General features: G+C 43.0%; 1 protein-coding gene across 1 annotated transcript; it reads left to right on the top strand.

The window, feature by feature from the left end:
- The first annotated feature begins 36,386 nt into the window (after positions 1-36,386).
- Positions 36,387-37,340, top strand: LOC147736676 (olfactory receptor 5V1-like). The gene has a single exon (XM_086952656.1). It carries the CDS (start codon positions 36,387-36,389, stop codon positions 37,338-37,340), a length of 954 nt encoding a protein of 317 aa, XP_086808782.1.
- Positions 37,341-72,089: the final 34,749 nt, after the last annotated feature.

Below are 72,089 nucleotides of genomic sequence, written 5' to 3'. Positions count from 1 at the left end.
GTTACCACCGTGCAACAGAAAGATGTTACTTTTATCGGTATGTTTTGATTTGATGAACAATATGATCTTGTATGTGAAATACGGTACATTTAAGAGTATAATCATGTCATACAGATATATGTATCATGCTGAAGATCGTAAACATATGTCATTTATCTTCTTCCTCAGTATTGATCCCTGATGAAGGGCACTATGCCCGAAATGCATAGGAGAAATTAACGCCAGAGACTTAAGAATGAACAAAATTATGTGGATATAACATAAAAACCTATAAATTGATCTAATAGTAACGGAATCAAATAAAATTGTATGACCATTTATTGATGAGTTCTTGGGAGTCACATCCAGGTACAAGAAGGTGTGCGCTAAGGGATGGGACCAACTGCTAGCTGGCACCACTTGTTGAAGAGATAATTATGCCAGCATTCTCAAATCACATTCAAATTCATAAAAAATAAAACTATGCCAGAAAATGGGCAGTAGCCCAGGCTCCAGCATTATATAAAAATCACATAGGATGGGAAGAGGATTCTCCTCACCATAAAATCCAGTTAAAAACACAACCAACAATGCAAAGGCAATATCCTGTTAAACAGTAAGCTAAAAAAACAGGTCAGGGAGATTTTAAATCAACATGAATACCAAGGGGTGATTGAAACATGCACCTCATCTATGAACAATCCTTTGTTTCCTGTCTCCAAACCAGACAATACATATCGTCTAGTTTTGGACTACAGACATTTAAACTCTTGTTGCAAAACTTTTGCAGAACAAAATGCACACAGTGCAGCACTGATGAATAACATTGTGCGGAAAAAATATAAAACCTCATTAGATATTTCAAATGGTGTCTTCTGTCAAAACATTGCAGCAGAAAGCAGGCATTTGACAGTTTTCTCAATTATGGGGACACAGCAACAATGTTGCTGTCTCCCCCAGGGTTTTAAGAATAGTCCAGGGTTATTTTCAGCCAGGGTAACTACAAACGTATGATGATGAGGCATTATCTCATGTTGATGACATCTATCTTACAGACGATGATTTGGACGTACACTTGAAAAGAGTGAACACCATAATACTTCTGAAGGGTACTTTTGCTTCTGAAGGGTACAAATTCAATTTTAAGAAATCACGAATTGCCCACCACAACGTCCTATTCTTAGGATACGAACTTTCAAGTGAAGGCAAAAGCCTGGCAGCAAACTTTCTAGAGAAATGTGCGCTGCTCCAACCTCCAAAAACGCTGAAAAACTTACAGTCAATACTAGGTTTCCTAAATTTTGGAAGAACTTTCGTTCTAAATTACACAGAAAGGGTTAAACCTCTCTACGAACTAATCAAACCTGATTTCAAACCAACTAATTGGACTCAAAAACACACAGAAATTTTGCATCAGTACAAACAGACATGTTAGCAAAAACACAGTTACAGACACAAGATCAACGTGCGCAAACTTGTGATTCAAATCATCCCGGGGAGATGAGGATTCACATACCTAACCTTTAATGAAGGTGAAAAGGTACCAATGGCTTACAAATCACACTTGTACACACAAGCTGAAATGAAATTCAATTCAACAGAAACGATTCTGACAGCGGTTCAAACTGCAGTAGCAAAAGAGAGAGCTCTTGCGCAAGGTAAGCGCATAATGATCATTACACCTGTCCCTGCCTTAGAGGTAGTAACAAAAGCGAGCATTCCAAATGCTAATGCTTTACATCCGAGATGGATACAATGGGTTAATTCTACTGCTGCAACAGACGTTGAATACGTTTTTGACCCCTACTTGAAGACACAAGAATTTCTACAATACGAACAAGAATGTCCTCTGCCCATTGAGATTCTGCTTCCAGAACATTACAGATGTATAATTTATACAGACAGATCAGCACAGCCTGCAATTGGGGGTAAACAAGCATATAGTGCTGCGACCGCGCGATTGTTGAAGGTCACTGGCCCGGAGGTAAATTTAGACCTATGGTCACTAAAACTCAATCACTCAGAGACTGTACAGTTCAGCGAGCTGAACTAAAGGGTTTAAAGATGGCGTTTGAAAATACCGATCACGAATTCCCCACACTCATAATGTGCGATTCGTATCACTGCGCCCAGTCTTACAATGAATATTTGCAGAACTGGGTTCAAAACGGTTTCAAAGACCCAAAAGGTGGCACAATTAAGCATAAAATGCTTTGGAAACAAGTAGTTCTATTACAGAAAGAACTACAAAAGACTCATGTGATCCATACACTGAGTCATAGGCGTGATGGCATTCACATTGCAGGGAATTCATTGGCTGATGAAGCCGCAAAGGCAGCTGTGCAAACGGCTTTCTTAGCTGCAATCACTCATTCAAAAACAAAAATAGACAGCGAAATAATGCAAGCTGTCACCGCTTCAGTAAAAGACAGTGGTAAAACACTCCCGAAAGGCTTTCCAGGAATGGACTCATACATAACTGATGCAAATAATGTTCCTTTTGCTCAAATCCCTGGAGTCGGGGATAGGGCAATTCCAAACATGGAATATAGGCTAGGATTAATCCTAGCAGCACATGATGGACTAGCATCTGCACACGCAGGAGTTTCCGCTACAGTATCATTATTAAAACCGAGATATTGGTGGCCGTACATGAGGAAACAAACTAGAAACTATGTTCAAGAATGTGAAATCTGCCAGGAGATGAAACTCTCTACATTGAAACATCCTGCGCAGACGCTCCTTCTAATCTCAGATAAACCACTAGCCTGCGTTTACCTGGACCACTGTGGTCCCTTGCAGAGGGATGGCAACTATAAATATATCATGGTCGCAGTGGATTCCTGCTCAAGATTCATTTGGATGTAGCCTCAGCGCTCGGCTGACGCCCGAACTGTTATAAAAGATTTGCGAGTCTTTATCGGCACATACGCAATCGGCAAACTACATTCTGACCAGGGTCCTGTGTTTAGCTCTTGAGCTTACAAGGAGGCCATGGCTAGTTTGGGCGTTGCATTGCAGTACTCAAGTCCATTCCATCCTGAGGAAAATGCAGTAGTGGAAACAAAAAAATGTGACATAAAGCAATCTATAACAGCTAGGGTATTAGGCTCGGATGACAGGTAGGTCAAACATCTAATAAGTGTCCAACGTAGTCTTAATAATCTGCCAAGAAATTCTCTTGGTGGAATTACTCCATATGAAATACTATTTGGTACTAGAATGCTCATCTAGTATATTGATCACCACACTTCAGTGGTGGAACAAAAACCTTTTGATATCAAAGACCGTTTTGCAGGACCTACATGATACAAGAAGAAGTCTGAGTAACACAATATAGAAGCCAACGACCACTGAAGAAAAACCACCTGTCCCAGCAAGACCTGTCTGGATTCCAAAGATTGGGGATCTAGTCAGGGAAAAGATTGCGGTGAAGAAGGAATTTGGGCCTTCTTACAGAAATCCAGTACCTATCTTAGCAATCCACGGAAAAAGATCAGTGTTACTGCCGCCCCTTGCTGGAAAAAGGGAGAACAGAGTCGTGTCCATCGACCTGGCCAAACCACATCATGTGGCCGATAATAAGTAGTAGGCCCAGTGGACTCCCAAGATGTGTAGATGACCACATCTTGCTACAATCCAAGAGGTTCAAACTGAAAGACTTATCACCTTTGATAAACCTGCAGTGAGAAAGGAAGGACTATGCAACAAAGCCATGGAAATTGTACCTCTTGAGACCCAAATAAGAGTTCGTCAAGAAACATTGGTCTACAATGATATAGCCTCTGACAATACTAATATGACAAAGGGAGAAACAGCTCTAGCGATTCCAAACAATCTTGATGCAATTCCAACAATTGACAAAACTGCCTCTGGCTATTTCATCAACTTTGATAAATTTTCTGAGGATCCAAGAGAAGTGTGGCTCACTGGTTAGAGCAGGCAGACCCTGAAGCAGAGGTCAGACCCGGGACCAGGGTTCAATTCCCGACGCGGCAGGGTCTTGAGCTCAAATGTCCATGGACTCGATAATTCTCGCTTCGGTGCCTGACCTAATCATGGGTTCACATTCTGCAACTCTGGGCATTAAGCTTGCTTAATCTCCACAACAGCCCTCCTGCGGCGGGATGCCTGGCTTTCACCTTGGGGATGCCCTGTAGGGGCTATCTCACAGGGAAAAGCCAGGACGGGATCCCAAGGCAAGCGCGGAGATACCCCTTCAGGGGTCGATTCATGTGCTATATAAGAAACATAATAATATTAATAATAACCTGAAACCACGCCAGCTAATAAAACTTTCAAAGAAAAAATAACGGAACTCTTTCATCAACTTGAAAATACATATCTGATTTCACCATGGGTTGAATTTTGGATTGTGTTAGGTGTACTTTTTCTCCTACTTTGGCTCGTTCTTGTTTTAAGTTTGGGAAAGATGATAGATGGAAAATACAGTACAATGGACACAGCAAATAAGAATATCAACTCGCTCCTGAAACATCACAAATCATCTCATTGTGAGTGAAGAGACCTGTTATCAGTGAACATCACAGCCGTTCCTATACCTGGTGGTATAGCATGGGACTCAACTGAGTATGACATTTATGGCCGGTGGAACTGTTGAAGATTCCACACCAGTTTAAGGTTTCTTTGAGGGACTTTGTTTCACCCAGCACATTTTCTGATGATTGGGATTTTGAGACTGTTAATAACATGATGACAGATTTAGAAATGTCAGCTAAATTCACAAAACATGAATACTTAGATGGTTCATCAGATTATGAACAAATGTATTGTTTTAATTATTATGGTCACCATTATTTGCACAAATCTGCAAACCCTAGAAATATTTTTTGCTTATACTCAATGGGAACATTGTCTGACGTCGCCAAAGGGCAGCTCAAAAACATTTTATGAAAAGTTTCCATACTTCTCAGGTTTTAATGTAAAAAATCCAGAAACGTTTTATTTAAAAAATATGAATAAGACAGGAATGAAAAACATGTTGACTAATACTAAACAAATTTATTCTACAACATTTTATGCTCAACTGTCTGCATTAGGATTTAACTTTTGGAAAGACAACATTGAGACAAAAACTGTCTAGGACACAAAAGACTGGCAGGTGCAAGGTTTAGAAGCCTTATTCAGAGCCTGCTTTATCCCAGAGCAAATAATGTTTTTAAATGACACTGTTCAACAAACATCTTGTCTTTGCTTAGCTAAGATAAAAGAATTAAATAAACCGTCAATACCTAAGCCCACACCTGACAGTAATGGCACTGCAGATGAGGAGGTAGACCTATCACATATTTTACCATTGAACAGAATTATTCCTGATTAGAAAACATGGTTAATCTAGCCCACAGACACAAATAACTGTCAAGATAGATTCCTGAACAAAACACAAGGGTTCACAGTAAATAGGTCAGATCCAAGATACTCCCAGAGACAACATCCAGGGATAATAACAACTTACAGTGAAGGAAAACTATGCCTTGCGTGGCTACGGAAATCCACACTTCCAGAAATTAAACAACACTTACTTTTACTTAAAGATGGTGTTGATTTGAGAGACGTCTTACTTGGGCCTCGTAAACCACGTCATAAACATTTCATATATGCCGGTATATATGCTGCTTACAATGAAGCATGGAAAATCACACAAATAGAAACTGCAGAAAGAATACGAGAAATTGATCGCATTCATTTAGAGAAAACTCTGTCTGTAGTGGACAATGGGTTAACCACTCTGTCCTCCAGAATTTAATCTTTGGACAGCATTGTATCCTCTGCCATTGACATAATAGAACAGGACTTGCTAATGTTACAACATGGCCAGTCTCAATTACGTTCTATAATGCTGCTAGGTTGGACGTTACAAAATCTCCATTCAGGCTACGTGCCATGGCGTCTAATCAACACCACTTCATTGTTTACTGTATTTAACCTTACAGATAAGCAAATATCTTTGGCACAAATAGGAGCAGACTATACGGTGCTGAGCAAAGAAAAACTGGAAATATTACCATGAACTGTTTCTGAGAAACCTGTTGCAGAATGTATAATACATGGCACCATCACGATACCAGTGACGATTTTCCAGTTTAAGTATTGCTTAAGACACATACCAGCAGGCATGTATGAAAGGTTGGTAAAGAATACATTAAGTCGACCTGGAATTTACCATACACACACAAATGTTGGAGTGGGGTAAAGGAGGTATTTCTTAGTGGACAAAATTGTAAAAACTCACTAAGCGGAACACTTTTGTGTCAAGGTATTAATTTACATGGAGCCTGCGAGGGTTCTTCAAATAACCTTTCTTGCCACCTGCATGGTTCTACAGCAGCATTGATAGATCCAGTTTTTAGGCAGCTATCCAATGGTAGCTACATAATGTTGAGTGATCACAGCTGTTGTGGAATGATGCCAGGTATAGCCTATCTAGTCAGTGTTTCAGCCAGGGTCACTTGTTGTATGCAAGTATTGTTTCCAAAAAGCAAGTCAGACGGGGAGTCACCATTATGGCCTTCACTGAACATCTCTTCTATACGAATTGATACTTTAAGAAGAATGAAAGCCATTCTTTTGCTAAAAACTGTGCCACTGACCTCGTCCAGAGAAACGTATGATCTGCAAGTCGCAAGGACTTCTGCGGAGATACATGCCTTATTATCAACGAAATGTCTAATACATTTCGCAGAAATGTTAGGTGGTATCTTAAACATGTCTGATATGAGTGGTATTGTACATGTATTTAGGACAGTTTTTTTGGGACTGTTAGCACCCTTTGAAGCAGTCCTAGGCATTTTTCCAAATTTCGTGCACTCTGAATTTAGCGGCCTGCCTCTCATTTTGGGACTCGTAGCAGGAATTCTATTTTTGCTTCTTCTGCTCCGATCTGGCAAGTCCAGTCACCAGCGATACCCAGACTACCATGGAGAACGCTCTCTTAGCCATGCAGTACTGTGACAGAATTACAAAGATTCTTGGCCAGGCTCGTTTAAGAGATCTGAATACCACTTGGTTTCTTTCGTTCAGACCAATCTGGCAAGATTGCATCTTACCTGTTCTACGATGCCTGCTTTGCGGAGAAGAATGAGTGTTGGACGTTTGTCTTACACTTCCATCAGAACTGCCAACGGATGTTGACGCTTTGCTAGGTCCGGTAACGGCTCATGCATCGTGTTGCCCCCAACGGCTGCCAATCCTGATGATGGCATTTGTAGAGATCTCACCAGCAACTACAGCTAATGGTGAGGTACTTGGAACAACAAGCACACAGGTACCATCTACTGCAAACATTGCTAATGCGAATGACACTGACGGGGATGCTTCTCATCAATGCACAATTGATCTACTTAATGAAGTAGTTTCACTTTCACCTACTGTGGTAGACGATTTCTTTGCCAGCCTAGATGATTTAATGTTTTCTCCTGACACAGAGAATAACTATTGAAATCTGCAAACAGCATTCAATGAACTCTGAATTTGGCCTTCACTTGTGCATAACAATCATTCTAAAACTTTGGAACTCTATTTTTTCTACGATTCATTTTGACTTTTTCCAAACTTGATTTTTTTTGGGGCATAAAGTAATCTGCTTAAACTAGAACTTTTCTTAGAGAACAAGAACTCATTGAATACTTCCTAGAGACAATATTTGACCTTGTCCTCAAAATCAAAACAGCATGTTATTTCTGCTATGGGATGGTCTCAACCTTTTTTCTGTAATTAAAAGCCATTTCATAAATGTACATTTTGTCATTCATTTAGTTAGTATAAATGCTTTCATGTTATATATTTAGTATGAACACACAATTTTTAAATGCGCACAGTTCAAATGCTAATTTTTCATGTACAATCATTTCAAATGCATTTTTTGTATTTTGGGTGGGATTGTAAACGCATGCTTTAGATATGTTTTATGCTTAAGGATTCTTGGAAATGTTAAATATAATAAAGTGGAGTGGAATTTGTAGAGCATTTTAGGACCCTAGCGTGAAATTCCAGATTCATGCCCATATATAGTTATAAATCACCCTATCATTATATAGGCATAGAAATCATAACCATATTTAGACTTAGCCTATGCAGTCCAAATATGGCATGGCTACTTCCACTAGTTCCGAAAATCCACAACGATTTCTTGGAAAAAACCACCTTCAGCAGTCAGGGACTTCCCCTTGCTTGAATATTGATTTCTCCAAGAAATCATGGAGTTTTCAAAGAACTGAGTCTTTGATGACGTTATTATGTCCAACCTTACGTCAAACTAGGCACCTTCAAGGTATAAATATGCCAACACTTGCCCAGGCAAACACACATTGGTTTGGAGCAGTTTGACTATCTCCCTACACAACACAGCTCGCTGCAGCAAGTGCCGAAGGAAGCCGACCCTCCAGCAGACGCACTGAGAGAGACGCTGTCTTTTCTCTTGCCGAGAAATCCAGCCTCAGTGTTTCCAAGCTACCCTTGTGGGTTGTTGGGAAATTGAGTGCTGAGAGAGAGATACCAGACCTCCTACATTCTGAACCAATGTACGGAGCTGATTAGACCCTAGAGAATTATTGGATTAGATTCTTGGCAAATAATACTGAAACTAAGCTACACCCCAATTACTTCTTGCCTCGTACTAGACCTAGGTTAGGAACACCGGGGTAGGCGTATTTTAGAAGCACCAGTTGAGTACTTTTTAGTCATTTGTTATTTATGGTTGTTATTTTATATGGCTTAGAAACCATGCCATGCTTTTACAGTATTATTTTATAATACTCTTCGTACTGTACGCATTGTACTTTGCAACTAGTATTATGATTGTAGTAGTTCATTTCTTCTGCATGAGAAAGAAGACTGTTAAATAAATACTTTTATTGAAAACGCCCATCTCTCTATTTCTCTGCACCTCTGGTGAAACGAAGCATGCACCATTGACTGAGTGGAATAACTATCTATTGTTTCCAAGACTCTAGAGATACATATCTTATTCTTGGGAAACAAAGTTGTCATGTTTATGCGGTTGTCAGAAACTAATCCCTTCTTGATTATTCGAGAAAGTTTCTAGGGACCTCTGAGCTAGCTGGCACTCACAATTACATCTAATATATTTGATAGAGACCTAGTCGACCTCAGTCTTATGTCTAATCTATGAATTCTATAGTATGTATTATTCCAATGCGCAGAGCCTATTGGGAATATAGAAACTACACTACACTTGGAGCTCTTTCTACCCCAAGCGCAAAGGAAAAAAAAACCTTGGTGTCATGTTCGACAGTAAACCATTGATCAACCTTATCACAACTTCTTACTTCTTCCTGTTGAAACTGCTAGGGAAGGTTCTTCCTTTTATACTTCAAGCTATGCAGAAGATGATGGTCAATGCCCTTGTCGCATCTAGGTTACTCTACTGCAATGCACTGTTCATCAGCACCCAGAAAAGTTTCCTGAACAAGACACAGAATGCGGCCACCCACCTACTTATAGGCATTCCTAAGCACATGTCAGTATCTAAGCCCTTTCCCTGTTGCACAGGCTCCCCATTGCTAAACGTATTGATTTTAATTCTCTATGCATTGTCTTTAAATCTGTACACAGCTTTGGCCCTCCATATCTGACACAAGGATTTAAGCGCTATGCTCCTGCCAGACCCCTTCCCTCATTTGCCAGAAAAGAACTTGATTGTCCCCAAGTTCAAACAACGAAATAGGGTGGCAGAAGTTTTGTGGCATACACCTCTAGGTTATGGAACTCTTTGCCTCTCGAGATGAAGGAAAAGTCTGACCTGATAGAGCTCATCAAAGCATTGAAAACCTGACTTTTCAAACTCAAGGACTACTCATGGCCTCTTCCTCCTCATCTGGTAGTTCTCCTTCAGTTGGCTAGTGCCTAGATACCCTTTGGTGGTTGAGCACTTTTGACATTTTCATTTCATTTCATTCACAGATTGGCAGTGACATGGGTCTGGTTTGTAGAATGTTCCTAAGGACCTGCCTCCCCAAGGTGACTTTCATATATGGCTGGAAGGCGATGTCGGCATCTGAGTTATGGAGGCCCAAACCCCCGGAATATGCCCGATCACATTCACTATGGAGCAAGGGTGCCTGCATTGGAGCTAGTCAGCACTCAGTTCGCCAGAACAAACAGAGAGCAGAAATGCTTCATGTCTTTCTAAGTATGGAACATTTCTTTTATATCCCTTTCATGCAGTGCAACAACTTTGCTTGCTGACCTGTGTTTTGTAAATAATTTGCAAAGTGTCAGCATTCTATGGCCCAGTTTTACTAAATTATCAAGCTGCACAGCGCAGCAGTCTCAAATGCTGCACTGTGTGAGAAGGAGAGAGCCGTAGAGCACCATATTTACAGAAATATGGCACACTCCTCCCCCTCCCTAGCGCAGGTGCAGAAATGTGCTGAAGTGCGCCACGCACACACCTTTGACCATAGTGCAAGGGTGTCTGCATGCGTCTTGCATGGAATTTGTACTGGAGCCCTTTCAGTACAGAATACTATGCTTAGACTAACTTTAAAACTTTTCCTAGCTTGTATGTGTGCTGTACAGTGCAGCACACAAACAAAGTTGGAAAAGAAAGGAGAAATAAAAGCATTTCACTGTGATAGCGCATGGTTGAAGTGGGAACTATGTTTTTATGCAAAACCCTGTATACTTTTTATAGTAAATAGGAATTTACTTCAGAAACCTTGGGTAGTTGCATGGGAAAGTCCATGCACCACCTATTGAGTATCCTTTTGGCGCTAAGTAATGCAAAACACCACTCTGCGCTGCTTTGTGTTAGTTCTATGTGATTTTCCAGTGCTAAGCAAGTTGTTCTTTTTTAATACGCAAATTGTATTGGTTCTGCACAAGACACAAGACAAGACATCATTGGTACAGTAAATGCAGATGCATACTTCTGATCACACATAAATAACCCCTGCCCACACCGAGTCCAAACGAATCTTGGGCCTATGAGCTATCCAGCACCAGGCATGAGATCCAAATAAACTAAACGAAGACCCTCACAGTCCGAGCCCCGATCAGTCCAGCAGACCAAGTCATTTGCCCCAAATTCATTTGTACTTCTTTAGGTATCCTGGGGCCAGATATACTTGTTGTTCCTGAGAGGTGCCCCAGTCTACACCCCTGCGCCACTGGGTCATCGTTGGGGGAGAGCAATATCACTTGTGGCCACCAACAGGGCCATGCCCTAGAATGTCATGTCTGCTCTAGATCCTCCCACGCCCTTCAGGACCCCCAAGAGCATACCCTAGGGCATAAAAGGCAGTTCTGTTTCCAACAGTTTGCTCAATTCTTCCAGCACCCTCGCCCAGTAATTTGCCACAGAGGCACACATCCGGGTCATATGGAAAAAGTCTGCAGGTTCTGTTGCACAATGGGGGCAGCACCGGGCAGGCAGACAGCTGGTGAGGTGTAATCAAACAGGGGTGAGGTGTGGAAAGTGGAAGGAGTAAAGCTAGATTAGCTAGCCAAGCTGAGATGGTGATCACGTGATGGGCCATAACAGTCTCTTCAGTCCAGTCACCATCCTCCAGCTGGCCCGACCAACCTTCCCCTTTGGTTTGTAAGTGGTCTAGCATGGTGGGGGAATTTATAACAAGGGATTTGTATATCCAGGAGGTCTCTCCTTGGCCTCATTCCCCCCATAAGTATCTTCGCCCCAGAGGGCTGAACTCGGGGAGCATGGTGTTCTTGGGTGTATGCGTCGCAAGCGAATGTCAGAGCTACAGGTATTTATGAAATTGTGTGGTGTAAAGTGTGTATGAGTGCTGGAGGTCCTGAAAAGTTTGGAAGGGCCCTTCCTTCCAGATGTCCCCAATTTGGCAAATACCAATCAAATCCCATTTTTGGAAGCCTCCTAGTCAGACACCTCCCCCAACCACGAGCCCTGCCATTGAGTTTTTGCAGTGTCGGCTTGTGGTCCCATCAGGTGTAGTGAAGCATGGATCTCCAGGCCCAGAGGACAGATCTGGTAATGGCCGGGATCCTCTGAGGGATTGGCGAACCATATAACATTGCTTGACTATGTGGGAGCCGCAGCCTATCAAGTTACAGCTGGTCGGCTGGATCTGCCCACCCTCCTGACATCCATTGATTGATCACCAGTAAGTGTGTGGCTATTTAATACAGACATAGGTTTACCATTCCCATACAACCATCGTAGGGGGCCAGTTGACAGAGGGTAATGCCATGGGGGCAGCAAGTTGCCCCACAAGAATGCAGTTGACATGCCTTCATAAGCCTGTAACCAGTGTCTAGGTAGGTGCAGCGGGGTATTTTGTAGGATGTAAAGAAAACTGGGAAGGATCGTCATTTTGTACAGTGGTATCCTTCCCATTGAATGAATGAATGAATGAATACTTTCTTGTAGAGCGCATGGCTACCCTCGAGCATCCGAGCGCTGTAAGACCAGAGGACGTAAGGAAGACATTATTGAAACAAGAATGTCTTTAGTAGCTTCCTGAAGGCCAGGTGGATGGTTTCGTGCCTGATGTTATCTGGGAGTTTGTTCTATCCTTTGGCTGCTTGGAAGGAAAGCTGGCGGCCGCCATTCCGAGCCAGCTTCAACCTGGGTACTACCAGCAAATTTTGCTGGTTAGATCTAAGAGATCTCACCGATTGATGGCGGCGAAACAGGGGATCGAGAATGGTAGGGCCAACATTATGGATGGATTTATGCGTAGGGCCAACATTATGGATGGACTTATGCGCCAAACACAAGGTTTTAAACATAATCCTTTCCTGAATTGGTAGCCAATGAAGCGACCGAAGTGAGGCCTTAGCCAAACATCGTTTAGGGACTTTCATGAGCAGACGAGCTGCACAATTCTGCACAGATTGCAGAGTTTTTATGGGACCTGCTTGGGCCCCCATATAGACAGCATTTGCATAGTCCAGCCGCGAAAGAATCAACGACTGGACCAGCACACGTCTGGCTTCAAATGGAAGAAGGTCTAGTACTTTCTTGAGGACTCTCAACAATCCGTAACAAGTCGCGGCCACCTTTGGATTTAGAGGGAGAGTCTGCGAGTTCCGCAGCTCACCTTTGGCCCTCTTAAGCAGCGGTGTGAAGTTCCGGGTGTAACACTACCCATATCCCCAGGTATCGGAAACTTAGACGACGGATGGGTATGGAAGTCTGCCAGCCAAAGCACTCTCAGGTCGAGTGAAGCGGGACCACTATGGACTTGGCGCAGTTAAGTTCCAGACCTGAGGCTTCTTCAAAGCGCTGGGGGATGGGCAAGCAATGGGGTACCGAGCGCGCCGGATTCGCCACGTATAAAAGCACATCATCCGCATATAAGCTGTGTGGTCTTTGAGAGATTAGCTCTACCTCCATCCCTGGAGTTCGTCGTCTGATCTAATGAGTCAGGCAAATAATAGGGGAGAGAGAGGGCACCCCTGCCGTGTGCCAGATCTGATGTTAAACTCCTCTGAATGGATACCATTGGTCATGACCCGGGCAGAGGGTTGGACTATAGCATTCTGAACAAACCTCTGAAGTAAGGGCCGAGGACCGGCCGGCCCAGCACAGCTTCTAGGTATCCCAAGTCACAAAAATCAAGCTCTTCTCAATGTCTATTAATAGGAGAGCCAGGTACGGTGGGAGCAGGTCTCTATGGACCAGCACGACTTGTACGCATCGCAGACAGTGTCTCGTTCTCCTGTGGGCCATAAACCCACATTGGTCAGGGTACACAAGGGTCGTAATTACCCCTTTGATTCACCTCGCTAGCATTGAGGCATATAACTTAACCTCTGTATTAATGAGTGAAATTGGGCGGTATACCAAGCACTCAGTGGAGGGATGGGAATTATCACAATCGAATTATCACAATCGTTGCAACATCTATGTCATGCATGTCAGTCTCCGGTCTGAGGTGCAGGCAATGGGAACACGGCAGTACTGCCTACAGGGTTCCCACCGGGGGGGGGGAGGTGCACCTCCCCCAATGCTCTCCAGCGAGGGGGAAAAGGTGGTCACAGCCCGGGAACCACTTTTCAGGACCCCATCAGCAGCACGGGTCCACCATCTTGGCTGTGGGGATCGGCCGTCCATTTTTGGCCATGACAGGGCTCATTGGCTCAGCATCAGAGGGTAATGCTTCCTCTATGGGGCAAGCAGGAGCCCCTGGGGGTACCTAGATGTGGTTCCAGATCCAGGGATTGGCGAAAGCAGTGAGCGGATGGCAGAGGGGTCCAGAGTGCACTCAAGGTGCGACCGCCATCTTGTCGCTGTTAGCAACGCCGCTAAATAAGTTTTACTTTGGAAAGTAAATTGGTAAGAAAAGATTTTGCGCCGATTTGTATCACTTTTCTGATGCTCGCATGGCACTAAATCGTAGTAATTTCAACACTATATTTTCTCATTCATATTCACACATGCAGAAAACATTGTGCAAAATATGCATGCTTCGATCTGCCTTGACCCTTGTCTACCAATTGAAAAAGGCTATTACGTTCCAATCACATTGTCATAACCTGAGAACATTGCAGGATTGGTTCCATGGTGGTGTGTCACAATAATTTAATGACCGTCCTTGTGCGGTGCTTTGCAGGAACTGCTGAAACTTGCAGAGCTGTTTGTGAATTCTTGTGGTGATTTCTAGTGGTGCTACAGCCAGAGCTGCTGACTTTGGAACTGGAGAACCAGGCTGAGTCTCAGCGCCGGCTCAACATCCTGTGATTCTGGGCACTCCATGAAGGGGCATATTTATTTGCAATTCATTCCATGCAGTGCAGCAAGACAATTTGCTGCCCTGAGTGAATGTGAGAGAGCTAAGAGATGACACTCCTCAGCTCACTCCATGCGCTGGCGAACTTGTGTGGCTGCCTAAAACCAAAGCATACCACTATATTGCAAGGGTGCCTGCATTTTGGGCAGGATATTATGCAAGAAGGGCGCAAATAAGACGCATACAATCTGGGAATGTGCGTGAATCCAATGGCGATTGCATGAGAACACCCATTCTCCACCCATGTAGTGCCTCTCCAATGGAAGCGAACACAAGGCAGCTCTTGCTTCACTTTGTATTTACTAATTCATGCTAAGATACACAAGGTGGCTTTGCATGATTTTGTAAATGCCAAAAAGAACTTTGCATCGAAGCTGCGCTGTAAAAGTTATGCAACCCGATGCGAAACCTTAGTTAATGTCCCCCAGAACCTCCCAATGCATAGAAAAAATAATATATAATCTTCACCTTGTGTAATGAATGTTATTTCATACAAAGCGCTACAAAACCCTTGGGTCGCTCTATGTAAAACTTAAACCAAAAAATGCACAGAATCACCAACCTCTAAATTGGTCCCTTGGAGACACTCTCTTGTGTGTGGTAATGATGGTGGATGTGCACATGGAGGGATATAAGGGGTGGAGGAACAAGCTGCAGGTAGAACTCCTGCTGTGAGCTGCAAGGTGGACACACTACACAGGTGCACTGCTCTGGGGCACCTCGCTTCCTTTCCACAGGGTGTGAGACTCTAGATCAGATCTCAGTGATGAGGTAAGACATCTCACATCATTATTAAAGGGCTCAGTCTGAACATCTGTTTGTGATGGTGACACTCCGGTGCCCTCAAATGGACTCAGGATACTGTCAGAATGAAAATGTCAAATGGCCCTGTAGGTAGTGGAAAGGGGGTGCACACATTGTGAGATGTTAATTCATCTGGCACTCCAAAGATTTCTTACTCCACACCTGGCAGGGACACCTTTCTGCACATAAATAATCATGCAAGGCGTTTTTCTGTTTCTATATGTGCAATGTGAAACAGCAAACACTAGGAGAAATTAAACATTTCTCCTCATTGCGTCATGTTCCGACCAGACTTTTTTTGGTCTTAATTGTGGTACAGCCTTCTATTTACGCCACCCTTGTAAATATGGAGCCGCGTCAAAATCAATGGGTTTTGTGGTGGAACGCCCACCGCATTACCCTTTGCCCACCCTTTTTTAGGCTAGGTATAATGTGAAAGGGTGTCTTATTTACAATGCAGTAGTGAGCCACATTAAGTAAATAAGGTGAAGGGCTCATCGCCTCCACAAAGCCATGAAAAGTGAGGTTCCTGTGGCGATAGCAGCTCGTAAATATGACCCTTAGTTCTTGAAATTTGGAAAGTGCTGACTTTACCTATACAACCTTCTTCTCACGCCTGCTCCTATTCATGGGAGGAGACAGTACAATCGAAACTGTCAAAAAGCAAAAACCTAGTCTCAAGATGTGAAATCATGGTGGTCTGTGCAGAGGGCCTTTGTTGGAGCAACACCAGTAAACTGTGGTTTATCAATGCAAAATATTTGAGTGAGGAGAAGGACGGTATGATTGGATGAAAACCACTGGCAGAGCAATTGTGTGCAGACACTGGCAAACAATATCCTATGTTGGGCCTGAAGTCACCCCCGTCCATAGCTTGGGAATCCCTGGCAGCATGACCATGAACTCACCCCAATGCCAGAGGCAGCAGAAGTGACATCACATGCCAATCATCCTTCGCTTTCACTCACCCACGCATGCATGCACATTCACACATACACCCTCTCACTTTCCCATTAGCATACTCTCACTGGCAAGTATACACACAACATATCTTTAAAAGCATATTTTACTAACCTCAGCTGTCAGGGAGGGCCATAGTCCAGGTAATTGTAATCCGTTCTTTATTATACTAATAGTTAATGATAAAGTCCTGTTACTAGTTAGTGCCATACCAAATTGACAGGAAATATGAAAGGTGGATCCCCAACCAGCATCCATAAATATGAGCTGCAAGTGCCTCGGCACTGATTTTTCCACCTTTGAGGCCAGGGGTCACATAGGTAGTGCCAGGGGTCGCATAGGTAGTGCCAGGGGTCGCATAGGCAGTGCCAGGGGTCGCATAGGTAGTGTCCAGGGGTCGCATAGGCAGTGCCAGGGGTCGCAGCTGTGACTCCGAAATGGCATCCATGTTGGTCAGAAAAAGAAATCGCTAATGTGATCAAGGTGTTTAAAACACTGCTGCCCCGGATAAAGTCACTGCAGATTTATGTCAAGTCAAGTCAAATAATTTATATAGCGCGCTACATACCCAGAGGGTCTCAAGGCGCTTGAAGAAGGGTGGGGAATTACTTGTTGAATATCCAAGTTTTAAGTTGCTTTCTGAATGCTAGGTGGTTCTGAGTGAGGCGAAGGTGAGTGGGGAGTGAGTTCCAGGTTTTAGCTGCCAGGTAGGAGAAGGATCTACCTCCCATGGTGGTTTTGTTGATGCGTGGTACAGTAGCAAGGGCTTGGTTGGAGGATCGTAGCTGGCGGGAAGGGGTGTAGAAGGAAAGTCGTGAGTTGAGGCATTCGGGTCCAAGTTCGTAAAGTGCTTTGTGTGCGTGGGTTAGGAGGCGGAATGTAATCCTCTTATTGACGGGGAGCCAGTGGAGGTTTTTCAGGTGACCAGAGATGTGGTCTTTACGCGGGATGTCTAGTATGAGTCTGGCTGAAGCGTTCTGGATGCGTTGTAGTTTTTTCTGGAGTTTTGCGTGGTACCGGCATATAGGGTGTTTCCGTAGTCCAGGCGGCTCGTGACCAGTGCGTGGGTGACCGTTTTTCTAGTTTTGGTGGGGATCCAGCGAAATGTTTTTTTGAGCATGCGAAGAATGTTGAAGCAAGATGATGAAACGGCGTTGACTTGTCTGTTCATTGAGAGTGAGGAGTCCAGGATGACGCCCAGGTTTTGTGCGTGGTCCGTCGGGATGGGTGCTTTTCCAAGGGCTTCAGGCCACCAAGAGTCATCCCAGGTGGAGGGGGAGGTACCTAAGATAAGGACTTCTGTTTTGTCTGAGTTCAGTTTCAGACGGCTGTGCTTCATCCACTCGGCTACTTTTTTCATTCCTTCATGTAGGTTGGTTTTGGCGGTGTTCGGGTCATTGGTGAGTGAGAGGATCAGTTGAGTGTCATCAGCGTAGGAGATGATGTTGAGGTTGTGTTGGCATGCGATGGCCGTGAGGGGGCTCATGTATACGTTGAAGAGGGTGGGGCTTAGTGAGGATCCTTGTGGTACGCCGCGACTGACTCCAGAGGTCTCTGATTTGAATGGTGGGAGGCGGACTCTTTCAGTTCTTCCGGTGAGGAACGAGGTGATCCAGTCCAATGCTTTTCCTTGGACTCCAATGTTTCTGAGGCGTTGTAGTAGGGTGCTATGACAAACTGTGTCGAAGGCTGCGGAGAGGTCGAGGAGGATGAGGGCGACTGTGTCTCCATTGTCCAGTAGAGTTCGAATGTCGTCTGTTGCTGCGATGAGGGCGGTTTCAGTGCTGTGTTTGGCTCGGAAGCCGGACTGTGAGGAGTCGAGGGATTTGTTGGTTTCGAGGAAGGCGGCGAGCTGATTGTTGACAGCTTTCTCGATGACTTTGGCCGGGAATGGAAGTAGCGAGATGGGGCGGTAGTTTTTTAGTTTGGTGGGGTCAGCTGTGGGTTTGTTCAGAAGGGCGCTGAGTTCTGCGTGTTTCCAGCTTTCTGGGAAGGTGGCAGAGTTGAGGGAGCAGTTGATGACGTCTCGGAGGTGTGGTGCTATGATGGAGTCTGCTTTGTTGAAGATGTGGTGAGGGCATGGGTCTGTGGGGGATCCTGAGTGGATGGAGTTCATCAGGCGGATGGTGTCCTCAGTGGAGATTGGGTTCCAGTCATTAAGGATGTTCAAGGGGGGTGAAGGTACTGCCGAAGGTTGGATGGGTTGGTCTCCGGGTTGGTTGTCGAAGCTGTTGTGGATGTCTGCGATTTTGTTGTGGAAGAATGAGGCTAGGGAGTCGCAGAGGGCTTGAGAGGGGGTGATGTCGTTGGAGTTGGGTGAGGGGTTGGTAAATTCTTTGACGATGTTGAATAATTCCTTGCTGTTGTGTGCGTTGTTATCTAGTCGGTCTTTGAATGCGGCTTTCTTGGCAGATCGGATTAGTTGGTGGTGTATGCGGGTGGCGTTTTTGAAGGCGTCCCTGGTGCTGGTGTTTGGGTCTTTTTTCCATGCCTTCTCGAGGGAGCGACAGAGTTTCTTGGATTTCTTAAGATCATCGTTGAACCAGGAGGCGTTTTTGCTGCCTAGTCTGATTTGACGTTTTTTCAACGGTGCAAGGTTGTCGGCGCTGTTGGTTAGCCATTGGGTGAGGTTAATGGCTGCTTGGTTGGGGTTTGAGGAGTGGGCAGGGGAGTTTTGAAGAAGCGATGAGGAGATCTGGTCGATGGTGATTTTGTTCCAGTTTCTTCGCAGAGTAGGTTGAGGATGGTTGTGGGTTGTGGTCTTTTTGTAGATAAAGTGAACGCAGCTGTGGTCCGTCCAATGGAGAGCTGTGGTGTGACTGAAGGAGACATGTTTGCTGGAGGTGAAGATAGGGTCAAGTGTGTGACCTGCATTGTGGGTGGGGGTATTGACAAGTTGTTTGAGTCCGAGGTTGGCGAGATTGTCCAGAAGGGTGGTGGCGTTGCTGTCATTGCTCTTTTCCAGGTGAAAATTGAGGTGTCCCAATAGAATGAATTCCTTGGATGGGAGGGCGTGTGGGGTGATAAAGTCAGTGATGTCGTCACTGAATTGTGCACGGGGTCCTGGAGGTCGGTAGAGGAGGGTGCCTCTGAGTGTGGTCTTGGGGTCGGTGTGGATCTGGAAGTGAAGGTGTTCGGCGCTGGTAAGGTTGGCGTCTGAGCTGGTTGAGATGCGGATGGAATTCTTATGGACGATAGCGATGCCTCCTCCTGTTTGTTTGGTGCGGTCCTTACGGATGATCTTGTAACCGTCCGGGATGGCAATGGTGATGTCTGGGGCAGAGGAGGCGTTCATCCATGTTTCTGTTAGGAAGGCGACGTCCGGAGAGATGGTGTCTAGTAGATTCCAAAGGTCGATGGCGTGTCTGTGGATCGAGCGGGTGTTGAGCAGGATGCATTGTAGGTGGTTGGTGTCAGATATCTGTTGTGTGTTCGTGGATGAGGAGTTGTTCTTGGTGGTGTCGAACTTGCAGGAGTTGCAAGAGAAGGGTCCATGGGTGTGTCCAGGAGCGGCTTGGGCGCAGTTGGGGAGTCGGCCGGGGTTTAGGGCTAAGAGGGTGGTGGCATCGTATGTGAATCGGGAGGGGCGGGAGGTACGGAGGCCAGGGGGTTTGGCGCTGGGCGCGGTCCAGGCGCGGACGGGCGTAGACGGGCTTACCTTTTGCGCACCTTTGGCGCGACTGGGGCGCGATCGCTGCGCGTGAACGCTGCACGCTAAAGCATCTGTCATAAGTGGGTGGGGAGGGGGGAGGGGCGAGGGAGGAGCAGCTGGGAGGCGGGTGCGTGGTGGAGGGGGCGGGCTCAGGGCAAAACAACAACAACACAGCAAATGGCGGCTACAACGCGAGTGCAGACCGGGTTGGGGGAAAGTGATGAGGTTATTAACACAATCAATTACAATGAATGAACAAATGCAGGCACAGTCGAGTTCACAAACAGGCACGTCAATAATGAGAAGGTGCTAATGCAAACCATACAACAATGCTACAGGCACGTTCAAGCGCTTAATGAGGACAGCAGCGCTATGCAAGCAATAGCAATATTACAATGCTACAAGCACGTTCAGGCGCTAAATTAGGTCAGCAGCGCAATGCAGACGATACCATGCAGCTTTAGGCAGGAGTCAGCGAGGGCAGAAGGGAGCGACCGTTCCTAACAAAGTCAGGGCGGTCACAGCGCTTCGGTGGTCAGGGGAAGCCTTGCCTCTTAGTGGGAGGGAGGAGCAGCTGGGAGGCGGGTGCGTGGTGGAGGGGGCGGGCTCAGGGCAAAACAACAACAACACAGCAAATGGCGGCTACAACGCGAGTGCAGACCGGGTTGGGGGAAAGTGATGAGGTTATTAACACAATCAATTACAATGAATGAACAAATGCAGGCACAGTCGAGTTCACAAACAGGCACGTCAATATTGAGAAGGTGCTAATGCAAACCATACAACAATGCTACAGGCACGTTCAAGCGCTTAATGAGGACAGCAGCGCTATGCAAGCAATAGCAATATTACAATGCTACAAGCACGTTCAGGCGCTAAATTAGGTCAGCAGCGCAATGCAGATGATACCAGGCAGCTTTAGGCAGGAGTCAGCGAGGGCAGAAGGGAGCGACCGTTCCTAACGAAGTCAGGGCGGTCACAGCGCTTCGGTGGTCAGGGTAAGCCTTGCCTCTTAGTGGGAGGGAGGAGCAGCTGGGAGGCGGGTGCGTGGTGGAGGGGGCGGGCTCAGGGCAAAACAACAACAACACAGCAAATGGCGGCTACAACGCGAGTGCAGACCGTGTTGCGGGAAAGTGATGAGGTTATTAACACAATCAATTACAATGAATGAACAAATGCAGGCACAGTCGAGTTCACAAACAGGCACGTCAATAATGAGAAGGTGCTAATGCAAACCATACAACAATGCTACAGGCACGTTCAAGCGCTTAATGAGGACAGCAGCGCTATGCAAGCAATAGCAATATTACAATGCTACAAGCACGTTCAGGCGCTAAATTAGGTCAGCAGCGCAATGCAGACGATACCAGGCAGCTTTAGGCAGGAGTCAGCGACGGCAGAAGGGAGCGACCGTTCCTAACGAAGTCAGGGCGGTCACAGCGCTTCGGTGGTCAGGGGAAGCCTTGCCTCTTAGTGGGAGGGAGGAGCAGCTGGGAGGCGGGTGCGTGGTGGAGGGGGCGGGCTCAGGGCAAAACAACAACAACACAGCAAATGGCGGTTACAACGCGAGTGCAGACCGGGTTAGGGGATTTGGGTGCCATTAGAAGACTCTTTGCCAAATGTCACCTGCAAAGACGCTTTGAAAGGGTGAACTCGAGGTGTCTCCTCCGGTGGAGCAGTGCAGGTGAGGCAGGGCTGATCCACAATGGATGGTACTTTTGCCCTAGGATTTATTGATGGATACTGTGTAAAGGTGAGACAATCTAAACTTTATGTCGCTTTCGTCGATTTTAGCCATGCCTTTGACAAAGTTGACCGTCCCTTTTAAAAAAAAAAGATTTTAAAATATTTCTTATTGGATTTTTACAGACATGTAAAACATTAAACAAATATATACTGTGTTGTCCATATAGGGAGGTGAACAATTTAGGTATTGGTGTTGATAGCCTGGGTTAGAGAGGCTAAAGTTCCCTGTTAGCGCCTTTGTAAAACAGTTAACATACAACATAGAACATGTACCCTGAGGTTTTATGTGTTGAGGAGTTCCTGGTGCGACTGGCTGGCAGCCTCTGGTCATGGGCTTCGGCCGGCACATGTCCCCTGAACTACTCTGTGGAAAGTAGGGGTGGGATGAGAGAGAAAAAGAGAAAGAGGATAAGTGGGTAAAAGGGTAGTGGGGGTGTCCTGCTCTGACTAACAGGGCTGTGCTTTTTTATGTCATTGGTTATGGCTTGCCCTTCATGGTGGATCATACAGGTTTAGGCATCTGTCCAGGGAGGTCCACAACCCCCTGTTAGGGTTTCTCCATGGTGTGTTGCGAAGGGATATGATGTCGGCCCCACTCAAGAACGTCACCCAATTTAGCCACCCCTTGAAGGTGACCTTGGAGGTGTCCTTCAAGTTGGTGAGCATTATTTTAGTTGCTGCTGTTAATAAGAGGTCTAGCAGGTCTCTGTCGTGTTGCAAGTCTAGGCCAGAAGTTATGATTGCGGTAGTGAGAGAAGAGAACTCTTCTTTGAGAGTGCATCCTAAGGTATTGTTTATGAAGGAAAAGACTTTGTTCCAGCAACAATCGTGTTCTCTCAGGCCCATGGACGCTAAGCGGGCCGGGGTCCAGTAGAGTTTGTGTAACAGCCAGAATTTTGTCTGAGCTAGGATCAGGGATACGATATTCTTAGAGGGGGCGTGTCTTTGTTGTTCTGTCAGGGCAGAGTCTAGGTCTGCCTCCCAGAAATGGGTTGTTTTGCTGTTCAGCTTTGATGTGTTGGAATGGAGAAGTTTGTAGATGTGGGAGATCTGGTGGCCAACTATGTTCAGGTTTTCCAAGTATTGGAAGATTGATGGTGTGTGTCTGGCTAAGTTTGATTTGGTTACGGCAGTTCGGATTTTGAGGAAGTTGTAGAGTTCTATGTCAGGTAATTTATGTCGGGTTTGTAGAATGCTGAATGTAAGGTGTGAGCCCCCTTATTCCAGCTGAGCAGGGATCGAGAGTCCTGTTTTTGTCCATGTGTCTATGGTTAGAGGTTTTCCACTGTATTTTATCTTTGAGTTTCCCCACAGTGATTCCCATTTGGAGTTTTTGATTCTGTGTTTTAGTAATCTATCCACTCTGAGGAGGGCATGTCTGGTGTTTTGTGATTGTTTGTTTAAGGTGAGTAGTGATAGTGGCTCACGGTTGTTAAGTATGGCTTTCTCTATCTTGAGCCACACTGGCCTGTAGTTTGGATTAGTTGTGACCCAGTACATTCCCTGTCTTGCGATAGATGAGGTCGGGAACGTTCTGTATCCTGCCAGGTTTAGGCCTCCTAGGTTCTTACTTAATCTCAGTTTTTTTAGGCTTATTCTAGGTTTTTTATCTTGCCAGAGGAACTTGTTTAGCACCTTGTCGGTCTAGTGGTGGAAATTGTCTGTTAGTGTAAGTGGGATCAATCCCGTTAGGTAGTTGATCACCGGAGTGATCATCATCTTAATTGTGTCTATTCTCCCCCAACAGGATATAAACTTCGGGGATCTTGCCTCCAGGAGCTTTTTTATTTTTTCTAAAGTCATCTTCTCATTTTGTTCAAGTGTGGATTTGAGATTTTTCCCGAATTGGATTCCTAGGTATTTGATGAACCCTGGCTGCCATGTGAGACCTGAGTTGTCAACCACCTCTCTGGTGGTATGGATGTTGAGAGGCGTGCAGTCCGATTTGTCTCTTTTGAGTTTGCATCCTTAGTGGGAAGAGTATTTACCGATGGATTCCATGAGGGCTGGAATGGATGCTAAGGTGTCCTCTGTGATAATGAGTATGTCGTCCGCATACGCTGATTTTTTGGCAGTAACCCCATTTATATTGACTCTCGTCTCATCACTATTGGCTATGATGTCTCTGATTAGTGGCTCGAGATGCCAGCAAGAAAAGCGCAGGGGACAGGGGAAAGCCTTGCAAATATTATCACAGTGGGTCATTCCAAATTTGTCATTGAGACCTCTCATTCGCTTCTTCTCTGATGACTGGCTGGATGGGAATATACCTCCATTATTGCAATTTTTTTTCGCTCAAAAGAGCACTGAATCCTACCTCCTCCGGTATGTTGCATTATCTGGCTGATTTTCCTGAACTGATCAACACGCTGGATGCAAAGCCTTGGCTTCAAACCCCTGTGAATCATGTATGCTGATGACGTCATCATGACGTCTCTCAGGCCTGGGGGTCTCCAAAGACAGAGAGACATCCTCGCAGCTCATTCAACTACCTACAATCTGAGCGTGAATGAGGGAACAATGAAAACTATGGACATGGGGGACTCTGGTCTGAAATTGTGATACAAATGGCTGTATGAGGGGTCTACAGGAGAAACTCTACAGGCGTGTCATTATCTTGAGGTACTTACTTAAAATACCCTTTCAAGGTCCAGGGGGCATATTATCAAGCCCCAGCGATAATTATCGCTGAGCTAGCTTAGCGCGCTCTTAATTATCGCTGGCTATTGCTGGAACATATTATTAAACCAGCGCTGTATTATCAACGCTTAGCGCTGTGGCGATAAATATTCCATCGATAGCGGGGTTTTCCATGGAACATTGCTGGTTTTCCAGCGATGTTCCATGGAAAACAGCGATAAGCTTGATGATAGGTCCACAATCCACCTCCCATGCTAGGTGTGCCTTAGTCAGGAATTTAGCAGATGTTAAATTCCTGAGTTAGGGCAGAGTTAGTGCGATTTAAATTATCTGAAATCATGGGCACCTCAATGGTATCTAGAATCAGTGATAAAGGACAACATTTGTCTATGTGGCCAAAATACAGACGTGAGTAGGGGCTATTAGTTTGGCTACTTCACCAGAGTAGACATGAAGTAAACATTGACTTTCAGTCATTTGTGTGGACAGTACAAACAGATTAGCCATCTATCTGAATTCCCTCCTCATATCTTGTGCCCGAAACATCAAGATAAGATGTAAGATCCCAATGTAGTAATGGTTTATCAGCGAGGACAATCAGGAGGTTTTGTCATGTGGGAAGTTATCAGAAGACAATCATGTGGTTCCCTACCAAGGGCTGTGAAAAAAAGAGAAGCATGGATGAATGTCGGCTTCATGCCCGTGTTATATGAAAAAACAGAGCTGAACAATAGGCCGTACCGCAACAACTTTAACAGGAAAAAGTGCATAATCCCTTATTGGAACATTAGAAGAACAGCAGCAGATGATATGAACTGGTATAGGCCGGCTGCCCTCAACATTCCAATGCCCTAACGTCCCCTGCCTGTACGTACCATACGAACTGGCCATGAGAAAGCAAAATACAGAGGCAGGGTGTTCTTGCTGCGAATGATCAATAGTTAAGAGATGTGGCCCTGCATTCTGCACAGAAAGAGCTGTGAAACAGAGGCTTCCATACCTTGGTGGATTTTAACCTCCTTGGTCTCCAATGCATTTGTTTCCACAAATAGAACATTCTGCCCTCATGTAATGTTTTAATGCTTATACTTGATTGGATTTTGCCTCATCCTCTCTCCCTTTCCTTCCTCCTTCCCTTTCTTCCTTCCACCTTTACCCTCCTGTGTACCCATTGGTCTAGGGCAGGCTTCTCCATTGGGTAACTCTCCGGCTACCTGTAAGTATCTCTCCTGTGTACAACCTAGCTTTCCAAGTTAGAATCTTATGCTTGGTTGGATTAATCCATGAATAATACAATTTAAACTGTGTATTTAGAACGAACATGTGTGTATTTTCAGAATTTATAAGCTGATGTTTGAAGAAAAATGGTTGAATTTTCAAAATAAATTTAAATCTGATATTTAAGTGATAAATTATGAGGTGATGGGAGACTGAATACTGACATTGTTACCTTGATGCACGGGGCACTGCAGCTGTGATTGTTATGTATTACCCATGTAAAGGCATTTCAAATTGACAAATCCTTTTTACATTACTGCTTGCAGCCCTCCTGATGCACTGATGTGATCACTGAAGGTAATCCTACATACAGTAGCTACTACAGTGGCTACTAACGTAATCTTGTCTTATGTTGTCCCAGTTACAACTCTAATACAAGATGATTTTCATTGAACAAAAGTAGCTCTCATTACTGAAAAGTTTGGAGCTCCCTGGTCCAGGGACTCGTGTCCAGAATGTTTGTGGCTGGGCGTTTGGGGTGATTACAGTTAGGAACCTACATTGGGGATTATTATGTACGTACGAGGCTTGGCATACAGACGTGAAATAAGGATTCTCCTGCTTTCCTCACTTTGCGTCTATCGCGTTCCGCTTCTTGATTACAACACTTTTCCGTGGAGATGAGGGACAGGAAGTTTGACACGCGCTGGGAGAACACAGCACGGTGTGTGGTGCTGTGGTGAAGTTAGCTGTGCTGGACCTTGTGCGCCGTCTCTCTAAAGCTGTGCACATTAATCGTTGTTGCCTGCAGTCGGAGGTCCTGTGCAGTGAGCGCTTGGCGTGAGGTGTTGTTCTGCTGTGACTGGTGGGTAGGACTGCCTTAGAAGGAGTGTCTCAAAGGCTTCCTGCCTCATTGGAGGGGCCGTGAAAACTCCTCTTCATGTAAGGAGCAAGACACCTGGCGTTCCAAGCCTCGTTTCAGTTTTGGCGGCCATTTTAATTCTGCATAGAAAATCTTTTAGTACATAGGTTCCAGCGCCGGTGGCAGCCATTTTATAATGTATATGAACAAATAAACTTTACCTCAGAAATTAAAGATTTTCACAGTCCTTTCAAAGGAGTTTTAGGGACATAAAGATTTATTAGCTAATGCAGAAGCTTTTTTGTATCCATCTATTTTCCGGTGATAGGAGACTAGTAAAGCGTGAACATGCAGTTACACCCTCCTTTAAAATTTTTACAAACAAAAGGTGAACCACCTATACCCTAGAAAAGATAGGAGGAGGAGTGTTTAACATATTTAATGGCAATTGATGGAACTTGAATGCCAGCTATGAGGAAAAAAGTATCCTTTTTCATTCTCAAGGTTCGGAAGGACAGGAAGTCATCAGGTTTTTCCCAAAATTGAGACTGAAAATTAGATTGAGGCCCTGAATGAATTTGATGAAGCTCTGTGGAAGATAGACGCTCATTTTCAGCCCACCATCAGAACCATACTTGAGAGGTATCACTTATATACAAGGAGACAGAAAGAAGGAGATTCATTTGACAAATTTTTAACAGAACTGAGATGTCTATATTCAACACTTTATTTTGGCAACACAACTAATGAAATGCTATGTATTCAGCTCCTGGTTAACACTAACAATAAACGTTTCCAAGAAAGTTACAGGATCATGGGCGATCCCACCATGGATGAAGTGGTGGCTTCATCCAAAGCCATAGAACAGTCCATGAACTGGGTAAAGGAGGTAAATTCATCTTAACTGGGCAAGTAGGATAAATTGAGTTTGTGCAGTTACAGGAAAGTTTGTGAAGAATCATGAGAGTCATAAAGGGGGGGCGTAAGGACAGCAAGACGTACTGTTTTAGATGTGGTGAGCCTAACCATTTTACGTCTTCCTGGAATTGTCAGACACTTAGCAAAATGTGCAACTAGTGCAATAGAAAAGGTCTGTTTTCAAAGATGTGCAGGAATGCTACAAGTCAACAAAGTAATCATGCTGGGCAGGTATTTTATGGCACATCTTTGAGAGATTTGGAATTGGACGATGGTTATGTTGGAGAGAGAAACATAGTACTAATGGTGCTTGGAGAAAGCAAGTAAGACGATGAATACCCTTTTAATTCACCTATGTGCAAGTTGCAAGGGTTGGGGAGAGAGTTGTCGATTACTGCAAACTCTGGTTCCCCATTCACTATAATATCCTATGCATATTTTGAAAACAAGTTTGAAAACCATATTGATTTTACAGGTTATTTTGAAGCCATGACAACGTTCATAGGAAGAAATGCCCATTTGAAAATGTATGTGACAAAGAAAGAGCAAATGTGCTTGGATTGAGGGCTCAAAGAAGACTAGGCATTAAGCTGCATCCCAATGCTGTGGTGAATGTACTGGTAGTACAAGATATGCTGACCAAAGTTCTGGAAGTATTTAGTGAGAAATTGGGAAAGTTCCAAGGGTACGAACACAAAATAAAATTGAAGAATGGTGCTGAGCCCATTAAACAAAAAGTGAGAATGGTACCTCTTAGCATAAGAAAAGAATTGAGAGATCTGCTGGATCAAATGCTGAGAGATGATTTCATCAAAGAGATAGAAACTTCAGAATGGACTTCTCCTGTAGGTTTGGCAAAAAAAAAGTAATAGCAAACTCCAATTATGCATGGACTTGAGGGTGAGAATATCATTGTGGATCGGCATCCCCCTGCCTAAGATAAATGATCTGCTGTCTATGTTCCGTGATGCTACAGTGTCTGTCATCAAATAGGTTTGGCCAAGAAGTCAAGACATTTAACAAGTTTTATCATGACTTGTGGGGTGTACCAGTTCAAAAGGTTGCCTTTCGGACTGGCATTGACATCTTCTGTTTTTCAACATATGTTAAGGGATATGGAGAGTCAAGTCAAATGTTTTCAGGACGATATTCTGGTATTTGCCAAATCGGAAGAGGAGTAATTTAAACTGTTGCAAGAGGTTTGCAAGAGGCTGTCCGAGAGAGGTCTTGTGTTATGTGTTGACATTTTTTAATTGTTTAAGTCCCATGTGGATTAACTATGTCATACAATGGTGTTGTACCTTTGAAGAGTATCGTGGATGCTATCAAACATGCATCTGCACTTGATGACAAAGAGAAATTGATGTCCTTCATTGGGCTGTGTGACTACTATGGTCAGTTTGTAAAGGATTTTGCGACTGTGATGGAACCACTGAGGAAGTTTTTGTGCAAGAATTGTGAATATGTGTGGGGCACTTATCAGCAGAGTGCGTTTGAGTGTATCGAACATCAACTAGTGAATGCTCCTGCCCTTAAGCCTTCTGTGGAAGGAAAGAAACGTGTGATATCAGTAGATGCTAGTGCTTTTGGGTTTGGTGCTGTGTTGTCTCAAGGAGCTGGTGGGTCTGAGTGGGTGATAGCGTATGCTTCCAAAACATTAAATGAAGCGGCATATAAGTATTCCATTATTGAGCACCAATTATTAGCTTGTGTGTGGGCTACTAATCATTTTACGAATTGTAACAGAAGGGGGGAGAGAGAGAGTCAGTGGATTCAGTCTCCCTGAATGTATACATAAACAAAGTGGAATCCACTCAAGGTGGTGGTGATCCCTAAAGTGATGGGGAAACACACAGTGTTGTTTAAATGCCCCTCACACACCAACAGGCCCCTTGGTGTCATGCTTCATCATCGGGGCCTTCACACCCCTCTACGGGATGCGGCGTGCTACGACTCGCGGATACGCAGGAGCACTTTGAAGTGAACTATGTGTGGGGGTGTGTGTATAGGACCAAAATGTGAGTGAGGTGAGGTGAAAAAAGTGAAAGGTTAAAAAATACCTGGCACGTGGGAGGAATTTTTTTTTAATTAAATCCCCGGCTGGTATTATTAAAAGAAGTGCAGGGCGTGGTTAGATAGATACGAGTTAGGGTATCGAGAACCACTAGTAGATTTCCTCCCACGTGCCAGGTATTTTTTAACCTTTCACTTTTTTCACCTCACCTCACTCACATTTTGGTCCTATACACACACCCCCACACATAGTTCACTTCAAAGTGCTCCTGCGTATCCGCGAGTCGTAGCACGCCGCATCCCGTAGAGGGGTGCGAAGGCCCCGATGATGAAGCATGACACCAAGGGGCCTGTTGGTGTGTGAGGGGCATTTAAACAACACTGTGTGTTTCCCCATCACTTTAGGGATCACCACCACCTTGAGTGGATTCCACTTTGTTTATGTACTAATCATTTTAGGCATTTAGGGGCAGATTTACAAGAAAGTGATGCATCTGTAAAGATGCGTCACGTTCCCTGCACCACCCTGAGAAACTCTTGCGCCACTATGGATGCACCATATTTACAATACAGGGCACCAATGTGCAAGGATTAACAGATGCGTCAGAAATTCTGATTTGGAGTCATTTCGCAATCACGACCTAACTCCAGCAATGCAGAGGGAGGCCTATCTTCATTGTGCTGCATCATTCCTTAGGGATCGGCAAAATTAAAGAAAGGATGATGAGCAGATATTGGTGTCTGTCTATGGATATTCAAAGTTAGTGCAAAGTGAGGGAATGTGTAGAGTGGTGTCAGTTAGGAAGTTGCAGATTTGACCATAGTGTGAAGAGAGATTCTTATTGGTCCTTGGGATGAGATTGCTGTGGACATTGTGGGTCATTTTTGTTTGGAGCACTTTTATCTGAGAGCATTACTAGACTTTTACTCTAGATCACCTGAAGTAGCCTCCACAAGAGAGATCACCCCTGGTGCAGTGATCAAGGTTTTAGAGGTGTTTCATAGGAGAGCAACCACTACATTTTGAATGAAAACAGTGTTCAGGCGACTTCCATTGAAATTAAAACATTTGAAAAAATCATTTATTGTGGGCCAATGATATGATATAATATAATGCAAAAACTAATGGGGTGGTAGAGAGAATTAACAAAATATTAAAAGAGAGCATACACATGCCAAGACGGAAAACTGACATAATATAGAATGATAAAATATAGACTTCCCAAAATATTGTCGTCAAAATATAGAATGCAAAAATATCGAATTCCTATCTACAAAAAGGTAAGTACAAAAATATCGAATCAAAAATATAGTCTGTAAAAAATATAGTCAGTCAAAATATCGATTGTTTTTAAATGTCTTAAAAGTAATTTAAAATTAATGAAAAATAAATATAATTAACTAAAACATACTCAAAATTACTCAAATAACCTTAAAATTAGGATATAATGACTATAAGTTAAAAAAACATAAAATGTTATTTTTAATACATATATATTAACGTAATTTTAATTAAAAAAATACAATATTTTTACTATAGAATAGCTGAAGGGTAAAATGTAATATTACCACTCCAGTGAGTTCAACAGTAGGGAAAGCGTTGGATAGCGTAGGGGTAAAAAATACTATTCCCACTCCAGTGAGTGCAACAGTAGGGAAAGCGTTGGATAGCGTAGGGGTAAAAAATACTATTCCCACTCCAGAGAGTGCAACAGTAGGGAAAGCGTTGGATAGCGTAGTGGTAAAAATTACTATTCCCACTCCAGAGTGCAACAGTAGGGAACGCGTTGGATAGCGTAGTGGTAGAAATTACTATTCCCACTCCAGAGTGCAACAGTAGGGAAAGCGTTGCATAGCGTAGGGGTAAAAAATACTATTCCCACTCCAGAGAGTGCAACAGTAGGGAAAGCGTTGGATAGTGGGAGGGTAAAAATTAATATTCCCACTCCAGTGAGTTTAACAGTAGGGAAAGTAATGATTTCATATATTATTAAAATATATATATATATCAATACCAATAAAACATTAATTGAAATTAATAACCAATTTGATATCATATAATAATTAATTAGAAATAGAAATAAATATTAGTTATTAAAAATGTATTTCCTATTCATAATTATTTAACAACTAATTAATTTTCAATGAAAACTAATTAATAATACCAATTAATACCAATTAATAATTAACAGTAAATTAATTATCAATACACAAAAAGTATTTTTAATATGTATTAATTACAATTACATTACTTCCCACCCTATTCACCTAAAAACCCACAACCCACTACAGAAAATAAATTAATAAAATTATCATAATTATCAAAATGAATACCAATAAATAAATAAAAATATTTAATTAATTACAATTTAATTACTTTCCACCCTATTTCCCTATAAACCCACAACCCGCTACAGAAAATAAATTAAGGAAATTAACATAATTACCAATTAATCAATAATAAACATTAATTACCAATTAATAAAAAATAATTACCAATTAAAAATTAACAATAAATTCAAAATGAATACCAATAAATAAATAAAAATGTTTAATTAATTATAATTAAATTACTTTCCATCCTATTCCCCTATAAACCCACAACCCGTTACAGAACTAAAAAGCTAAATTTAATTAAAAATAAATAATAATTGGTAATAATTAATATTTAATTTAATATCATTAAATTACTTCCCACCCTATTCCCCTATAAACCCACAACCCGCTACAGAATTAAATTACGCAAAAATTAAATAACATAAAATTCATTACTTAAAATAAATTAAACATTCATTACAAAAATTTATTATCACTTTTCACACATATACAAACATACAAAACACTTTAAGAAGTTCGATATTATTAAAAATTCAATATATTTAATCCCTATATTGTATACTTAGATATTTTGATAATCGATATTACTTACCTTCAATTCGATATTTTTACCGATATATTGTTTCCATTCGATATTTTGTCCATTCTATATTTTTACTTCGATATTATGTCCATTCTATATTTTGGAATCAATATTATGACTGTTTACCGCCAAGACACTGTGGGAAGAAGTGAAGAGTGGCAGCCTATGGGTTTACGCTGTATGCCATGATTGAGGCAACTCTTTTCATACTTTTTCAAAGAAGAAAACGAAGCACTATGACTTGTTCACCTTGAACATTGAATTATGGAAAGGGTGTAGAAGATCACTGCTGACAAAATGGCAGAATTAGAGATGCATGTTGAAAATATGAGAAGAAAGCAGCAGAAAAGAAAGATCAAGTATGATGAGCGAAAAGGTGTGGCACATATTACGGTTGCTGTTGGGACTTTTCTTGTGGTTGTAACCCCACCTGCACATCATCTAGGAGTTTTCAGGTTCAATAAATACTTAGATTTAGGAAATTAGATAGAGACGCTGCTAAACTTCAAGACTGTCCAATTTAGAATCACATTTGTATTTATGAAGGTAAAAAATAACTACTCACGTTAATTTTGAATTCTTTTAAAGTTTGTTTTTATTAATGCCACATGAATGCAGCGTCTTCGTTATTGTGTATTGAACTTGTTGCTTTTCTTTTGTAACCGTTTCTCTGTTTCATGTGCTCTGTATTTCCTGAAGGGACAGTATGTGCTCTAGATATTTCAACCTACTAAGTATCCTGCCTTGGAAAGTTGGGATTGAAGGGTCAGGATTTTGTTTGTTGAGTAATGTGCTGATGTGAGGGGAGAAAGGTGGAGACGTTTACATTGGAATAAACTTGACCTTTGAACTAAATTGAGGAGTGGACATCATTACCACCATACTTACACATGTTTGTTTCAGGTGTCCACTGTTTCAAGACACCTCAGGGAGATCCCCACCTTTTGAAACAAAACTGCTCATGTCTTGAGGACTGTACTCCTATGAGATGTGTCAGGGTACAGTTGCATAGAAACAGATATGTAGAAATATTCTATGGATATTTGCATGAATGAAAATTCTGTATGATTAAAAGTCACCCCATTGTTGTCACCTGGTGGTATTTTCACTGGCACTCAAACATGTGAATTCATAATTTGGCAGGTTTGCTAAGTCCATTACTTTTTCAAATGTTACCCTATTTTCAGTGAAGCAGCAGGTTGCTGTAACATAATGCAAAAGAAATGTCCTATTACATGAGGCAGATCCCAAAGGGCTTTTAGTTGTCTTCACACTTTTAGAGTCTAGGCTTGCTCTTGAGATCCAGAAAGAGAGGAACAGTTCCTCTTGACTCTGTTAAAATCAATGAGGAGTAAATTATCTTGTACTGCCCGGGGTTTGACTGTCAGGCTGAAGTAGGGAGTAATAGTCTGTGGGCTTCTTGTGATGGACCTGAAGGTAAGACTGATGGACGTGCTGCAGCATCTCCGTAAAACATTAGGAACTGTATATGGAGAATGAACTAGAAAGGGGACCTTTTTACTCCCCTGGCGGTATTTGTTGTGTGTGCAATGACACACTGCCACATATCCTATGCCTTTTGTGAGGTGATGCATTGGACCAGCATTGCAACTCTAAAAAAATCCTTTAGCACCACAGGCTGGATGCAACTGGCTGTAGTAAGTTTTCTTCATGGAGGAAAGATGGGAGGATCTAAAAAGAACAGGTTATTATGGCCAACAGAGCTAGTGAAATGAAGATGTGAATTGAACGTGTTAATCAATTCTATGGAACAGTTTGTAGAATGTACATTATCCCACCATATAACCAAAATATTGTCTATTCATATCTTCTATAAATAATATCATGACTTCACGTCTCATTGGGAACATTTTGAATTTCAGCTTTGTGAATATATACACTCTTCCCAGAAATACAGCAGTGCTACTTCTCATGGAAGTCCCCTCTAAGTGTTAGAATAAAATATCTATGAATTGAAATACATTTTCTTTCATGGCCAACTAAGCCTATTAAATCATCCAGGTGTTGTGCACCTCCAGTCACCATCCCTCAGAGGAGGTCCATATTTGTTTGAAGGCTAGCCTCCTGAAACATCCTGGTTCACTAGACCCTTTACATCCTGGCTCAGAGGCATTCTGGAAGGGGAGGGGGTCAAAAGAAAGTTCTTCAAGTACCAAAGGTATATCTGCGATGTCTTTCAAGAAAGATGGTATAACTTGTAAACAAACTGAACTATAAACACAATGAAGTCAAAACACTCTTGAGTTTGGTTTTATGATATTATTTTGTGAACTGAAAATGACTCAAACACATCTTTTTGGGTTTTTTAAATACAAATCATGTATTTAAAGTATTTGTGTGACAATAATTGACATATATTGTCATGTGTGTATTCATAAGGAATACATTATATTATGGTTTTTGAAAAAATATTCTTAAACTTAGATTGATCCAGTTGAAAATCCTGCACCAAGTCTATATCTCTGGTACATGGCTGGTCCTGATGGGACGCAGCGAAGATGGTCTCTGTCGCAGGAGGTGTGGGGAGGTGGGTACTTCCTTACACATACTGTGGGAGTGCCAGGTGCTACAGACCTACTGGACACGGGTACTCGAATGTATGCGTGAGGTGTGCGGTGTGGATTTGCGTCCGGAGGCTAAGCGGTGCCTTCTCAATATCTGGGAACCCACAGACCTGTCATCAAAGGGTAAACTATGGGTAACGTTAGGCCTTGCGATTACAAAAAGAAACATAGCGAGATTGTGGGAAGCAGTCAAACCACCAACACTCTGATCCTGGAAGAAGGATATAGATTGGTGCATGGTCCAAGAAAAGACTATGTGGCCCGGGGCTGTCCGAAGAAGTGGGTGGCGGTGTGGTCAAACTGGAATGACTATCGTGGTAACATTTGTGAACCCCCTCGAATCATCCCCATTGACGAGCTAACTGCATTGTGATCTCCACCATAATGGACGTGGTCCAGAGAGATAATGTAGTAGGAAGAGACATGTTACACCTGTGTTTCGAGCAATTATAATGTAACAACTGTATGCCTTGCTTGTGATGACCCCAGTATTTTTTTCTTATTGCAAATAAAAAGATTTAAAAAAAAAAAGAAAAAATATTCTTTTGCTTTTTGTCAGTCCAATAGATAAGTGTTATATGTGGTGATATGATGACACATCCACTGATAAAGCCAATAGGCCTTCCTTTTATATTTTGAGTTCTGATCCTTCAACAAACCCAGCAGGTCTGTTTTATTTATACTGATATGCTTTACATTGTTACTCTATGTAAGAAAAAAATCATAAAGTGACAGAAAAAAACAAAGGTTAAAGTGACTTTATAATTCGGTATGTAATAAGTCACATTACATTTGAAAAAACTAAGCAATTCACCGTAAAAACTAAATGTTGAATGTTATAGAAATAAAAAAATACCACATTAAACTAAATAAAATCTGAAATTTATAATGCAGACCCTCCTCAAGCACTGGTTATGACATCACATATTACACTATTAATCTATCTATCCATCTATCTATCTATCTATCTATCTATCTATCTATCTATCTATCTATCTATCTATCTATCTATCTATCTATCTATCTATCTATCTATCTATCTATCTATCTATCTATCTATCTATCTATCTATCTATCTATCTATCTATCTATCTGTCTGTCTGTCTGTCTGTCTGTCTGTCTGTCTGTCTGTCTGTCTGTCTGTCTGTCTGTCTGTCTATCTATCTATCTATCTAATTATGCCAGTGTATTGTTATTGTTGTTAGGACTGGTAATGCTATATATATACCCATCCCTATGCCTATCACGATTGTTTTAGTTCGTGTTAATGATGTTTTATCAATATTAATAATAATTATAATAATATATTCCTCTTCAGACACCAGTCCAGAAGACTATGGGCAGGGTCAACAAAACCCTGGCATCTGAATTCATCCTTTTGGGCCTGTCATCCATTCCTGAAGTGGAGGGTCTCGTTTTCATATTTTTCCTTCTGATCTACGTGACTACCCTGACTGGGAACATCCTCATCATCACCGTAATACACCTAGATGTCAATCTTCACACCGCTATGTACTACTTCATCTCCAACCTGTCCTTCCTAGACTCCTGCATCTCCACTGTCACTGTCCCTAAGATGCTGGTAGACCTTCTAGCTGAGAAGAAGACCATCTCCTTCGCGAGCTGCATGATCCAGCTCTACTTCTTTGTTAGCCTGGTGTCTATTGAGTGCCTCCTACTGGCGACTATGGCATATGACCGCTACATTGCCATCTGTCACCCTATGCAATACAGCAGCATCATGGACCAGCGTGCCTGCTCCTGGTTGGCTGCTGGCTTGTGGGTGGGTGGACACATTTACTCATCTGTGCATGTGATTTTGATGAGCAGGCTCTCCTTTTGCAGCTCCAAAGAGATCCAGCACTTTTTCTGTGACATCCCCCCTCTGCTGAAGCTTTCATGCTCCGATACATTCATCAACATCCTGGTCATCTTTACACTCGGTGGGTTCTTTGGTTTTGGGGCACTTCTCACAAAGATTGTGTCATACACGTTCATTATCATCACCATCTTGAACATCAAGTCTTCTGAGGGCCGAGCCAAAGCCTTCTCCACCTGTGCCTCCCACCTGATAGTGGTTAGTATCTTCTATGCATCTATACTCTTCACTTATTTTCGGCCCACAACCAAGAACTCATTCTACGTCGATAGGTTTGTGTCAGTGGTTTACACCATCTTGACTCCCATGGTGAACCCAATGATCTATAGTCTTCGAAATACTGAGATAAAGAAGGCAGTCAAGAAAACTATTCTTAGAATCCAGAATGCGATAATGCAAACATGGATATAGATGGTTGAGTGTCAGAAGGCGCAGTAAATCACTTCGGCCCATCTCCTTGCCATTTGTGTCAACGTAGACTTTACATAGTCACCAAACTCATACACTATTAGTCTGCTGATGAAGAAAAATGTCCATATACACACATCTCATGTAGCCCCTCTTGTACAACACTGCACTCCTTTGAAGCTAAGTTAGCTCTTGGTGAATACCATAACATACATTCATCCATTGGCTCCAGGTCTGTCTATGACATGAAGCGATGCTTGTTTTCTCCGACGGTCTTTAATCATATTGATGATTCTCCTCCAAAGCACTCAGTTCGAGGGCAGTTCTGTAAATTCATCACCTTTCACTAAAGAAGAGCTTCTCTATGTAACTTCTCATCACACTTAGACAAGCCATGTCCCACAACCTATTTTAGAGCCCCATCTCTTCTACTATATTAAAGGAAGAGTAGTCACAGAGTGAAGGAACTGGCCCTTCGACAGATCCAGAGCTGCCCTCCCCCCCTACCCCCCCAATCTCCTTGAGAACCTCACGGGTGAGTAGCACGCTTTATAAACCCCTAATTGATTGATTGAATGAAAATTGTCTGGAGAGTTTAGACAGTTGGATCTTAAAGTAACATGCTAGATAAAATTAAAAACTCTGAGCAGAGAGATTAAAGGTATTATTAAGGATTCTCCATAATAGGAGAAGTGCTTTAAATTGGTGGTTCTTCTGTCCCGTCAAACCAGGAGTTTCCGGCTTCATTCACTGTATTTTCACCAAATTCAGCCAGCCCTATTTAAGGTGAAGGGAAGTTCAAAGATAATTCCAACATGGATCCACCATGCACCCTGGAAGAGAAAAGAAATAGTGGCCATGTGCATTAGGGTCATTGTTTTTTTTCTGAAAAAGCTCTGTCTTTGCGAGTTTGTTTAGGAAACATGAAAAAAATGTCATACATTTTACAAAACAAAGAGTGCTTTTGGCATTCTCCCCCACCTTCAGTGCATCAGCTGCACCAACATGCACAGTAAAGGCATCAAGATCCATGGAAGACTAGTGAGGACCTCTACCTTTGCAAATGTTCCAAGCAGAGGAGCAGAGGGCCTCCAGTGACCTGGCATTCACCTGGTAACCAGAATTGACCCCTAAGTGAGATGGGGCAGTTTCCAAGGATAACTGGCAGAAGAAGAATTATCCTGGTGAAAGGGAGGTAGATGTGTACAGATTGATAAACAGGTAAACAATTTTGGGAACGAACGGTGACTAAAGGTCTACCAGGAGGACTGCCGTAACTTGTATTATTTTTGATGCGAGACCTAAAGACGTTTTATAACAACATAACTAAAGCTTCCATCATGTGTACGAAACATTCAAAAATATATTTCTGGTCTGTGACTGCCATGGTTTTTACGGTGGTCCCAGCGAGAACCGTTGCCAATCAGCAGACACACAACAGTTGTCTAGGATGCAAAACTCCAGGGGTATTGTACTGGAAAACTGTCTCACCTACCTCTACATGAGGTAGGCAACCAGGAGAACTTTTTAGCAACTGAGGGGCATATTTACAAACCCCTATCGCCATCACATATGTCACTTTTCTCAATGGTGTGGTGACGATATGGGCAACACCTTATTAAAAGTAAGCATTAAGCCACTAAATGTGGCTTAATGCTGCCTTGTAAACGCACCACCCATTGCCGCTGCCCCATATTTTCAAGGGTGGCATAAGTATGGGGCAGTGCCAACATTTAAAACAAAAAAAAACGGTCTTATCCATGTGAAACAAAAAGAAATGCTTTATTTCTCCTCATTTGTGATGTTTTTATGTGTGCTGCATTGTGCAGTACACATAGAAACAGCTACCACCATTGACCCTCAATCAATCAATCAATCATAGCATTTGTAAAGCACACTACATACTCAAGGCGCTAGGTGGGGGGATGCTGCTACTGTTCGAAGAGCCAGGTCTTGAGTAGTCTTCTGTAGAATAGAAGGTCTTTGGTCTGCCGTAGGAGGATGGGGAGGGTGTTTCATATCTTGGCAGCGAGGTGGAAGAATGATATGCCGCCGGCGGTCACTCTTCAGATGCGGGGGCGGTGGCAAGGGCGATGTCTGCAAAGCAGAGCTTTTGTGTGGGGGTGTAGAGGCTGGGTCATCTGTTGAGGTACGCTGGTCCGGTGTTGTGGAGTGCCTTGTGTGCGTGGGTGAATAGCTTGAAGGTTATACTCTTGTTGATGGGGAGCCAGTGCAGGTCTTTCAGGTGGGGTGTGATGTGGCTGCGGCAGGGGATGTCGAGAATCAGGTGTGCGGAGGCGTTCTAGATGCGTTGGAGTCGTTTCAGGAGTATGCCCAGGGCTCCTGCATAGAGTGCGTTGCCGTAGTCCAGTCTACTGCTGACGAGGGCCTGGGTGACCGTCCTTCTAGTTTTGGTTGGGATCCACTTGAAGATCCTGCAAAACATGCGGAGGGTGTTGAAGCAGGAGGAGGAGACGGCGTTGACCTGCTTTGTCATGCGGAGTGTGGAGTCAAGGATGACTCCTAGGTTTTTTGCGTGGTTGGTGGGTGTAGAGGGTGCTCCTTGTGCCGTTGGCCACCAGGAGCCGTCCCAGGCCGAGGGGGTGGAACCGAGGATGAGGACCTCCTTCTTGTGCGAGTTCAGCTTCAGTCGGCTGTTCCTCATTCAGTCGGTGATGGCCTTCATTCCTTCGTGAAGGTTGGTTTTTGTGGTGTGGGGGTCCTTGGTGAGCGAGAGGATCAGCTGGGTATCGTCGGCATAGGAGATGATGTTTAGGTCGTGCTGTCAGGGGACGTGGGCGAGTGGTGCCATGTAGACGTTGAACAACATTGGGCTGAGAAATGAGCCTTGGGGTATGCCGGAGATGATCTCAGTGGCTTTGGAGCAGAAGGGGGGAGGCGGACGCTCTGGGTTCACCCAGAGAGGAAGGAGGTGGTCCAGTCCAGAGCCTTCTCTTGGATTCCAGCATCGTGGAGGCGTGCTCCTAGTGTGCGGTGGCAGACTGTGTCGAAAGCGGCGGACAGGTCCAGAAGGATGAGGGCTGCAGTTTCCCTGTTGTTGAGCATGTTTCTGATGTCGTCGGTAGCCCAGTTTCGGTGCTGCGGTTGCTGTGGAACCCTGACTGGGATGGGTCCAGGATGTTGTTCTCTTTGAGGCAGCTGGTCAGTGGTTTGTTGACGGCCTTTCCGATGACCTTTGCCAGGAACAAGAGCAGGGAGATGGGTTGGAAGTTCTTGAGGTCCTTGGGGTCCGCCTTGGGTTTCTTTAGTAAGGCGTTGATCTCTGCGTGCTTCCAGCTCTCCGGGAAGGTCACTGTCTCGAAGGAGATGTGGATGGTTTCCCATATGTGGGGTGCAATGCTGCTGCTGGGTTTGTTGTAGATGTGGTTTGGGCAGGGGTCTTCCGGGGATCCAGACTGGACGGGGTTCATGATTTTAATGGTGTCTTTGTTGTTGTTGTTGGTCCATACGCGCAGGAGGTTGGTGGGGTGGTGGTGTCGTGGGAGCGGGGGTGTGGGCTGCTTCACCTAGTGCTTTCACAACCTAACCATTGTGTTTCATTCAGGTGTGTCTAGCATTTTTCTGGCAATACTTGAATCCAAACACTGAGTCAAAAGTGGCAAATATTGCTTGTTTTTTGCCTGTGAAACCTTTCTCTTTGTATGTTGTTTGTCTCTCCTGAGTAAGGTACAGGACTGTGCCTTTAATCATTTATCAGTGTGTTCATTGTGGTTAAATAAAGACCCTGTCCGGCTGGACAGAGGACAAATATAGTCTCCTATTATGGCCTATATTACATTTATGTTCTTGATTCTGATTAGCTAAGGACCTTTGTCTTTCAAAGCATACTTTCCCACGGTCCTCAGGCAACTGTTTGGGTTCTCTTGTTATATTAAAAAGGGGTGGTGACGGCATCAAAGGTGACGTGGATGTCTGTGATCTTGCGATGGAAGAAGGTGGCCAGAGAGTCGCACAGGTCTTGTGACAGTGGGATGTCATTGGTGTTGGAGCTGTGGTTGGAGAGTTCCTTTATGTGATTTTTCATGTTATCACCGCGAAAAATCCCTGAACACAGATATAGCAAACTGTTTTTTTTCATTTCTCAACATCTTCTGACCGGAACCACAGATTATATTAGCATAACTTTTATTTTGGTTAACAACCATAGGAAGCTTACCAACAATGTTCATGCATAAAATATAATACAATAAATCTTATCTAAAACATGTGCTTTTCGTTGTGTATCCATTTAAGAACTGTAGAGATGAAAACAATAAAACAAAATGGTCATATTAAATTGATCTATCTATTCAAATTTCAATCTGCTAAGACTAGAAACTATAGGCTGAGACATATCTGTTTTTTAAAATTCTCAGTGCTTCTAAAAATGTCCTAGTCCTTATATATTTACAGATTGGCTTGATATATTTATTTCTCAGGTTGGCGTAAGCTGAACAGAAGAATACAATTGAGAGAAATTTTCTTCAGTGCCTAAAGTGCATAATGTGCAATGAGCTTCCCCTGCATCACTAGGGCCACATAACCATTTAGTTGTATTTGTTTTTATCTGGAGGATGTCAAAACAGAACTTCATGCACAATAATTTTGCTAATTGTGGTTTTACTTCATCCAGATAGAGTTCAATGCCAGAAATTGGTTTAACATGTAAACACAGTGTTGTCAATCTGCCTCTACTAGGCCTACAGTGAATATATACTCTCAATAGGAGTGTTTTAAAACCTTTTTTGAATGGGTTATTAATGAATTTGGAACATCCTAAATGCAACTCAAACTTAAACCTAGATCATAAAACCAGGTTCAAACACGACAAACCAAGCAAATGTAAAATGGTAGTCCAAACTCAAAATTACAATTAAACTCTTTATAACATTTTAGTTCTTGTCTGGACCATAAACAAACCCAAGGTAATAGGGGTCTCAGCTCAGACCGGTGTCCTATTCTCCTAATAGTATTATCATAATATACTGGTATCACAGGTGTATGTACAGGTAGATAAAGTAACATCCTTACACGTTTGTTTTTATCTATGGTAAATGTACTCAATGTGTTCCCCTCCCAAAAGGTCTGCCCCATAAAGTATTGCTGATTGTCCCTGTATTGATATACCTCCAAAGCCGGTAACACTGCATTGGATTTACTGGTATGAAGATTTTTCACAATGGCCAGGGAGCTTTGCAACAGGACAGATTTTAATTTGTTTATTTGTGGTTTCAAAGACAATTTTCCATCTAGTATAATACCAAGGTAACTGAAATTACCCACATACTCCAATGGTTGATTTTGGACAGTGAAGTGTTTCTTAAATTACTTATTTGTTCTTATCACCTTGTATTTTGTCTTACTTAAATGTATTTCAAGGCCTTTACACCAAATAACAAAAGTAATGTAATGTAAAAATGTTATTGTTTTGTTAATTAAAACCATTAAAATGTTCTTCCCTGTTGATAGCAGCCAAGACTTTAACAAGATTTAATATCATTCAACCAAAGTACAATCTGCATAACCAAATCTACCTTTCTACTAAATTTGGTGTACTGCCATCCAGGGGTTCATGCGGAAAGTTCGACTATGCGTCCTATGGGAATTAACATGGATAAACTCACTTATTTTAGCCCCTTTTTTCTCTCTCCCTGCCTGACTGATCACCCCTAAACTATTTATGTGTACCTGACTGTGTAACTGTATGCAAGACTGTGTGCTTGGGTGTAACTCTGTGTGCATCAGTGAGTGCCTGAATGTATCAGTGTATACATCAGTTTGTGTCTGGTTCTGTTGGTGTATAAATCAGTGTAAGTCTGGGTGTGTCAATCTATACATAAGTGTGTGCCAGGGTGTGTTATAGTGTGTATTCATGTGTCAATGGGTGTCTAAGTGAATGCATCACTGTGTGCCTGGTTGTGTAAGTGTCTGTATGAATGTGTACATGGGTTTCTGAGTGTATATATTAATGAATGTCCGAGTGTGTCAGTGAATACATCAATGTGTGTTCCTGGGGGTGTCAGTGTATGTATAAATGTGTCCTGGGTGGTTGACTGTATGGATAGGTGTGTGCATGAGTGTTTCAGCATACATATAAGTGTGATGAGTGTGTCTCAGTGTGGAGATGAGTGTGTGGCAGGTAATGTCAATGTATACATAGGTAAGTGCAAGAGAGTGTTAGAACATGTGTTTTATGGCATCAGTGTATGTTCAGTGGATGTGGCACAGTACCTGCTTGTGTCAGTGAATGCAACAGTGCCTGGGTGTGTCAGCGCATCACTGAGTATGCCCTGGGTGGTTAACTGTATGAATAAGTGTGTGCATGAATGTCTCAGTGTATGTATGTGTGTTCTGGGTGTATCAGGGACTGCAGGCCATCACACCAGTGCTCCACTGCCACACTGCCTAAGCCATATGGAGCCTGCCCACCGGATTCTGACCGGAATCCAAGTCAGACAGTTTTGAGGTGACTGGCCCACAACAGTGCAGTGCTAAGGCTCATACATGAGCCTTAGCAAGGCAGCGCAAAGGGAACACCATTGCACGTTCCAGTAGGGCATGGACTGTCAAGTCCATGCCCTGCAGGAACTGTGGGTGCATGCATAAAGGGGGCACACCATGTAGGCCCCGGCATGCATCCCTTGTGCAAAGGCAACATGGGGGCCTATAGGGCTCCTTTTGTTTCCTCACCACCACACTCTTCATGGCAGGCTCACTGCCATGACAACAGTGTCAGTGAGGAAACTCCTAATAGGCCTGGAAGTGCCGCAGCACCACCACAAGCATATTAGGGGCCTCAGACGACTGTAAGATCACCAAGGATCAGGGATCCTGGCAGCAGCAGATGTCCTATGGCGGTCTGACTACCCTACTTGAAATAGGGTAGTCGGACCACCGGTGCAGAGGTAGCCACACAACCCTGTGGGTTTGGCAGTCATAATAAGCCTCTAAGTGTATGGGTGAGTTTGGGCCTTGGTTGTCAGGGAATATATGAGTTTGTCCTGAGTGGTTAACTCTATGAATGCATATATTCATGGGCGTCTCAGTGTATGCATTAGTATGTGCCTGGCTATGTTATTATCTGCATGAACATTAGCTTGAGTTTTGCAGTATATCCAGCAATGTCTGCCAACATGTCCTATTGGATGTATTATTAATAAAGCATTGCAGAACTGTAACGCTATAAAGAAATTGTACAGTTAATTGAAACATTTCATTTTCCCTTTTTTTTACTGTTCTCAGCTTGTATATTCTAAATGAGGTACAGTATAAAAATCCATCCTAGAACAGTGGGGAAAAAACAATCCTATAGATTTAAAAAAAAAACAGAACTGCACAGTATGTCACTATACATAAGTGATACTATGCATTGCCATTACTACAAATACTTAATTCTTTTAGGCATTAAACTAATCTAAAGAAACATATCTTTAAAATACAATGTTATGACGTGACAAGTGAGTCACTTGTGAAGACATCATCGTCGTAGGCTGAATTATGTCTTTAACACTGATGATCCACATAGAACAAACAACGTACACAACTTTTTGAACACTAATACTCCTTTGAACTTTGGATGTCATTGCATTCCGTCCGTCCAGTGACACTTCTTAAGTAAACAGTGTAATATCCTGAAGTTATACTAAGTCCTACAAAATTGTCAAGCTTTGAAGTTTTTTTAATTTCAGTTTCCAAATTAGATCCATCTGCTATGCATTGTTGACAGCATTATTATAAAAAATTGCCTCCTTCTCCTTATATGCAATATAGATGTTAAATCTGATCTACAATTTGAACTGGCCATAGTTTTGTCAGCCTTTTTGATCAATCTATCTAAAGATACACTTTTGGAATCCGGCAGTGTTAAGTGCAGAAATCGTTCAGAACTGTGGCAATCAGAAAGGAGCAATCTTCACATTGAGGGTTCCATGTGTAACTCAGTCCAAATATCTCATCAACATTTATGTCTTCTTTTAATACTCCAAGGATGACAGTTATGAATTCCTTTGCATCTCATTGCTGTTCTGAGAAAATAGTACTGATCCACTGCACAGATCTAGAATGCCTGAAACACAATGTATTACACTTCTCTTTTCATTTTATTTTCAATTTATTTTGGCAGAATCAATCACCACATATGTAACAAAGACACTAGAGCAAAATAGGAGAAGCAATTAAGTAACCTCAATTTAAGAACAGTTGAGTACACACATAAAAATGCAATAATTAACCCACCCATTATGAGAAGAGAATATACCCGATCCATAAACATGGGTGTAGAAAAAATAAAGAAACAGACACCTGTTAAGCCTTTCAATTTAACAATAGACAAACATCAATTAAACTTGCAGGCTATTTCATAACTCCCAGTGAAACCCCAATCAGATTCTGTCAAACTTCCTAAGTGAGCATGTACCCCTCACTTTGGAAATTCTGACTCGTATATCTCCTAGATGTTGGACCACCACTCCATGGTTCATAGTGGGGCTATGACAGCCAGCATCTGGCAATGCTTATAGACAACAGTCGCCTTAGACAGGAATAATATTCCACTCTATATCTTATCATTATTTTCCTGGCTCTAAATTGTATTTCAAGGCCACGGCATAATGCCGTACATTGAGTCACCCTTACCCAAAGCTAATGCAGGTCAGGACATTTCACAAACATGTGGAGGATTTTAGAAGCAGGACAGCTGCACATATGGTTGCTAGCTTAATCAGCACCAATATTTCCACTCCACTTTACACTTTTTTCTGGCGTATAATTTAACATACTGATGGTCTGAAATTGCTGTAGCCTGAGCTTAAGAGAGTGCATAGACACCTCCACAGTTTCTAAAGCACTAAATACTTCGGATGGTATAATCTCGCAGGAGAGTATTTTACTCCACTTAGCAGCTAAACGTGGGCCATCTTCCTTCCTATGCTCCCAGAACCCTAAGTAAAGCATGCTAATTAGGTATTTCCTGCTAGCTTTATGCAAATATGTAATGATATTAGAGCCTACAAATTCAATAGGAGATTTACATCTAGACAAAAAGTAGTTACTTACCTCTAAGAATTTGAAAAAATAGTGTTGGGGAATGTCGTAAGAGGCTTTAATCCCAGCAAATGAGTGAAATCCATTCAGATTATACAGCTGCCCACAGTTTCCACCACTAGTCATGACCATGTCCTGCCGATAAAGGTATGAACTACCTCTGGGAATGCCTGGTTATCCCATAATGGTGTGTTGCCATTTATTTTGCATATATCTCCCACCAAATAAAAATAATATCCTTAATGAACTTACATCTAACCTGATTATAGTAGTTGGGGTCCGTCGGTCTGTAAAAAAAAAAGCCTGCAATCTGACCCCAATGTCAGTAGATGTCCATGTATTGAAAGATCAGGTTCAATTAATGTAAGCAAGTTGCACAGTTGTCCGGCAAATACAGCCCAGTAATACAACTTTAAATCTGGTAGCTGTAACACTCCACTGCCTGCACAGATGTTTTAGGGACTGAAGAGCTCACAGAGCTTGCTTATATCCCCAAATGAAACTGCTTATGGCACCTACAAGTCATTATTTTAAACATTAAACAAATTCAGGACCTTAGTGGAATTGCCTGGAATAAATATAAGTATATTCATTTTTATGATTTTGTAACAACCAATGACACTTATCGGCAGCCTATTCCAGAGTCGCAATGTGCAGCAGGGGCTCGTAAGTTAGCTTAAAGATGTTATGGACCTGAATGCACAATTTGATACCCAAATAGGTAGCTGAGGAGGCTAACCCCACTGGCCTAAAATTCAACAATAGCTGAGTTTTTGCCACATGTAATTTATAGCCAGAGTGTATGCCAAATCAGTCTGCTTCTTCTATCATTTCATACAGTCAAATAAGATTCAAGAGAAAGAGCAAACAAAAGACAATAGCAGGGTGCCCCACTGTATCTTAAAAGGTAGCAAAGAAAACCCAGAATTAGGATGTTTGGCGTATGGAGTCTTATATATGGACTGCACCCATATCAAACACTATTGTCAACCCCAAAAACCCCCATCGTAATTCACAAACAGTCCCAGACCACCCAGTCGGAGGCGTTCTTGGCTTCCAGTAGTATCATACCCAACTATTTTTATTATTTTTCAGCTCCTTTGAAGGCAGAAATAGCTGCATTAATGTAAATGATGGTATACCTGCCAGGGATGAAGCAATGTTGTTGTTGTGAGACTTAACCAGCGAGCAGGGGCACAAGCCGAGAAGCTACAATTTTGCAAAATATTTTAGCATTAACATTAACTAGAAAGATGGCTTGATATAATCCCATCACTCAAGGTGGTTTATCCTTCTTCAAGAATATAGTAATGTTGGTCCAGGTGCTGAGCACTTCAATCATATTCCACGTGCTGGACCCTTCACCACCTTCATAAATGCTCTGTATAAGACTAGGGAGGGGGGGACTATGGATCTTTAATTTTATAGATTTCCAGTGGTATACAACCCTCCCCTGCAGACTTGCCTGATGGCAAAGCCATCAAAGCAGCCTCTAATTTCCCAGCAGTGATATCCTTCTGAAGAATCAACCGTTGAGATTCCTCTGAATATGGAAGCCTGCTATTCTGAATCTGCGCCTTACGCCCAGACGACCATGGTGTTTGAGATTGGCTACACAAATCCCCATAGAAAATGGAGAACTACACCGTGCTAGCCAAAGGATTTGTACAAACCAATCAATCGCTACATTTAATATATTGAATCAAGCATTTAACCCTTTTATCAAGTATTTGGTGTACCAAGCCCTGTCCCACCTGTTCCTCATATTCATATTGGAGGGGCTTGTTTTTGGAGTAAAAAACAGCTACCTTCTCACTCAGGTTTTGCCCAAAAAGGACCATCTATTTATCAACCTAAGATGAAGTTAAACAGCTGCCTGGCCCAGCTGTTTAACTTCATTTAGCATACTTTGTTTTTTGCTAAAAAATAAACCATGATCCCCTTAATGTAAGCTTTAATTGTATTCCACACCACCAGCGGTGAAGGTGTACCTGTATTAACGACCAAACATTTCATAAGAGAATCTGCTACTAGTTACAGTATTTAGGATTTGTAAGAACGGCTTGGCAAAATGAAATTGAGACTGTTCTCCCATTGCTGTGGAAATTTTGATTGACAAAAAAATATATCCTGGGGTAGCAGGATGCAGTGTCCTCAAATATCTGTCAGCCCATGCCATGCAAGCGGTCAAGGTCCTGTATAGATGCCCTAGTTCTAATCCTGTGAGGGGTAGCATGATGATTGGTGCAGTCTATACTATGATCCCTTACACATTCTACATTAAGAGCAGTTCCCCAGGACACTCCAGCAAATCAAGACAGAGTGTATCAAATATCCCAGGATCATTCACAACAAATATATTACAGAGAAGAAGAAGAAGTACAAGAGAAGTGATGAAAGAGGCAACAGAGTCACAAAAAGAAACAAGAAATGTGCAGAAAAAAGTAAGAAAAGTACAGAGTGGAGTCTAGTGAGGTACAGAAAGATGTAAGAGAAGTACATAAAGAGGAAAGAGGAAAGAGAGGTGCAGAAAGAGGCAAGTGGGGTGCACAAAGAGGCAAGAGAGGTGCACAAAGAGGCAAGAGAAGTGCAGAAAGAAGCCACAGAGGTGAAGAAGAAGGCAAGAGAACTACAGAAAGAGGCAAGAGAGTTGCAGAAACAGGCAAGAGAGGTGTAGAAAGAGGCAAGAGAGGTGCACAAAGAGGGGAGAAGGGTGCAGGAAGAGGCAAGAGGGATGCAGAAAGAAGCAAGTGATGTGCAGAAAGAAGCAAGAGAAATGCTGAAAAAAGCAACAGCGGTGCAGAAAGAGGGAAGAGTGGTGCAGAAAGATGCAAGAAAAGTGCTGACAGATGCACTAGAGGAGCAGAAACAGGCAGGAGAATTGCAGAAAGAGGGAACAGGGTTGCAGAAAGTGGCAAGAGAAGTACAGAAAGAGGGATACAGAAAGAGGCAAGAGGGGTACAGAAAGAAGCAAGTGAGGTGCAGAAAGAGGCAAGACATGTGCTGAAAGAAGCAATAGAGGTATGGAAAGCCACAGAAGAAGTGATAAAAGAGACACCTGAGTTTGCTTAAAAAAAACAAGAGAGGTGCAGATAAAAGCAAGAGAAGTGCAGAAACTGGCAAAGTGGTTGCAGAAAGAGGCAAAAGAAGTGCAGAAATATGTAAGAGAAGTGCAGAAAGAGGCAAGGGAGGTACAGAAAGAGGCAAGTGAGGTACAGAAACATGAAAGAGGAATGCAGAAAGAAGCAAGAGAAGTGCAGAAAAAAACAACTGCGGTGCAGAAGGAGGCACAAGAACTGCATAAAGAGGCAATAGAGTTGCAGAAATATGCAGAAACAGAAAAAACAGGTACAGAAAGAGAGAACAGGAGTTCAGACAGAGGCAAGAGAGGTGAAGAAAAAGGGAAGAGGGGTGCAGAAAGAGGCAAGATGGGTGCATACATTTTCATGAGAGGTGCGGAAAGTAGCAAGAGCAGTGCAGCAAGAACCAAAAGAGGTGCAGAAAGAGGCAAGAGGGGTGCAGAAAGAGGTAACAGAAGTACAGAAAGAAGCATTAGAGGTGCAGAATGAAGCCAGAGAAGTGCAGAAAGAGGAACAAGAGGTACAGAAACAGACAAGAGAGGTACACAAAGAGGGAAGAAGGGTACAGAAAGAGGAAAGAAGGGTGCAGAAAAAAGCAAGAGAGGTGCAGAAAGAAGCAGGAGAGGTGGAGAAAGAAGCCAGAGAAGTGCAGAAAGAAGCAAGGGAAGTGCAGAAAGAGGCAAGAGAGGTGCAGAAAGAGGCAAGGGAAGTGCAGAAAGAGGGAAGAGGGTGCAGACAGAGGCAAGAGAGGCACAGAATGAAGAATGAGGTCCGCAATGGATCCCCACATTAAAATAATTAGTGGCATGGGGAGGTATTGGTCCCTGGGGCAGTGAGCCCCCCACACTTAGTTTTTAAAAGTCTCCCCAGGGAGGTGGCAGTCCCTGGGGCCATGGGGGGGCGAGTAGCTCATGGAGGGTCTGCAAGGCCCACAGCCCAAAATATAATAGAGATTCGGAGAGGTGGTAATCCCCGGGGCAGAGTGGGTGGGCAGGACCCCCACACACACATTTTTAAGAAAAACCTCGGGGAGGTGGCCGTCCCCGGGGCTGTGGGGGCGGCATTTCACCTGCACATTATTAATGAAGCTCCGGGAGGTGGCAGTCTCCAGGGCATGGGGGCCCCCGCAGGACCCCGCTACATAAATATGTATGGCCCCCAGGATCTGGCACACCCAGGGGCTTAAAATAAACAAAGCGCTGCAGCCTGTGATCATTTTCTAAAAATAATTTTGGTGGGATTTGCAGAACGTATGCAAATCCCGCCAATTCTTTTTTTTTAGAAATGCTTTTTAGGGCCCTGGGGGTCCCTGTGGTATCCCCTGACCAGGACTGATGGGTCAGGGTATTTATACCCAGCCCCCTTTTCTTGTTTTTTTAATGGTTTTTCACTTTTTTTGGTTCAACTGAGTCTCAAAATGGCTGACAACACTTCCTGGTTTGAAGTGCTGTTAGTCAATAAGAATCAATCTGGGAGGGTTCGTGGTTCCACCGCGCTCACCAGATACTAATGTTTATTTATGTTGTGTATTTCTCAGGACCTACTGAATGGACTTGCACTATTTAAAAAAAAAGGTCGCTTTCTGAGCCAAGACCTATCTTTTTGCCAAATTTGGTGTAGTTCCGTTCAGACGTTCAGGCTGTAGTCTTGTCTAAAGTTTTCTATGTAAATGAACATGGAGGAATGCGTTTTGTGACCCCCTTTTTTCCTGGCTGTCGCTTGACTAATCACCGCAAAAATGTCAATACAGGACCAGACCATTAGTTTTGAAATTTTGCAAAAATTTGCCAAATGGCATCAAAGATATTGGCAAAAGAGAAATGCTTTTTGAATAGAAACAAGGTCCTAAATATAGCTACCTACTGGCGACTTCCAGTTGGTGATATATATATATATATATATTTTACTCATATCGCTCGACGCTGCCGCATCCCAGTTCTGAAACTCCAACTGGACTCAGAGCGAACAAGTCAGACCCAGCTCTGTGCAAAATCAGTGTTTTATTCCATCAATCATATAACACCCAAGCAGTTCTGCATGACGCGTTTCGCCTCTAGCCAGAGGCTTGATCACATGATACATACATACATATATATATATATATATTCAATGAAAAAACCATTGGTTTTAGGCCATATATAGTTAGGGATTTGCATTTACAAAACCTTATTTTACTCGCATAAAACCATTGAAATTCCATATATAGTTATAAGCGCTAACTATATATCGCGCACCCGCAATCCACTGCTGATGATGCCACATATTACATCATTCATGACATGGTTAGTGACATCACTGATGACATCACTGATGACATCTCAAATGACATCACTGATGACATCACTGATTACAACATCCAGTGACTGTATGTTTCTGTAAAGTTAAAATATGTTTTACATATTGAAGAATGAGTTGATATATAAGTGTCTGGATGAAGGATTTACTAGGTGCATGACTGACTGATTGAGTGAGTGATTAAATGTGTCTCACTGAGTGCATGGGTTAGTGACTAAACTGTTTTAATTTGTGCATCATTATATCTGTTGTTCTACAAACTGCTGCATATGTTGATCAATAGCTATATGAGTAACTGTATGGGTTGATTGGTTGTCCAAGTATTTGTATGGGAAACTGAGTGTGTGTGTATGGGTGGCTGGAAGGTGTGTGACTCTGTACATAGATGTGTGAGTAGTTGATTCACTATATGTATAGATTCAAAAGTGCATGTGCAAACAGCTGTATGGGCGGTTGACTGTGCATGAGTGTATTAGTGAGTGAATGGATATCTCAGTGCTACATGTCAAATTAAGTACATATGTAAAACACAGTACATGTGAGAGTTGACATCTATAAATAACTGTGCATAAGAGCCAGTGAATGTGTGAGTGGCTGTATGGATCATTGTGAACATGTATCAGAGATTGTATAAGAGAGTAAACTAAATATGTGTTAGTATATGTTTGAATAAGTAAGGTGTGTATAACTGTATAGTTGAGAAAATGGAGGTGTGATTGATTTTTGGCATAACTGACTAGGTGTGTGAGTAACTCCATGGATGAGTGACAGTCTGTGACTGTCTGTTTACACTGATTGTATCTAAGGTTATATTAGAGTCTGAAGAGGTTCATGGTATTATCACATGAATGATATCATCAGTGATGTTATCAGTCATGTCAAATGAGATGTTTTCAGTGATGTCATCAGTGATGTCATTTGAGATGTCATCAGTGATGTCATCAGTGATGTCACTAACCATGTCATGAATGATGTAATATGTGACATCATCAGCAGTGGATTGCGGGTGCCCGATATATAGTTAGCGCTTATAACTATATATGGAATTTCAATGGTTTTATGCGAGTAAAATAAGGTTTTGTAAATGCAAATCCCTAACTATATATGGCCTAAAACCAATGGTTTTTTCATTGAATTTTCAAGGTTTTGTAAATGCAAATTCCTAACTATATATCCACTATAACCTATGGTTTTTTCTGTGAATTTCATGGGTTTTTTAATAGCAAATATGAAAAGCTTTAAAATGTCAAGTACGTGATAGATAAAAACATTTTCGTATTTATGCACGCTGATGTGCTTTGAACGCTGCCCCCCTCCCCTCTTTTCTCTTAGTAGTACTCTCTCTTTGCAGATAGTGAAGAGTAGTTAACGCAGGCATTTACCACCCTTTTTAATCCGTCCTGCCTGCTTGTCTCTCCATTTGATTGATTATTATCCAAGCATTTACTGTTTTACAATTGATTCTCTTTGGTTCATTCTCTATTTACAAACAAGCACAAAGTCGCAATACTCTGTTTAGTCTTTGCAGATCGTGAAAAATCGTGTAAAAAAATAAAAGTAATCGAGCAAAATCAGTAGGCCACTAATTGGATCTCTTTTTGACCTCGCTAAAATAGAAATATTATAAACAACCCTTCATGAGAAATACGAAAATAGTGAGATGAACTGAGCTCCACACCATGAGGGCTGCAAGACAGCTCGGCTCCGTCACCCACCCCGCCCAAAATAACGACAAACCCTATGCAAATATTAAAAATATAGACAACACACCAGCAAAGAAACAGGGTAAAACATTTTATTAAATACCTATTTACATAACGTTGGTTTATAAGATGATGTCAGTAGTGGACCGATGTGTGAAAAGGTCGGAAGCAGCACAAGGCGCCAAGATCCGGATGGAAAGTCCTGGATGTTGGGTGCCATAGTTCAGAGTTCTGAGTTTGAGCCTTTTTCAATGCCTGTGCTTTGTTGTTTCCCCTCCATCAAAAACAAAAAAAAAATATAAAACTGTGCAAAAATACAAAAAAATCAAAAAATGTTTACAAAAGCAGTGCTTGTAAGACTGTCTGAAGCTTATTTCCACCTACTGCAGCTTCACTATTCTCAAAGTAAGTGAGGGTCGTTTGTGGACCTGACTGCATTTGAAAACAATGTTATATGGTACCTCCCTAAACCGCTTGACGGAGGCCCCCGAGGGGCGGTGTGATGGCACGGACTCGGAGAAGACGCTTGGCTCCGACCCCCTCCCCAAGTCTTATAGCACTGGTGTAGCCTGAGATCGCCCCCGACATAGGCGGCCGGCTCCCGGGGTCCGGCGGAACTTTTTGCCTTTTGATGACTCTTCTATTCTGGACTTTGTCCCACAATCCGTTTGACCTGAAGACACGCTGTAGTGGGGCGCCCCTTTACCGTTTTAGTTGCCATTCCGCCCGCTTTTGCTACACTGTGCCTCTTCCGCCATTCAGCTGTTTACCACCCGCTCTTGCGACTACAGCGTCTCGCTCACCATGTAGTTAAGTTGTTCCCGCTCTTGCGGTGCAGCGATAGGCGGCTGCCACAGGACTCTCAAAATGGCGGCCGGCTCTTCGGTTTTGGGCCTGGTCCACTAAAATGGCCCTGGGACACCTTGGAACTCGGACGCTTCCCTGATAGGGCTTGGGTCCCATTCTCAAAAGCGTCCCCTCAGCCGTGAAGATTCTACAAAAGTCTTGGGGGCCCCCGACTCCCGCAGGCTTCTGGTGGGGAGCGGCTGCCATGTCTGCTCGTGGAATGGCCACGACGGAGCTACGAGATGGTAGTGCTCTCATGCTGACGCCAGCTTTAGTCTGAAACATCCAGAAACACTGTAGACTACCAATTCGATCAGTTCCGGTAGCGCCCCAACATGACCCGGAAGAGAAGAACTTGCCCTCCCCTCTTTGACTGATGGTTCTTGTTGCCTGTCCTCTCTGTTGTCATTTAACAGAACTTTTTGGACTGCTGAAAGGGGTTGTGTTCCGAACGCTGGTTGGTGGAGACATTTTGACTATATTCTTGACCTATGTTGTCGCGTAATACGTTATATGACACGCCGCGTTAGCGCACCCGGAAGTGATCCGGGGCGCGGCGCGCAGCGCGTAACGTAAGCATAACAGGTCATGTGACTTGTTAATAAAACTTTTCATTGGTTCATTTTACTTTTGTTATTTTAATGATGAAAAGCTTGGTCATATGACCTAAAAATTACGCTTTTTATTGTTTTCGAACATTATTTTTTTTAAAACATATATGTTATAATATTCCAGGCTAATGTACTTTCCCGGAAAATTTACAACTGTCCTGCAAGTAAAATATATTCCTTTTTCGAGAAAAAGGGCGTTTCTTCGTTCCATGACGGAGCCGTTGAGTAAAAGAGACTCGGCCTGCTGTCTTAGTCGCCGATACGCCTGATTATCAGATTCTTATCGATCACTTTATGTTGCAGGAGTGGAAAACACAACTGCCCTTGACCATTTATCTTTACTACGTTCCTACATATTATACCTTTTATCCGTCATGTAATTGGACTGCTTTATTTCACTTGCCTTTTACTGATTCGAAAACAGTGACTAAAAGTAAAAACTTTACCAATGTAAATACTACTACCGTGTTTTGTTTTAAAAACCTTTATTGTGAAAATGTCAGTATACAAATACGGGCCTATAACCACCTGGGCCGGCCACGGAGCAAACTGAAATCGTATATGATGAGGAGACATTTACACTGTAGAGGAACGTAACGAGCGGGCCTAGGTTGCAAGAACTAAGGTGTCTAACAGTTGCGGAATCGGTGGACGTACATTTTGTAATTAAAATAAGACAGGGCCACTTACAATAAAATTTTCTAGATATACATTTGCGGGCAAGGAGTTACGAGTCCCATTTATACCGGCGCCATTTTGGGCGAGGCCGGGCAGGTCCAAGATATAGTCAAAATGTCTCCACCAACAATCGGCCAGACCAGAACCCCTTTCGGCCCTTTATGCTACAAGATGGTGTCTTCCATTCAGAAAATATTGTTGGCAGCATTTTGAAAGGAAAGATAAACAGCCGTTCTCCTAGTGAGTCTCACATTGTTACATTTAGGAAGAATGTTGAAGAGTAATATGTGGAAAATCTGAAGCCATTTTTCTACAAACTCTCAATCAGCCTAAGTCATGGGCGATCTTTGTCCACACCAGGGCAATAGTGAAGCTGCAGCAGGTGCAAAAGAGCTTCCGACAGTCTTACAAGCACTGCTTATCTAAACATTTTTTTGTATTTTTGCACAGTTTTATATTTTTTTTTTGTTTTTGATGGAGGGGAAACAACAAAAAACAGGCATTGAAAAAAGCTCAACAGTGCAGGGCGCCTTGTGCTGGTTCCGACCTATTCACACATCGGTCCACTACTGACATCACCTCATAAGCCAACGGGGCACCCCACACTGACTTTCGGCGCAGCATTGTAGGATGGCCACACCAGTGCGGCAACTTGCTGGACACCACCTCGGTGCCATCCGGATCTCGGAGCGTTCGAGTCACTGTACCGCAAGAGTGACCTGAACTCAGCTGGACACGCCGTCTTTCGGCGCAGCATTGTAGGATGGCCACACCAGTGCAGCAATTTGCTGGACACCACCTTGGGCAACAGTGAAGCTGCAGCAGGTGCAAATAAGCTTCAGATAGTCTTACAAGCACTGCTCAGAACTCTCAACTATGGCACTCAACATCCAGGACTTGCCAATCGGATCTTGGCGCCTTGTGCTGGTTCCGACCTATTCACACATCGGTCCACTACTGACATCACCTCATAAGCCAACGGGGCACCCCACGCCGACTTTCGGCACAGCATTGTAGGATGGCCACACCAGTGTGGCAACTTGCTGGACACAACCTCGGTGCCATCCGGATCTCGGCGCGTTCGACTCACTGTACCGCAAGAGTGACCGGAACTCAGCTGGACACGCCGTCTTTCGGCGCAGCATTGTAGGATGGCCACACCAGTGCGGCAATTTGCTGGACACCACCTCGGTGCCATCCGGATCTCGGCGCGTTCGAGTCACTGTACCGCAAGAGTGACCGCAACTCAGCTGGAAACGCCGTCTTTCGGCGCAGCATTGTAGGATGGCCACATCAGTGCGGCAATTTGCTGGACACCACCTCGGTGCCATCCGGATCTCGACGCGTTGTGCTGCCTTCGGCCTATTCGCACATCGGTCCGCTACTGACGCCGCCTCACGTGCCAACGGACTTTCTACGCTTTTTGTAGCCCTATGCCGCATAACAGGTCATGTGACTTGTTTATAAAACTTTTCATTGGATCATTTTACTTTTGGTTTCCTAAAGATGGAAGGCTTGGTCATATGACCTAAAAATAACACTTTTCATTGGTTTAGAACATTTTTTTTTCCCAAACGATAAAAGCCCCACCTTGTTTCTGGATCATTCAGACTGAAGCTGGCGTCAGCATGAGAGCACCACCATCTCGTGGCTCCGTCGTGGTCATTCCGCGAGCAATCATGGCAGCCGCTCCCCACCGGAAGCCTGCGGGAGTCGGGGGCCCCCAAGACTTTTGTAGAATCTTCACGGCTGAGGGGACGCTTTTTGAGAATGGAGCCCAAGCCCTAGCAGGCAAGCGTCCGAGTTCCAAGGTGTCCCAGGGCCATTTCAGTGCACCAGGCCCAAAACCGAAGAGCCGTCCGCCATTTTAAGAGTCATGTGGCAGGCGCCTATCGCTGCACTGCAAGAGTGGGAGCAACTCAACAACATGGTGAGCGAGACGCTGTCGCCGCAAGAGCGGGCGCAACTCAGCTGGATGGCCGCCACCTGGGGAGGCCCGTTCACGCCGCCTCCCCCACGCCCCCCCCCCCCCCCGGGCCGCCGCACGCAAATTTTCGGAGCAGCATTGTAGGATACCAAAACCAGTGCGGCAGTTTACTGGACATCACCTGGGTGCCATCAACATCTCAGCGCGTTCTGCTGCCTTGGGACTATTCGCACAACAGACCGCTACTGACGAGGCCTCCCCCCGCCCCACCCGGGACGCCCCACGCCAATTTTCGGAGCAGCATTGTAGGATCCCAAAACCAGTGCGGCACCCAGGCGACATCACCTGGGTGCCGTCCAGAACTCTGCACGTTGTGCTGCCTTGGGACTATTCGCACAAAAGACAGCTTCTGACCATTGTTGCTTTTTGGGGTGAAAAATGTTTAAATGTTTTTACAGTTTTTGTTCCGTTCATTATAGTTAAATGTTAATAAAGTTTTAAAATCTAACTTTGTTGGAGTGCTATATATGTTTAAAAAATCGGGTGAATGGGGCCTTGAATCGGGTTATTGTCATGTGTGGGCTTTGCAAGTGTACTGCTACAAGATCGGACATTTCAAACTCAAATGCACGTTCTTTTTCTTACCTTTCCGAAGCATGGAGCGCAATAGCAGGCAGAGAAAGGGTGATGCACGTGTTGAACACTGCCTGGCCTGGCAAGTTGCTGGCAGTGCCCCCCCCCGCCCGCTCCTGAAAGAGGGCACACACACACCGCCGCCCCGAGTACTTCACAAATCTTTAAAAGACCATGCGCTTGTTCATGAGCCTTAAATGGTTTATCACCCCTTCTAGAACCCCTGCATCGACCCTCTGACGTTTCCTGGAAGAATTAGCACGTAACACAATACCAAGCCCTGTCAGCTGAAACCCCCGAGAAATCATGGGGCATATTATCAAGGGGGTTTATTTCCGCTTTTTGGGCTTTAAAAGCCAAAAAAAAAAGAGATAAAATTATCTCCCTATTACCAAGCTGTCGCTAACACCAGTTAGTGACAGCTAAAAGGTGATAGCGACCATCTTGGGCCCCGCTTTGCATATCAGTGATATTTATCACTAATGACATGCAAAGTGGGCGTGCCAAGATTTTAGCGACTGGAAACAGTCCCTAACCATCGCTATCTCCTATTACCAACTTTTGGAGATATTCGCGCTAAGCGCGAATATCTCCAAAACCAAACACCTGCCCTGAGCAGTTTTAGCCATGTTATCCAATGGGAAGTGGATAACATGGCTAAGAGCATTTGCTGGATAATGCATGAATATCGCTGACTTTTCAATGATATTCATGCATTGCGGCCGTTTTTTATCGCATTTGCGATAAACCTTGCTAATAGCAAGGTTTATGTGCGATAAAATTCGCCGATGTGCGGCGATAATTTTTGTCTCTAAACAAGTTAGAGACAAAAATTATCGCTAGTTGTTGGTAATATGCCCCCGGGTTTTTGCTTGCAGGAATCGGGAGGCGGGAGACTAGCACTGAAATCAGTAGTCTCACGCCTGAATCGGGAGGGTTGGCATGTCTGGATACTCTACAGCTGGGGCCATAAACTACATCCGCAGGGCTAGGTGATAGCCTAGGTCCGGCCTGGACAATCGTACACAAAGGAAGAGGAGTGTCAGAGGGTGCGGTAGTGAATAGGGTGAAAGGGAGGTGTCGGGCGGGCACAGGGTGTGATTCTCAGAGAAGAGCAGCGCAGATGGGGGGAAGTATATGGTCCATGCATGAGAGAAACAGCGGGGGTGACCAGTGCGTGGGGGAGATGCTTGCGAGGGTGGGGAGCCATGCTGAGGATCGGCGGCGTGCAGAGAGTGGCCCTGGTCAAGGCATCTAAAATGGCTGCCGTGCACGACAAAATTGTGGCATTGGACAAAAACGCAAGATGGCGCAGACAATGTTTATCAATAAGGATTCATTTATAACAAAATATTTACTCGCAGTGACAAAATGGTGGTCAACACTTCCTGATTTCCATCGAATCGAACGTTAACAAACGTCACGCAGCAAAAAAAAAAAAAAAAAGCTCACGCACAGAGCAGTTTTTAGCCATGTTATCCAATGGAAGGTGGATAACATGGCTAAGAGCATTTGCTGGATAATGCATGAATATCGCTGACTTTTCAGTGATATTCATGCATTGTGGCCGATGTGCGGCGATAATTTTTGTCTCTAAACAATTAAAACGAAGCACAAAATGGCGAATTCCCGTTTCGCTACCAGTTTGCGGCCCAGTTCGCGGCCCGTGAAGCGCTTCTACCGTGAAAAATCATTTTTTTTTTATTTTCCCCACGGGACCCTTTAATAACCCCAACAACAATCCTAGGGGGTCAAGAGGGGTATACCTTGCCCCCTTTCAATAAATTCCCCCTTCGTTTTTCACCTCTTCTTCTCTCTCGATCCTACCGAGAGATAAGATGGCGGCCGCTCCGGACTGTTTAGAATGTTGACAGACACCGGAGAGCCAATCAGCTTTCTGTTATCCAATGGAAGGTGGATAACATGGCTAAGAGCATTTGCTGGATAATGCATGAATATCGCTGACTTTTCAGCGATATTCATGCATTGTGGCCGATGTGCGCCGATAATTTTTGTCTCTAAACAATTAAAACGAAGCACAAAATGGCGAATTCCCGTTTCGCTACCAGTTTGCGGCCCAGTTCGCGGCCCGTGAAGCGCTTCTACCGTGAAAAATCATTTTTTTTTTATTTTCCCCACGGGACCCTTTAATAACCCCAACAACATTCCTAGGGGGTCAAGAGGGGTATACCTTGCCCCCTTTCAATAAATTCCCCCTTCGTTTTTCACCTCTTCTTCTCTCTCGATCCTACCGAGAGATAAGATGGCGGCCGCTCCGGACTGTTTAGAATGTTGACAGACACCGGAGAGCCAATCAGCTTTCTGCGCGCAAAGTTCCGTTTCGCGAAAAGTAAGCGGACCGGATCGCTGCCCAGAGCTCTGTTACAGATATATATCTTGTTTTGAACGTTAATTTCTCAAAAACTACTGGAGCACATATATATAGACCTAGCAAAGGCACATCGGGCTAACAGTCCCTACAATTTTGCCAAGTTTCGTGGAAATCCATTCAGCCGTTCGAGCTAAAAGTGAGTCCAACCGCCCTATGGAAAAATGAATGGGAAAAACGCGTTTTGGGACCCCGCTTTTTTCTCGGCCCCCCCTTGACGAAACCCCACCAAATTTTCAGGGGCTGCTCAGAAACAAAATGTGCCATTTTCCTGAAAATTTCAGCCGATTCCGTCTACAAACGCCAAAGTTATTAGACATAGAATTTTCAAAAATCCCATAGGGAAAAAATCCTAACTATATATACCTACTGGCGATAGCCAGTAGGTAATATATGGCATTTAGGCCGATATTATAGAATGACCAGTAATTCTAAATGTGCATTGTGTAAATATATGAATTATAAATGTTTGTAAATATATGAATCATATATTTTTGTACATATATATACATGTCAAAGAAATTATTTTTCTATCCATATATATTTTTTCAAGATAGTACATATATACTTTTCTTATAATGTGACTTTTCTACTTAGTTTTGTGGAAAAAATTACTTTAATCATGTATTGGAGTATGTTATGCAATGCAGGTATTCATACTGACATTTGTGCATTCATGCGTATACATTTTCAAAATCACGTTTTTTATTTAAATGTAAATCTTTTCAAAGTTAAGATATTACTGGCATTTTAGTATAAATCCAACTGCTCTTCCCTTCTATCAGTTGGAAAAAGCAACATTACTTCAAATCTTTTTGTATTTTACAAAGCGCAGTCTCTCTTCTTTATAGCGCCAAATGTTGCTTGTTCACCTTTTCTTTATGTCACTTACACTCATAATCACGTGTTTGGAGTGCTAGCTGTTTAAAAGGTCCAGTAAAAAATGCTAACGTTGTCATGTGATCAAGCCACTCCGGTGGTGAAACGCGTTGTGGCGGACTTATGAAAAAATAAACGCTACTTGCTTTTTGCACATACCTTGGGCTCGTGTCTGCTTCCTTGGTGCTGGCTGGAAACTCGTTGCTGCACCCGATCTTTGCAAGCAGTCTTTTGGATATATAACTGGTAAAGCTTCGACCAGTTACACACGGACCCCCAAACGCTTTGTGGCAGCTGGTAAACGGAAGCCTGTCTTCAAGCTACGGCGTGGAGCCCTTTTCCTCAATCCGGGAGGATTATACTGGCTAGCCCCCCCCACCAGAGACTTCAAGGCACCTGGATCGATCGCTTTTCCCTGCCGCACCGGAGGGTGTTCGGGGACACAAGCAGGACGTGAAAGGTAGGACCTCTCCTGAATTGTGGGGTGTTTGGTGTGCAAGGGCGCTCGTGGAACGGAGGGTGATTTACGACTCCGTAGTCCGAGCTGCACCTTCAAGTGAAATCGGCGTTTTTCTTTTTCGCTACAAGTAAACATGTCTGCCGACACGTTAAAGGACCGAGAGGCGGCAGCGCAGGGGCTATTTACCAACATCGCCCAGGCTCGGGAACGCTCTGAACCTGCAGGGCCGAGCAATGTCAAACCAGATGAAACACTTAAAAATAAAATGAAAACTTTGGAAAAGTTGATGCGGGGAGAGCAGGCAAAATGGTGGGAGGACAGATCAGTACAAAGCTATCTGGACGCAGGAAGAGTACCAAGGGGATTAAGAATTTTACTGGCTCCCAGTTACGAGCAGCCCAACCCAGAACTAATGAAAGAATGGGCACAAAAAAACTTGGAATCATCAAGGGAATTAGTAATTTTGCTCGTCAAATATGCAGAGATTGACCGCATTGAACTCCAAAAAAAAGTGGTAGCATTAACGGACGAAATAGCACAAATGGGAACACCTGAAGAAATAAACAAACTGAATGCTGAAATGACCTCCCGCCTTAAAAAAGAGGAGGAAAAAATTAAAGCACGCAAAGCATATAAATTTCAACGCGACCTTGCAGATTACGAATGCGGACGCATTTTTACTTTTGCCCGCAAATTCGACTCCATAAAAAGTGGCAAACCACCTGGCAAGAACCGAAATAAAGCACAGGCAAGCACATCTAACGCCTCCAATGACTCCACTCTGTCTGATTTCAGCTCTGCTGCTGAAAGCGAAAACGAGGGTAATCACCCCAGAATGGCGCCATCCGACCCCAAGGCAATTCCAACCCCAGGCGACGAGATAATTTTTTTATCAATGGATCGTCTGTCAACCCTGCGGCCAAGAAACCGGCAGACTCAAGCCGCAAGGTGAGAAACCACAAACGCAGCCAAAGGAGGAAAGCAAGGAAACACGCAAGCAAACTCCAATTACAAGGGCAAGGGGAGAGGTCACTGGAAGCGCCAATAACGATCCACAATGAAGCTTGTAATTCACTTGTTCCCAACAAATGCAACATGAATAATGATTCAAAGAATTCCAACAACTATGCAGAAAAAACGGTCATTAATTTGACAGAAACAGTCCTGACTAAAGCGGAAACCCAAATTCTTTCCCTAGGACTTTCCCATTGCAAAGAATCCAACTTCGATTATGCCACCACTCGTATGGATATTTACCAGTTTATCCGCAAACTTAAGCTGAATAAATTCCATACGCTCAATCCTCCCAAACAAATGGACAAAGAAACTGCAATTCAAATGGGTAGCCAATGTACTATGGGAGCTTTACCATGCACAGAATTACCTTCTACCTTGTTGACTGTTCTTACGGACCTCCACGCCCAGAACCGCACGGATTTCTCACAAGCATCCTCCGACAGCCAAACTCCAAGCTTAACGAATAAACCCATCACCACCACTCCTTTTAAAAACAAATCTAGGTTCAATCCAATCATGCCACGTAATGGTATTGACATCTACAATGAACATGTGACTAATGAATTGAAAAAATTGAACTTCAAAACTTGCGCAATGAAAAACAAAATATCCAGGCGCAACAGAACATATGACAATCTGGTAACCAAACTGCAACAAAACAACCAGATAATCATTCGAAATTCTGATAAAGGAGGTAACGTGGTACTTTGGGACAGAAACCAATACATGAGTGAGGCTATGCTGCAGCTAAATGACCGTAGTTGCTACAAATTAAGCAGTGCTGCAGCAGTAAAGGAAACATCAAACTCCTTTTTCCTAAAACTACTTGCTTGGAAGAGTGCGGGCCTAATCACCAAAGATGAATATCTGTACATGAAAAATGACTATCCAACTATTCCCAATACACCCTTTACATCCCCCTGGAAGGCCCATCATCTCCGGGAGAAACAGCCTGTTGGAACACACTTCAAATTACATTGATTTTTTTTTGCAGGACTGTGTAACTGGGTTGGCTTCATATCTCAGAGATACTAGTGACTTTCTGGACAAAATTAGGGATTTTCCTTGGAATCCGGGGTTTCTCCTGCTTACCCTAGATGTTTCATCTCTGTACACTTGTATTGACCATAAGGATGGCATAAGGGCTTTGGATTATTTTCTCACCAAAAACAGACCTGCATGCCCGGAACATAACATCATGTTGTTGGATATGGTGACTTTTTGCCTTCATCACAATCTGTTCACCTTTAACCAAACTTTCTACCAACAGGTGCGGGGGGTAGCAATGGGGGCCAGCTTCTCCCCCAGTTATGCCTGCATCTTCATGGGCTGGTGGGAGGAGCTGGTCCTAAAAGGGACCCTTGGTGAGTGGTTTGAAAAACATGTTAGAATGTACTATAGGTATATTGATGACCTTATCTTTGTCTGGGATGGTACAAGGGAAGAGGCCCTTGAGTGGGTTAACATCTTAAATATTAATAACATCAATCTGAAGTTCACCTGTACCGTCAGCCCCACAAACATTTATTTTCTAGACGTAGAACTGTACATTTCCAACAACACAATAGAAACCAAGCTCTACAGAAAAGAAACGGCTGGTAATTCCATCCTTCACTACACCAGCTTCCATCCTAAACACCTTATTCGAAGCATCCCCTACGGGGAAATGCTGAGAATAAAAAGGGTTTGCAGCAACCCCACAGATCTAATCATGGCCCAAAAAGAATGCAAAGAGGGATTCCTCGCTCGAGGATATCCCATGCATATTATTCAAACTGCCATCAACAAAACAATGGAACTGGATAGAAATCTTCTTCTCGTTCCAAGATCCACCAGAAATCCCTCAACCTCTGTAATGACCAAATCAGTTGAACCAGAAAGTGCCAGACTTATCGTGCCGTACAGCATTCAAAAAGGCGCGATCAGTAAAATTATTAACCAGAACTGGTCACTCATACGCTCTGATCCAATAATAGGCCACAAAATGCCAGCTAAACCCAGTATCACCTACAAGAGAGCTACTTCTCTTCATAACAGTCTAGTTTCCAGTTGTCCAGAAGTCGTCCCATCCAAGGACTGGCTAAAAAACTCCCGGGGGTTTACCAAATGTCATACATGTAAAGCTTGTACTTACGGTATAAACAAAACCAGTTACCGTACAGCCTTCAGCAACAGGGAAATCAAGATTTCCAAATCCCTCCATTGCAAAACAGAGTACGCCATCTACATCTTGGAGTGTACTTGTCCCTTACGGTACGTAGGGAGCACGAAATTACCAGCGAGTGCAAGTGTATTACAACATATCAGAGCGATTACCAATTCTGACCCCACCTACCCAGTGGCGAGACATTTTCGTGAGGTCCACAACAACAACTTGAAGGACCTCAAATACTATGTCATCGACACCATTCCCAAAACAAAACAGGGAGGTGATAGGGAACGCAAGATGATGTAAGGTGAAGTAGTGTGGCTCACTGGTTAGAGGCGGCAGACCCGAGAGCAGAGGACGGCCCGGGACCAGGGTTCGAATCCCGGCGCGGCAGGTTTCTGGACCAGGGTCAGCGGACTCGATAATTCTCTCGCCTCGGTGCCCACTCTGATCAGCGATCACACTCGGCAACTCTGGGCATTAGCTTGCCTCATCTTCACTAACGGCCCCACCAGACCGCTGGGGATGCCTGGTCTCACCCTGGAGATACCCATTAAGGGACCATCTCTCAGGGAAGCCAGGAAGGGTTTCGCAGCGGTCGAAGCGCCTTGGGACCCTACGGGTAAGTAGTGCGCTATATAAATGCCAATACAATACATTTACATGTTGGAGACCAGATACATCTTGAACTTCAACAGTAAAAGCCCCGGAGGATTGAACAACACTGAAGACCTACATACATGTTTATGACTTAATCATAATGAGAATGAGAACCAGAATGAGAACCTAGCTAGCATTCCTAGATTCGAAAGAACCCGCACAGGAGGACGACAATTCTCCGTTCAAGCAGCTACGGGATGGAACGCTCTTCCCTGCTCCCTCAGACTTGAACCTAACTACCTAGCATTCCGCAAGAAATTAAAGACTCATGTGTTTCCTAAATGAAGTCCCCTTGACTGTCTCCCCTCCCTCTCCTCCCCCTCAACAGGATCACAAATCTTATAGCGCGGGGATGCCCTTGGGTCACCAGGGGCTTTAGAAATCGTTATTAAATTAAATTAAAATTAAAATAAAATCACTCTGACTCCTATAACCCCCATCCATGAAATGATTTTTTTCTGAAATTTTTCTGTTTCTCCCGATACATTTTGTTAACCAGCCCCCTGTATCCTTTTCCTTTTTGTTCTCATGAAATACATTAGCAACCTGGTGCATCCAATTGAATGTTTGTGCCAGATAATTATGTCTATATTCCATTCTACCTACATATAGAATTTGAAAATTAGCCTAATGCAACTGCCTCAAGCTTCTCACCCAATCCTGCCTACTCAGGATTTTTTATAATTGAGATTAACCTCACCTCAATTTTTGGGCACTTAAAGCACTTTACTCACTCTTTCATGAATTATCCAACTGTGTTCCATAATTCAATGTTCAGCAACACATAGAAGGGCTTTATAACCAAATGGCATTTAGGCCGATATTATAGAATGACCAGTAATTCTAAATGTGCATTGTGTAAATATATGAATTATAAATGTTTGTAAATATATGAATCATATATTTTTGTACATATATATACATGTCAAAGAAATTATTTTTCTATCCATATATATTTTTTCAAGATAGTACATATATACTTTTCTTATAATGTGACTTTTCTACTTAGTTTTGTGGAAAAAATTACTTTAATCATGTATTGGAGTATGTTATGCAATGCAGGTATTCATACTGACATTTGTGCATTCATGCGTATACATTTTCAAAATCACGTTTTTTATTTAAATGTAAATCTTTTCAAAGTTAAGATATTACTGGCATTTTAGTATACATCCAACTGCTCTTCCCTTCTATCAGTTGGAAAAAGCAACATTACTTCAAATCTTTTTGTATTTTACAAAGCGCAGTCTCTCTTCTATATAGCGCCAAATGTTGCTTGTTCACCTTTTCTTTATGTCACTTACACTCATAATCACGTGTTTGGAGTGCTAGCTGTTTAAAAGGTCCAGTAAAAAATGCTAACGTTGTCATGTGATCAAGCCACTCCGGTGGTGAAACGCGTTATGGCGGACTTATGAAAAAATAAACGCTACTTGCTTTTTGCACATACCTTGGGCTCGTGTCTGCTTCCTTGGTGCTGGCTGGAAACTAGTTGCTGCACCCGATCTTTGCAAGCAGTCTTTTGGATATATATATATATATATATATATATATTCACTGAAAAAACCATAGGTTTCACACCAGTTATAGTTAGGAATTAGCATTTAAAAAACCTATTAAATTCACTGAAAAAACCATAGGTTTGACCCCAGTTATAGTTAGCTGGAAATTTTACTGATATAAAACCATTGAAATTCACACGTTATAGTTAGTCGGACTCACTATAACTTGCGCGTGCAATGCACTGCTGATGACATCACATATTACATCACTCATGACATGGTCAGTGACATCACTCATGACACCATCCTTGTGACATAGTGACAGACCTCCTTTCACTATAATGTAACCCTTGAGACACATATTCAAAAATAGAAACTGAAATTTTTAAAAAAATGGAGATACCTATATCAGTTACAACAAGCAATTCAGTAATTCCACTATCTATATACACATCCACTCATTCACCAATAGTTTTATATAGTCACTCATACATATACTCACTCATCATATGAAGTGATACACCTATACATCCTGTTACACACCGACATTCATCCAAAAGTTACTCACACACATATTCACACGTGCAAATAAACTATTGGACATCCATTTATTTGAATATAGAGTTATACACACACTTCCACCTTACTTCTATTTAAAATTACACATATTTATTCTCTTAAACAATCACTTATAGAAACACATACTTATTTAAACAGGAACTCTTACAATCTCTTACTCTCACATATACTCACTTATATACATCAATATTCATATATACTAGATTAAAACATATGTAGTTACTGATAAAGACACTAGTGAGACAGTCATTCACTCACTAACAAACACATATAGACACTCATCCACCCATACAGTCCTGTACATATGCTGTCTTCAAAACACATAGAAACAGAGAGTCAGTCACTCATGCATCTATGTGCTAAGTAATACCCCCACCAAACCATATAGACACTCATACTGATACTAAGAGAAACATCTAATAACCCATATACATACGCATGTAGCTACTTACCAACACATGTAGCCACTTATACACAAAGTAAAACACTAATATATATATTTAAATATTTAAACATTACTCACTAATATTTACTTTTTCAGAAAGGCACATATTCACTGGATGGTGTCATCAGTGATGTCATGAGTGATGTCACTGACCATGTCATGAGTGATGTAATATGTGATGTCATCAGCAGTGCATTGCACGCGCAAGTTATAGTGAGTCCGACTAACTATAACGTGTGAATTTCAATGGTTTTATATCAGTAAAATTTCCAGCTAACTATAACTGGGGTCAAACCTATGGTTTTTTCAGTGAATTTAATAGGTTTTTTAAATGCTAATTCCTAACTATAACTGGTGTGAAACCTATGGTTTTTTCAGTGAATTTCATAGGTTTTTTAAATGCTAATTCCTTTCTATATCGAGTTTGTATCCTTTTTTTTTTTACAATTTGCTGTTTTTTTGTAAGTATTCTTTTTTTTATATATTTTTTTTTTTTGCGCTCTTGGTGCGCGCTCCGAGAAGCTTTCAGCTAAGCGCTCCCGTAAGCTTTCCGGTGAGCTTAGCAGAAAGCGCACCCGGAGCGCTATTGTCGCTCGTGAAAAAAAATATGAATGAAAAGATAATAATAATGCAAAACTTTTCGTACTATACAAATAAAATCAGTTTTTTTTAATAAGGAAAATGATTATGCATTTCTGTAAAAGTTTGATGACATCACTTCGGCGCGCAACGTAAGTGCCCTCGGAAGCGCCTACGCTCGCGCCTCGTAAACGCACGCAGAAGCGCCTACGGTCGCGTCATATGTGCGCCCCGGAAGCGCCTCAAATCGCGCCGCGTAAACGCACCCGGAAGCGCCTACGATCGCGCCACGTTTGCGCCCCGGAAGCGCCTCCGCTCGCGCCGCGTAAACGCACCGGAAGTGCTCCGAAGCGCGCAGCGTAAGCGCGTCGGGTCATGTGACCCTAAAATAACACTTTTCATTGGTTGCTAACAGTTTTTTTTACAAAGAATGAAATCCCCACCCATTTCCTTCACTATTGCTTTGTACTTGGAGAGAGCAAGAGCTGTTCTGTGTACTATCTTCATCTCCTACTTTCCTGATCTACAGCAATGGCTGCAAGAGAGTCATCCAGCAGTGATTCAGATGCATTTGTAGATGAGGACCCTCCTACGGAGAAGAAAAAAATCCATTTCATCTGGAAATTTTATAACATCCCTGAAGGTGAAAAAAAAGTCAACGCTCCAAAAGTAACCTGCAAAATATGTGGGAGTACTTTATCCAGAGGCAATCCTCTGAAAAAATATAGTTTTGGTAATGCCAATTTAATCAGGCATGTCAAAAGAAGACACCCAAACAACTTTGCGAGGGAGAGTGTCAGAGACCTGGCACGGAAATTACCCACAGATGGCGGCAGCACCTCCACTGGTGGAGCAACACCTTCGGGACCATCCCGTAGAAGAATGGTCCCTAACATACAGCCAGAGTTTGCAGGCATCAAATTTCTGTGCACGGAGTGTAACGAACTGCTCTGCTATGGGGAGCAGAGTGTTGAACTTATTGCCCTAAAGAAACAGCAACACCGCTGCCCTGACAGTCCCTAAATTTTCACATTTTTTTGCTCCTGTTGAGCCGTTTTTGAATTCCTGTTTTTTGTTTTTCCCTTGACAAAAATCCAAAAAAATTATAAAATTGTTTTAAAAAGCCAAAAAAAGTTCAAAAAGTTCAAAAAACACAAAAAAATATAAAACAACAAAAAGAAGAAAAAAAAAAGTTCTTTTCAGAACTACCTCTAATTTATAAAAAAATGCATTTTTTTGTGAAAAAAATCTGTCATTTTTTTTCTCCTTAGTACGCTCCTCAGTAAGCTCCCCGGTACGCGTACCGGGTGCGCCCCCCGCGGAAATCGAAAAAAAATAATTTTTTTTTGAGGCCCCGCGGGGCCCTTTAATGGCCCCCACATCAAAACTAGGGGGTCAGAGGGGGTGTACTCTTCCCCCTTATTGTCATTTCCCCCTTTCTTTTAGCCACCTCTTGTGTCTCGATTTTACCGAGACACAAGATGGCGGCCGCTCCAGACTGTTTAGAATGTTTACAGACAACTGAGATCCAATCAGCTTCCTGCGCGCAAGTCGCGTGTCGCGCCTCGAGCGCTCTCCGGTGCGCGCACCGGAGCGCGGCTATAGATATATATATTTTTTTGAACCTAAATTACTCAAAATCCACTGGAGCACATATCTTGAGACATAGCAAAGGCACATCGGGCTACCAGTCCCTACAATTTTGCCAAGTTTGGTGGAAATCCATTCAGCCGTTCGAGCTAAAAGTGAAATCGACCGCCCTATGGAAATTAACATGGGGAAAACGCGTTTTGGGACCCCCCTTTTATCTCGGCCCCCGCTTGACGAATCCCCCCCAAACTTTCAGGGAAAGACCGGACCGCCATGAGACCATTTTCCTGAAAATTTCAGGCAGATTCGTCAACCGGCGCCAAAGTTATTCAAAATAGAATGTTGAGATTTAACATTGAAAATTATCCTAACTATAACTACCTACTGGCGACCGCCAGTAGGTAATATATATATATATATATATATATATATATATATATATATATATATATTCACTGAAAAAAACATAGGTTTCACACCAGTTATAGTTAGCTGGAAATTTTACTGTTATAAAACCATGGAAACGTTATAGTTAGTTGGACTCACTATAACAAGCGCGCCTGCAATGCACTGCTGATGACGTCACATATTACATCACTCATGACATGTCCCAGGAATCCACTCAATCCCGGTAAGTGTTGCAGGGGGTGATACGCTTCAAAGTGAAAATATCGGAATGCAGGATTCACTGTGGTGCTTCTCAATGTCCTGCAGTGATTTGTAAAAGCATCTCCTCCGGTCCCCAAAAACTGCATGAACCCCTCTCTCCAAGTAGCAGTGTGAGCGGAGGTAAAAGTGCAATGCAGTCTGCATAACATCTCCCCGCTCGCTGTTGTCGTGGTTTGTACAGGTGGGCCACGGATATTTGATCCCTCAAACCAAGCAGCAACCCGCCGAAGCAGAATATATATATATATATTCACTGAAAATCCATAGGTTTCAGGGACGTTATAAATAGTTGGACATTTCACTAGTACTAAACCAGAGAAAGTTGGCCATTATAGTTAGTTGAGCTAACTATAACTCATGCCCCCGCAATGAACTGCTGATGACATCACATATTATTTCACTCATGTCACTGACCATGTCATGAGTGATCTAATATGTAACGTCATCTGCAGTGCATTGCGGGGGTCCAAGTTATAGTTAGCTCAACTAAGTATTACATTCGAATTTCTCTGGTCTTGTGAAAGTAAAATGTCCATCTAACTATAATGTCTCTGAAACCTATGGTTTTTTCAGTGAATTTCCAAGTTTTTTTAAATGCTAATTTATTACTATAATGTAGTAGTTGCGGTTGCAGAGTGATGCTAAAAGGAGGCTGGACCTCTGACCAGTGCTCAGGAAATCTGCTGCATAGGACTTAGAGGAGGTACTAGGAGGGCTTCTTGGCCCCCAAAGTACCTCAGGAGTAAAGTGGACTTCATCCCCCTAACCCATAGTGTGCTAGGAGGTACGTTTCCAGAGTGGTGGTGAGAGGGAGGTATGGGCAACAAAGTCTTCTCAGCAATACCACTGCGTGAAACTTACTGGAGGTTACAGAAGGGGTAGTCGTCCCCCAAAGAAGTGTTTGGGTGCTAAGTACCCCTCCTGTTACCTCCAGTAAATCCCACACAGCAGCAGTTGTAAGTTCTTAAAGCAGGCCACGCCCTTTTCCCACCAGTCAGCAAACACACTCTCTGGCATGC

Source organism: Lissotriton vulgaris, chromosome 1_2 (genome assembly GCF_964263255.1).
Source record: "Lissotriton vulgaris chromosome 1_2, aLisVul1.2, whole genome shotgun sequence".
Taxonomy (NCBI): Eukaryota; Metazoa; Chordata; class Amphibia; order Caudata; family Salamandridae; genus Lissotriton; species Lissotriton vulgaris.
Note: the sequence above shows the minus strand (reverse complement) of the source record. Positions and strands in the feature narration are given on the sequence as shown.

Coding starts and splice junctions, on each gene's coding strand:
- LOC147736676 (XM_086952656.1), top strand. CDS start 36,387: ATGGGCAGGGTCAACAAAACCCTGGCATCTGAATTCATCCTTTTGGGC.